This window comes from Lontra canadensis, unplaced genomic scaffold, assembly GCF_010015895.1.
Source record: "Lontra canadensis isolate GAN:19392208 unplaced genomic scaffold, GSC_riverotter_1.0 scaffold38, whole genome shotgun sequence".
Taxonomy (NCBI): domain Eukaryota; kingdom Metazoa; phylum Chordata; class Mammalia; order Carnivora; family Mustelidae; genus Lontra; species Lontra canadensis.
This window is the reverse complement of record NW_022631032.1, coordinates 2926749-2998837: the sequence shown is the minus strand read 5'-3', so window position 1 is coordinate 2998837 and position 72089 is coordinate 2926749. Positions and strand designations below refer to the sequence as shown.

The 72089-nt window shown below is 39.0% G+C and overlaps 1 protein-coding gene and 1 pseudogene across 3 annotated transcripts; one reads left to right on the top strand and one right to left on the bottom strand.

The window, feature by feature from the left end:
* Positions 1 to 14242: 14242 nt before the first annotated feature.
* On the bottom strand, positions 14243 to 67987 carry UBXN7 (UBX domain protein 7). 3 transcript variants are annotated; one of them, XM_032869375.1, is made up of 12 exons: positions 67858 to 67913; positions 61592 to 61614; positions 49379 to 49526; positions 46580 to 46647; positions 36047 to 36112; positions 33689 to 33801; positions 27161 to 27307; positions 25417 to 25507; positions 24627 to 24754; positions 19534 to 19927; positions 19330 to 19409; positions 14243 to 17770 (listed from the first exon to the last, which is right to left on the bottom strand). In XM_032869375.1, the coding sequence occupies exons 2-12, from the start codon at positions 61611 to 61613 to the stop codon at positions 17609 to 17611; spliced, it is 1419 nt and encodes a 472-aa protein (XP_032725266.1). In that variant the 5' UTR covers position 61614; positions 67858 to 67913; the 3' UTR covers positions 14243 to 17608. The 3 variants fall into 3 exon arrangements, with proteins under 3 accessions (XP_032725266.1, XP_032725267.1, XP_032725265.1); XM_032869376.1 differs by lacking the exon at positions 67858 to 67913 and adding an exon at positions 66672 to 66677; XM_032869374.1 differs by lacking the exon at positions 61592 to 61614 and having other exon boundaries at positions 67858 to 67987.
* On the top strand, positions 66909 to 67889 carry LOC116874627 (annotated as a pseudogene).
* Positions 67988 to 72089: the final 4102 nt, after the last annotated feature.

Genomic DNA, 72089 nt, shown 5'->3' with positions numbered 1-72089 from the left:
TCCTACTATTTTCCTGGATTCTTTCTGAAAATGACTATCCTTCATTTTTATTTTTATCATACCTCTTTAAAAACAGTTTTACAACTTAAGAACTCAATTTAAAAAAATATTTTATTTATTTATTTGACAGAGATCACAAGCAGGCAGAGAGGCAGGTGGTGGGGGGAGCAGGCTCCCCGCCGCCCAGCAGAGAGCCCAAGGCGGGGCTCGATCCCAAGACCCCAAGACCATGACCAGAGCCAAAGGCAGAGGCTTTAACCCACTGAGCCACCCAGGTGCCCCAAGAACTCAATTTTTAGAAACCAAAATTTGATTAGTCTAGCGTTGTCCATTTGTCTTGTGCTAAAGGGACTGGTGCCAGACACAACATTGAGCGGGCCTTTGGGGTGGTGGCGCGCTCCCACACCCTGTCTCATCCCCATCCTCCACAGCCTTTGGTGATCTTTGCTTCCTCCATGCTCACCTCCTGCAACTCCTCCCAACGGAGAACTTCCTGCTGCAGTTGCTAATATTTTACTGTGGAGAGGTCCTTCACTGGGTGCCCTCTCCATAGGTTATTTGCTCTCTAAGCCATTTTTCTCACAGTGAATAAAAGAACTTGCCCCTGATAAAGGTAAGTTCAGGCCTCCAGGACAGGGGGGCATGTACTGGGGGAGTAGGGGTAGGAAATGAATTAATAGTGACCCTTACCCCAGGGATACAAGGAGGCTAGAGGGAATGGTGGGGACCAGGAATCAGGAGGGATGCTGTGTTTCTCCCCAGAGTCCTCTCCCAGCTGGTCCACTACAGGAGGCCTCTTGTCCTTAAGTATTGGCTGCTTGGTCCTGGTTCTCTGGCCTTCAGGGGGATGGATAGGTCCTGCTGTCATGAGACAGAGCACCTGTAGGAAAACAATCCTCCCCACAGTCTGCCCACTAACCTTTGCGATATAAGTGCATGTCTGGGCAGCCTCCCTTCCCAGACTGTCCCATCATCGAGTGCAGGGCTCTCGATGTGTCTCTGTGCTGGAGCAAATCAACCAATCAAGAATGTTAGCAAGTAAACGACTTTAACCTTTTTATCAGTCCCAAATGACTGGTATTTTCTCAGGGGCCCAAGTAAGGACCTGTGCGCAGTTGGGCTTTCAAAGAAGGGCTGTAGACAGGCTGGGGGAGTTTTGTTCAGGAGTGCCTTTGGCCACCTTCACGTCATCCCACCTCTGAGCAAGGCCTATCTAGAAGTAGATAATCAAAACAAATCCCGCCCCCCCGCCACACCCCGACAATCTCTTCTATGGAAATTTTTCCATCAGGAAAGAATTTTATAAGGGAAACTAAAAAATATAATCACACAGAGGGAAAATTAAGAAGTTGAGCATGGGGGTGCCTGGGTGGCTCAGTTGGTTAAGCGCCTGGCTTCGGCTCATGTCATGATCCCAGAGTCCTGGGATCGAGCCCCATATGGGGCTCCCTGCTCAGTGGGGAGCTTCCCGCTTGTGTTCCCTCTCTCACTGTGCCTCTCTGTCATGAATAAATAAAATCTTTAAAAGAAGAAGAAAGAGGAGGAGGAAGAGGGGAAGAAGTTGTTGAGCATGGCCTTTGGGATGATGGAACTCAGAGAATCCTGACTGTTCCCTGATCTCCTGCTAAAGCACTTTGCCACGTGCTGCTCCCACTGATTCAAACTGGTTTGCATTTCACTTCCTCTCCTGCCTTTGTTCCGCAAGAAATCACAACATTCTGAGAAACGCTTCCACAAATGTAGCCAGGAGATTAGCCTAGAGGTTGGCTAATTTGATCTCTGAAGAGATAAGTAGGTTAGTAAGGTAAAACCTTAAGACTGGGCTTCAGGGAAGGCCCTGTTCTGACCTGAGATCCTGGCTGGGTGCCCAAGTCCTCGGCCAGATGACTAGGCAACAATAGGAGTGATCAGCTAAGTCATGTGGAGGAAGAGACTGCAAATTCTTTGTGTGTCCCTCTATACCTCACCCATCACCTAGACAGCCTTTTCTTTCTTCCCTTCGTTAGTCAGTATCAATTAAGTATAAGTGACGGCTTTCTGCCAGTCCCCATGCCAGGAGCTGGAGACAACATTGGTGAATCAGAGACAGTGTCTTTTCTTGAGGACCTGAAAGCCTAATGGGGCCACTGACAAGGCACCCAAGAGCTGAGCAGGGGTGTCCCACTGAAGGGGTCACGGAAGCACACCAAGGATCCCCTGATCTTGTCCGGCGGAAGACTTGCTGACCAAGCTCAAACTTCACTGACAACAAGGCATAAATTACACAGGCAAAGCTGGGGAGGGAAAGTATTCTAAGCAAGTGAAGAAGCCCAAAGGTGACCGACAGAGGCAAAGCGAAGGTACAGAATTTGCCTGAAGCCACGCAACTGGTTGGAGGCAGAGCCTGGCCTCATGTGAGTTGGAAGTCAGCGCTCTCAGCTGTTAGGCCCTGCTGTGCCCTTGGCCCTCTGCTCACTGGGCCTCTGGTCTCTGCTTACCTGCATCCAAGGGCAGGACTCAGGATGGGGGAGGAGGAAGCTGGAGAAGGGCCCAGTCTTCAGAGTAGGCCTGTGCTCCTGCGGCCCCACCGGGACTCCCGCAGGGCCAGTTTCAGGAACTCTCCAAGAGGGCAGGGAGCTTCAGGGTATATGTAGAGGGCAGCTGGGGGAGTGAGCGTGTGAGGCTGTGTGCGCCCCCACACCACTGCCCACAGGCCTCCACTGAGGGAGTTTTTCTCTTCTTGGAGAGCCCTCTCCTGATGACCCAATCTCTGCTCATTTTCATGTGACCCTAAGGAAGGAACCAGGAGACATGGCCTCGTGAGCTAAAATGTCTCAGTGAGTCAGACAAGCACCCATGAGAAATACCTTATCTGCCCTTCTTTCCTGAAGCAGCAACACCTTTTCACACACAAGCGGCCCTTATCTGTTCTGCGCATTGCAGAATTGGGGCTCTCTGGAAAACCAGCCCTGAGCAGACCAGCCACCATTTTTTCCTTATCGCTCTCTGTACTTTGCTCTTAGCTGACTGGATGTATGGCCTGGTTTCCTCTGCTAGCTTTCTAACTTTTTTGTTCAAGGCCCAGGCCACCATCATCTTGTGCCAGTCACACCAGAGTGCTGAGCATTTTGTGGTGTCCTCTGTATGGGAGATCTCTGACCCCCTTCTAACAAGTTCTTATTCAAGATCCAGTTCAATCATCCCTGGGGAAGTCTTCTCTGATTTCTTCACTCACAGTTAAGCACTACTTACTCTAGATTCTCACTGCACTTTATTAGTATTTTTTCTAAATGTAGGTATTATGGGGCCCCTGGGTGGCTCAGTCGTTAAGCATCTGCCTTCAGCTCGGGTCATGATCCCAGGGTCCTGGGATCGAGCACCTTGTCGGCTCCCTGCCCAGCGGGAAGCCTGCTTTTCCCTCTCCCACTCCCCCTGCTTGTGTTTCCTCTTTCGCTTGTCTCTCTCTGTCAGATTAATAAATACAAATCTTTTAAAAAAATTAGATAAATAAATGAATGAATGAATGAATGTAGGTATTATATACATTCAGTAAAATATATAAATCTTAATTATTATTATTTTATTTTTAAATTTTTAAAGATTATTTATTTATTTATTTGACAGACAGAGATCACAAGTAGGCAGAAAGGCAGGCAGAGAGAGAGGGGGAAGCAGGCTCCCTGTCGCGCAGAAAGCCCGATGCGGGGCTCCATCCCAGGAGCCTGGGATCATGACCTGAGCCGAAGGCAGAGGCTTTAACTCACTGAGCCACCCAGGTGCCCCTTAATTATTTTTTAAAGATCTTTTTTATTTTTAAGTAATCTCTACACCCAATGAGGGTGTTCAAGCTTACAACCCTGATATCAAGAGTCACATGCTCCACCAACTGAGCCACACAAATCTTAACTATAAAACCTAGTGATGGGGCACTTGGGTAGCTCAGTCAATCATCTGCCTCCGCCTCAGGTAATGATCTCAGGGTCCTGGGATCGAGCCTGGCATTGGGTTCCCTGTTCTTTTGGAGTCTGCTTCTCCTTCTTCCTACTGCTCTTTCTGCTGTGCTCTCTCTCAAGTGTGCTCTGTCTCAAATAAAAAAATAAAAAATCTTTAAAAAAAAAAGCTAGGGGCGCCTGGGTGGCTCAGTGGGTTAAGCCTCTGCCTTCGGCCCAGGTCGTGATCTCAGGGTCCTGGGCTGGAGCCCCGCATGGGGCTCTCTACTCAGCAGGGAGCCTGCTTCCCCCCCACCCTCCGCCCGCCTCTCTGCCTACTTGTGATCTCTGTCAAATAAATAAATAAAATCTTTTTTTAAAAAGTTAAAAAAAAAAACTAATGAATTTGTATATGTGCACCCAAGGTAACCATCACCGTAGATCAAGATACAGGACATCTCCAAATCCCCAGAAGTTTCCCTCATCATTATCCCTATTCCCAAGTGTATCTATTTTGGCTTTTATCATTAACTAGCTTTTGGCTATCTTCGAATTTCATATAAATGGAATCATATAGTATATAAAATTTTGTAGCTTTCTTCACTCAAGATTATATCTGTAAAATTCATCTATCATACAATTCATTCTGGTTTATTATTTCATTATATGACTATATTACAATTTATTCTAATGTTGATGGACATTTAGATTATTTTCATTTTTTGCCTATTATACATAATGCCCCTGCAAATGTTCTCATACATGTCTTTTGGAAAATATACGCACTAATTTTTCTAGGGAATATACCTAGGAGTGGGATTGCTGAGTCATAGGGTAGGTGGATATTTAATTCCAGTAAGTGATTTTTCAGTAACCCAAAGTGGTCCTACCAATTTCCACTCCCAGGAGCAGTGTATGAGAGTTCTAGTTGCTTTCCATTCCCACTAACATTTTTAATTTTTGGTAATCCAGTGGTTTAGTAGTATCTCATTGTGGTTTTTGTTTTCATTTTCTTTCTTTCTTTTGTTTTTTTTTAAAGATTTTATTTATTTATTTGACAGAGATCACAAGTAGACAGAGAGGTAGGCAGAGAGAGAGAGAGAGAAGGATTCAGGCTCCCTGCTGAGCGGAAAGCCTGATGTGGGGCTCTATCCAGGACCCTGGGATCATGACCTGAGCCGAAGGCAGAGGCTTTAACCCACTGAGCTACCCGGGTGCCCCTGTTTTCATTTTCTTAACGAGTAAGCACTTTACCTGGCTATTTGGAGAAACTTTTTTGAGAAGTGCCTGCTCAAATCATTTGCCCTGTTTTGATTGGTTCTTTGTCCTTTTCTTACTGGTTTGTGGGAGTTCTTTATAATTTCAGACATGAGACTTTCATCAGATATATGTATTTTGAATGTTTTCTCCTATCTATGATTTGGTTTTCCACTTTTTTTTTAATTTAATTTTTTTTAAAATAAACATATAATGTATTTTTATCCCCAGGGGTACAGGTCTGTGAATCGCCAGGTTTACACACTTCACAGCACTCACCATAGCACATACCCTCCCCAATGTCCATAACCCCACCCCCCTCTCCCAAACCCCCTCCCCCCAGCAACCCTCAGTTTGTTTTGTGAGATTAAGAGTCACTTATGGTTTGTCTCCCTCCCAATCCCATCTTGTTTCATTTATTCTTCTCCTACCCCCTTAACCCCCCTATGATGCATCTCCACTTCCTCATTATCAGGGAGATCATATGACAGTTGTCTTTCTCCGAATGACTTATTTCGCTAGGCATGATACCCTCTAGTTCCATCCACGTCGTCGCAAATGGCAAGATTTCTTTTGATGGCTGCATAGTATTCCATTGTGTATATATACCACATCTTCTTTATCCATTCATCTGTTGATGGACATCTAGGTTCTTTTCATAGTTTGGCTATTGTGGACATTGCTGCTATAAACATTCGGGTGCACGTGCCCCTTCGGATCACTACGTTTGTATCTTTAGGGTAAATACCCAGTAGTGCAATTGCTGGGTCATAGGGTAGTTCTATTTTCAACATTTTGAGGAACCTCCATGCTGTTTTCCAGAGTGGCTGCACCAGCTTGCATTCCCACCAACAGTGTAGGAGGGTTCCCCTTTCTCTGCATCCTCGCCAGCATCTGTCATTTCCTGACTTGTTAATTTTAGCCATTCTGACTGGTGTGAGGTGATATCTCATTGTGGTTTTGATTTGTATTTCCCGGATGCTGAGTGATGTGGAGCACTTTTTCATGTGTCTGTTGGCCTTCTGGATGTCTTCTTTGCAGAAATGTCTGTTCATGTCTTCTGCCCATTTCTTGATTGGATTATTTGTTCTTTGGGTGTTGAGTTTGCTAAGTTCTTTATAGATTTTGGACACTAGCCCTTTATCTGATATGTCGTTTGCAATTATCTTCTCCCATTCTGTTAGCTGTCTTTTGGTTTTGTTCACTGTTTCCTTTGCTGTGCAAAAGCTTTTGATCTTGATGAAATCCCAATAGTTCATTTTTGCCCTTACTTCCCTTGCCTTTGGTGATGTTCCTAGGAAGAAGTTGCTGTGGCTGAGGTCGAAGAGGTTGCTGCCTGTGTTCTCCTCAAGGATTTTGATGGATTCCTTTTTCACATTGAGGTCCTTCATCCATTTTGAGTCTCTTTTTGTGTGTGGTGTAAGGAAATGGTCCAATTTCATTTTTCTGCATGTGGCTGTCCAATTTTCCCAACACCATTTATTGAAGAGGCTGTCTTTTTTCCATTGGACATTCTTTCCTGCTTTGTCGAAGATTAGTTGACCATAGAGTTGAGGGTCTATTTCTGGGCTCTCTATTCTGTTCCTTTGATCTATGTGTCTGTTTTTGTGCCAGTACCATGCTGCCTTGATGATGACAGCTTTGTAATAGAGCTTGAAGTCTGGAATTGTGATGCTACCAACTTTGGCTTTCTTTTTCAATATTCTTTGGCTATTCCAGGTCTTTCCTGGTTCCATATAAATTTTAGGATTATTTGTTCCATTTCTTTGGAAAAAATGGATGGTATTTTGATAGGAATTGCATTAAATGTGTAGATTGCTTTAGGTAGCATAGACATTTTCACAATATTTGTTCTTCCAATCCGGGAGCGTGGAACATTCTTCCATTTCTTTGTGTCTTCCTCAATTTCTTTCATGAGTACTTTATAGTTTTCTGAGTATAGATCCTTAGCCTCTTTCGTTAGGTTTATTCCTAGGTATCTTATAGTTTTGGGTGCATCTAACAAACACTTCACTGTCCTTCTTACTTGACCCCAAGACAGAATTAGACATAGCTGGCCACTAGATCCTTTTTGAAATTCTTGCTCTTGGCTCTCTTGACTCCCCTCGCCCACCACTCTGGTGTTTCTCCTCCCTCACTGACTGCACCTCCTTGACTGGACCTCTTTCTGTTGCAGATCTCCAGACCTAGGTCCTGGACTCTCTTCTTTAACTTTCTCCTTCTCTAGGTGACCTCATTCTTTCTCAGGGGACTAAACTCCCATCTGTGACGGTGATGATTTTTCAAATCTCTAATTCCAGTCTACCTCTCCTCCAAGCTTCATACTTACATGTCCACCTTCCTATACTACTCCTACCCTTTGGAAGTTTCACAATGAACACATCCAAAATTATTTCTTCTCCACCAAACCTGCCTGATCACATCTTCCTGCTTCAGTAACGACACCGCAACCTCCCATGGCTGGAAACGAGTCATTCTCGATTGTGCTTTCCTTCATTCCCCCACATTTAAGTCTTTCCATTTCTACCTTCATAATGCATCTCTACTCTATACCCTCCTTCTCAGTTGCTCTGCCACTCTCTGGCCCAGATGACCTGTTTTAGTTTGATCATTGCAACCGTCTCTACTCTTGCTCTCCTCCAGTTCACTGTCCACATAATAATGGCTTCTCATTACACTTGGAACACAAGCTGAGCTCCTTATCAAGGCCTAATAAGGCCTTGTATGATCTGGCTTTTCCTCACTTTATGCCACTCCCTTTGCTCACTACATGCCAGGCCCACATGCCTTCTCTAAATACCTCTAATGCATCAGAAACTGTGCTGCTCCCCAGCCTCTGTAGTTGTTTTGCTTGGAAGTTTTCCTCCTACTCTTAGTATGGCCACCTTCTTGGCATCCTTCAGGTCTCAGGCTAAATATTATCTCCCCAGTATCTTATTAGCAGAATTCTTGGGGGCAAATGGGTGGCACAGTTATTTAAGGGTCTAGCTCTTGGTTTTGGCTCAGGTCATGATCTCAGGGTGATGAGATGAAGCCCCATCCTGGGCTCCATGTTCAGCAGTCTGCTTAAGACTCTCTCTCCCTGGGGTGCCTGGGTGGCTCAGAGGGTTAAGCCTTTGCCTCTGGCTCAGGTCACGAACTGAGGGTTCTGGGATTGAGCCCTGCATCGGGCTCTCTGCTCAGCGGTGAGCCTGCTTCCCCCTCTCTCTGCCTGACTCTCTGCCTACTTGTGATCTCTCTCTCTCTGTCAAATAAATAAATAAAATCTTAAAAAAAAAAAAAAAGACTCTCTCTCCCTCTCCTCCTTCCCCCCACTCTTTTATAAAGAAATAAATCTTTAAAAAATAAAGAATTCTCTGCTTTTCTATTTTTTTTCATAGTCTTTGAATCAGTATTTTTTCAATATTTTTCATTTTTATTATCTGTATTCACTGAAAATAAGTTCCCTGAGCACCGGGCTGTGTATGTTTTGCTCATTGCCATATTTCTATTATTTGGCACATAGAGAGGCTAGTTAAGGTTAAGTATTCTGTGGCTGGAGGAATGGGAAAGATACTCTTTCAGCCCAATTTAGTACTTATCCCATCCACGTGGCCAGGGAGACAAGGTCTTGGAAGAAGATGGCAAGTCCCATCAGGGTATGTTGCTAAAACATGGGAATGAGGAATAGTTCCACAAGAGGAAGAGGCACAGTTCCATAAACTGGTTCCTGGGATTCCTGTGAGCTAGGCAGTGATCTCAAGTTCTACAGAACAATAGAATCATATCTCCTGGCTTTTCTCCCATTAACTTAAAAATCCCTTTTTTCCTTAACTTGTTAAAGTTGGGTCCTTAGTCATTATTCCTGGTCTGAAAGACTTCATGCTGGAATTGCCCAAATAGAAGTTATAGAATCCTACTTTCCTAAAAAGCTAACTCACCTAATGATTTCATGACGTGACCAACATTTACAGAGCAATTACCACCAATGTTCAACATACTACTAGTAGCAAACATTATTCTTGATAATGCGACTATAAATTAACCTATGTCAATATTTGTGTTCTAAACATGAGAATATGAGGGCAAGCTCTTGAAACCCGAATTATATTAATTAAATAATATCTAGGGAGTCTTATCTCACAAAAACACCACCAAGAAAAACTAATACTGAAAAGTTTTTGATTTTATTTCCAAGATCAAATATTACAACAGGACATTTACATGTATTTATAAAAAAATGCAGCAGTTGAATTTATAGATCAGAGGTTTCCTTGAGTTTGGTCCCTCTCTCAGCACAGTGAGCTGATGTCTTCAAAAGACTTATCCCATTCCCCTCCCTCCCCCATCCCAAATGCCCCACCCCACCCCCCATTCAAGTTGCAGTACCAATATAAAGCAACTGGGTACAACACAGCAAGAATATTCACAATTTGGTACAGCCAAAACCAGAGGATCATCAACTGAAAGACCCTCTTTTTTTTTTGAAATATTTACCTATAGAGTATTTGTACCTATAGATATACCACACCCAGTTATCTAAGATTTCCCTGGTTTTAGAGCAAGTGGAAGTTCCATTGAGTCTTAGCCAGCAGTTACAGCTCTGCTTTATCTAACGGCATGTTCTTCTCCTCTCCAAGTTTAGATTTTCTACTGCCTCCATTTGTCTTCAAATTTAAGGCTTTCCCTAGCACCTTAATTATCACTTACTAGATATACAGGAGGGTCTCTAGTGCGTTATGAACAAAAGAATTTAGCGGATGATCCAGTTGCCCCTTGCTCACTGGTCCCAAACCCTTCTTCCCACTTTTGAGAAGAGCTGCAGAAACAATTATCTCCTAGCACCATGGGATTAAAATCCCAGAAAACTGAGAACTATATGTGCATTTTAGGGAGAACTTGCTAGAAACACTACAATAGGAGCACTGTCTCTGTCCATTATCTTCTTAGATTCAATAACAAAATTACACTACAGATTAGATCTCGAGCCTGTCCTGCATTAAAAATGCAAATCTCACTAAGACCACCACTTTGTCCAGAATAAGGATTCCCAGGGAATCTCTAAATACTGTTAGGAACTGCTTGTGAAACACTTTAAAGCAAACACCCCAAGCTGACTTCACTCGAGTCCCCAACCCACCCCCATCCCTATTCCCCAAACAAATTTCATTCCTTGATTAACCTCTCTGAATAAGATGGCAAGTGAGGTTTGGAAAATGACATGAAAAATGTTTAAAAAACACAATTAGTGAGGACATGCCAGAATCGGGACATCCCACGTGATTCAAAATGCATTATTCAAACTGAACTCGTACAAAGCATGCACAGAGCCTACAAACACTCCTGAGAGTATCCATGGAACAATCAATACCTACTCGAAAAAGGACTTTTCTTAAAGGGTTTAGAAAAAAAAAAAAAAGACACCAGATGCTTAGAAGTTGTTAACAATCGAAAGGAAAACTGTTCTAGAAAAGAGTTTTTAAAGGAGTGAAAAAATTGTATCTAACAGATTCATGCCAAAGTTTGGATGAGAGCCCCTCAAAGTCTAAGTATCACGTTAGCATCAGCTGGTACTCACTTCTCTGTATCTAAGACTAGAGGATTATATCATAGCTTTACTGTCCGTTTCCCAGCAAGAGTTTTAAATAGCCTTTCCAAAACTGAAGGGACAAACATGAGAAAAGTAACAAGGCCCAAGTCCCAAAATGTTAAGATAAACAGTCCTCAGTACAAGCTTGCTACACTCATTAACTAGAAAGTGGAGGTCACATGCTACTTTCATTCTAATAGCAGGTAAAAGGGGATTTTCTGGTGACAATGATTAACTTTATGTGAAGTTTAACTTACATGGCAATAAATCATCAAAAAGTTATTGTTGAGAACATATATGATTAGGGTAAAAAACTAATTTAATATTTTAAATCACACCATTTAATTTATTGATATTTTCCATTATTAAGAACACAGAAATCTGAAAAACATACTATCAATCCATTTTGTTGAAAACATTAAGATACCCAACTGAGCATCAGCATTCCAATGTCACTAATTTGAAAAAGACCCTAGTGACCTGTATTCTTCTAAAGCCATCAAGTTTGACAAAAGGAAAAAAAAGCAGAATGGCAGGAAATAGCTCCAGATCAAGAATCTCTCCCTTTTCAGTTAAGATGCTCATACTGAGTCCATGCAAAAAGCAAATAAAAAAGATTTTAAGAAAAGGAAAATAATTCCAGGTCTGAATTATCCAGTGATTTGAAATGCTTCCCATTTTATTTACCACATCTTATAAATGAATGATTCATGGTAGCCCAGTTAGACTTTTAATGTTTTAATGTTAAATTTTAATGTTCAGTCTCACATAGCTTGACTATTCTTCCTATTTGAAAACTTAAGTGACCCTGTAAGGGATATAAAATCTCAGGGCATTTTGATATCTATACAGAAAATATCAATAAGCAAACAACAAAAATTTGCTGTTTGTGGCCAGCAAGTTAAGTACAAGGCAACCTCTTGTATTTAGAGATTAATGTGGATTGTTCTTGGGCAAAATACTACCATTGGTATTTGTATCTCTAATCCAAGTAAATCTGGCCATCTCTTGAAAATACTTTTCAGAAATGTTAAATCATTTTATTGAAGTAGTTCATATTGGATTAGCCAACTCTACTTGGAGACCATATGGCAAAGAAAGGCTTGAACCAAAAATTATGTTTATGAGAATGACTGAGATTCTACATAGTTCAACAGCATTCTGCAGGCCAAAGAAAGGGAAGGGGTATCACGGTGCTAGCAATTCTATATTTGGAGTAAGAGAATTTTTAGGTAGAGAGAGCAAATGAGCTATAAAAACATTGCTTCAAATTGTTCTCTTATATATTAATGAAAAAATTTTTAAATGTTACATATTCAAACTTAGCAATGGAATTTCTTAAACATAGCTAATTTCATTAAAAATCACGACTAATATTCAGTGAATGAATGTCCAAAAGAATCAAGAATGGAGAGTGGCAAAGTAAAAGAGAAAGTAGGAAGGAAAGATTTTCTAATTAATGGTCTCATCACATCCAAAAATTTAATCACAAGTTCATTTTACAGGAAAACTATCAAGGGGTATCATAATCTCTATAAAAAATATTCTTGATTCTAAGCTGTCTCTCTAGCAGTGTTGGCACACAGTTGAGTCAAAGACCAAAATAACCATCACTGAACTACTGAATTTCTATAGAACAGGAGAAATCAAGATAGTGCTGTGGTGTTCTGTTGGTTATTTTCTGTACGAAAGAATATTCTCGCCACTACTCTAAACTGTGTACAATGCAATACCAAGTTCCAAGTCAAGGCAAGGCAAATCAATGAAGTTGAATATTCATAGGACACAGCTGTCTTTAAGTAGCCTTTTCATCAAGGCTTGTAATATTGGAAAACTGCCATGTTCATCAGAAGGGTTGGTTCTTCCTACCCTCAATTAGTTTTACACAAGGCATCACTTATTCATCAACCTGTATCCTATGATTTACTATTGAGCAGTTAAGCGAAAGAGGAAGAGAGAGAGAGAGAGAGAGAGAATATGAATGACATAATGGAGATACACTCTGGGAAAGAAGAAGTATTTTTGAAAGTCAGCCTAACTGAATCTTGAAAAGTTGTTTCTGCCAAAATCAAGTGTGAATTCTACAACTTATATAAATCAATTTCCTAACAACTTCTCAGCCAATAAAGTGCTTTGTTTAAGCACACAGGTAAAAATAAAATTTAACTCTGGTGTCAATGAAATATTTGGTTCTCATTGATTACATTTTAGTCATACTTAACACCGATTAGAAACACAGCATGGTCTACGGCCATACCACCCTTAACGCGCCCAATCTCATCTGATCTCGGAAGCTAAGCAGGGTCGGGCCTGGTTAGTACTTGGATGGGAGAAACACAGCATGAAGTTTTTAAAATTAATGAAATGTATTTAAAAGATCATTACTAGATCTAGAACTATTATACTCTCCTTTTTGGAGATTTTAGTTACCACAGTGAGTTTAGATTAAGTTACTGGGCAAATAAAACCTGGACACAGATTAAAAAGCACAGGAACTGATTAACAAGAGAATTTTTAATTAGTCTAGGGAAAATATAAAGAGGAGAAACTAGAAGCATAAAATTTTAGAGTGGAAAGGACTTCAAAGATAATCTAATTCTGTGATCTACAATCTGTGGGTTCCTAGTTTTTGTAAAGGGTCTGCAATTCCATACACACATCTATATTTTCTTCATCTATGGACTTAATGTTATTAATACTTAAACCCACAACTCCTTACTCTTGCCAAATTTTAATATTTTAAGCCCTTTTACTTGAAAAGACTGAGAACTATTGATCTAGCCCAATTCTCTATTACTGGCAGAGCTGTTATCCAAGTGCACTTATGCCTACATATAGTGCCCCTTTATACATCTGATTTGTACCTGGGGAGAGAAATAAAATCTTTCCTCCACTTTCCAATTGCTAGTAGCTTCCTCTGGTATTTTCCTAAGTGTCCAAGTGAGATCCTTGCTAGCTAAAATCTTAGTCCTAGGGTCAATAATCCTTCCCTACTTGGGTGCTGGGTGTAACCTTACTGATAAACATCATGCCCCAAGTCTAGTAGTTACAAAAGGTGGAACTGAAGAATGAATACAGGTGAGTCAAAAACTTCGAGCTACAGTGTTTGCCACTTTTCAGTTTTATTTATTTATTTATTTATTTATTTATTTATTTATTTAATGGACTTTCCTAATGAAAGCCTACACAAGTCTTTCCCCTTTCTAAACTTTTATTGTAATTATAGTTCAGCACCAGAAAGGTAAGCATTTACATGTTCTTCGATTATCTCATGTGTAGTCTATCTTTCCAACTGGATAAAACAGAAGAAATCAGGTATTAGACTTCAAGATATTTCCAACCTTGATTAAGGGACTCAATATATACTTGTCGACTTTCTGGAGTCGAGGAAGTAAAATGTTATAGGAGATCTAAAAACATACACACAGAGAGTTCAATAATCTGATATGGGAGGGACAAAGAAAAGATAACTATATCTTTTCCCAAAAATGGTTAAAAAAAGATAAAATTATTTTTTATCCTTTCCATTTATTCTTGGCAAATAATGCCACATATTTCTCTTTCACATTTTCATCAGTGCATCATTTTTTAAAAAAGCAATAATCAGTCCCTCAAAACAGTGGTGTAAATAAGAATTTATAGATATAGTGCAAATCCCACAAGCCTTAAGGAAATGAAAACAAATGATAATTTACAGAGCCAAATAACAGCAAGATAACCTTTTGGGTAAACTTATCCCCTTGTTGTAGGAAACAGCAAGGGAGTGAAAAAAGCATGGTCTCTGGATCCCAATTTTGATTTTGCCAATTACTAGCTGTGACATCCTGAACAGGTTCTCTAAACTTTAATTTTGTCCTACCTACAAAATGGGGAGAATACAGAATTTACATTTTGTAGAGTTCTTTGGAAGATTAAAGGAAAAAATGTACAGGAAATACCTAGCACATGCTAGTTATTCAAAATTAGTTCCCCATTCTTTCCCCATTTGGCTGTTCTCTCTCTTCTCTGGTTCCTTTCTAAATCAAATTCAAAAGGTGTTTTCTGTCACTTTTTTCCCCTACTAGTTTTCATTCCATCTCCCTGTATTTGTTTCTTGTCACTCTCAGTCTATCTTGTCCTTTTCCTCCCTACCTTTTCTTTCCAGCTGTTTCCAATAATTATAAGGAACAACTATTTTTAACCAATCCTACTAGCTCATTTAAAATCTCTCCTCCACAGAGCAAAGGAATTTGCAGAGAAAATAAGACAAACTGGAGGAAGCTTACTTCTTTAGTGAATTAAGTTCATGAGTGAAGCAATTCTCCGTATTTACTCTTCCCGTGTACAATCCATAATCCCTCCCCCACAGGCCTCGATAGCAAGCCCAGGATAATTACACTTCTGCCTCAAAATAAAATAAAATCCTCTACATCTTGTACTCTAAACACACCAGCTGTATCTAAGTTGGATCAGTATCTCATGCCCTAAGTCTTTGATATGCTTACTTAAATCATTTTATATATACTCGGTCATCTCACAGTAATCCAAGTTGAAAAAGTCACTTTGGTTTCTCAGAAATGGATATGCCACGGCTGACATCAAAAAGGTAGAACTACATCCTATCATTAATGAACATGTCTCAGGTTCTTGAGATATGCTTTATAAAGAGAAGTTAGTAAGTGAAAGAATGAAAGAGTCCCACAGGGAAAATTCTTGACTTCACATTTTTGACAGATTTGGGCTTTAGCTGTGACTCTGCTGAGAGTGGAGATAGGTGCCATCAGAGCACCAAAGCTGGGCATACCCTCAGTTCTTACCCTGTGCCTCCCTGAATTTTTAGATTTCTGACCTTGTCTACTACCAACAGTTTTTTAACCCTCTACTGGACCTTTGCTAGTTTATAAGCTCTATTCCTCAGATAGCAAGTATATTATCCAAGTTCAGAGATACAATTGAGGAATTAACGTGAAAACCATGTTTCCTCAATAAATCAGAAGCTGCTAGTGACTCGAGAGCCTATGAAAAAACACCAAAATGGTATTATTCAGTCACCAATCTAAAGAGAGAACTTTGACTCAAGGTATAAATGAAATTGTAATTATATAAATATATTTATAAATATTTATACAATTATATACTTATACATAAGCACTTACACAGACTTAGAAAAAAATGTAAGAACATTAATTCAAAAGGACTCACTGGAGAATAAACAGAATTTTCCATGATTTCCTTGAGGAGATACATAACTCATTCTTTAGGAAGGGTCCCTCTAAATCCAACCATTAGAAACCATATTCTCTAATTGTGTACTAGGAACACATAACCGTCTTTTTTTTTAATCCCCTAGTTGCCAAGAGAATGATCTTAAAGTAGATGGGAACATAAAGGTCTCTGAGCAATAGCAATTTATGTTCCTCAAGTAGAAGAAACAACTGATCCAAATCCCCAATTGACAAAATAGGCCCATTCTATATCACAAGGTTAAAGTTCTGATTTTTGCCACCAGGATCATTACTACTCCTTCAGAGGACTCTATTTAAAGCTCGAAACAAGAATTGGGCATACAGTGAAGGTGAGAAGTCAAACAGTATTATATAGATTCAGGATGGCCTCTTCTAAATAATACTGAAAAAAGCTTTCACCAACTACATTTTGTTTGTGGCTTTGTTGGCAGAAAAAGCCCATATCATCTGAAGATTGCTGATAATCTTTTCTACCTCCCTTACTAAATGTGGTCTTATCAACTGAATTTACAGGTCTTCCCCTTACAGAGGCTTTCAGTTTTGATATCTTTTGCAAGAAAAGAGTAGAGGAATTAAGTTCATTCACTCACCAGAGCCTTTTAGAAACTATTCCAACCAGGGGTAAAAAAATGAATTATTCTTTCTAACCGTAGGAACATGGTTAGCAACTCTCAGCTGCATCTTTTCCCCCAGGACATACATAAGTATGCCTTAAAACACATAGGACAATCAGTAACCACAGTGGTTACAACTACAAGCCATTGTACTGCATGATTATTGAACAGCTGCCTTCCCATAGATCACCTGTGGACCCAAACAATGGAAGGGCCAAAGGAACTAATATGCTGTACTGGCAAAAACAGCAAGTACCTTCCTATCCCAATCACCACAATAGCCTCACTAAATGTCCATTTCAGGACTAGCAGGATCAATAGAGTTTATAAAGTAATAATGAAGAAAGCTGTTTCAGGCTAGGATACTGAAAGCCACCCCACACTACTCACTCTACACTTAACACTTATTCTGCCAATAACACATACCATGGAAATAATTCTAGCTGGGAACATGTGAATCCATTGAAAAAAATTTTAAGTACAATGAGCAATAATTATAAGGGATGCTTTTTCCATGTAAACAGACCTAGATATTTTTGTCACGTGATATTTCTTACATGAACAACAAAACAAAACATGTGTTATAGAATTTCTTTTCCCTACCAAAAATGGGGCTTACAAAAAAGGGAGGTTGTTCTTATTCTGAATCTAGCCATTCCTTTACCAATGGAGTCTGAGGAGTAACATCATCATTTGATCCCAAAAAAGTGCTGTGCAAGAGACCACTTATTGGAACACACATTTCCTGCTGCCAGTACTAGGAGGTCTAATCCTTACACTTCCATTTGGTCACCAGATTAGGTAAGAAAGAAAGAATAGTAGGAAAAAGAAGAAAACAGAAGAGGACTGAAAAGGTGGGGGAAGGAGGGAAAAGAGAATGAACATAGGAGAGAGCAAGAAATAAAAGAGAAGGCAGGTGACTTGCTTGCCCAACTTTGGCTCTATGGTCCTATGAGCCAAAATGCATACTTAGTGACACGGTATCTCACAGGAAAGGGAAAAAAGGGGTAAGCTGAGAGAGGTCAGGCCATGATGTTAATTTCTTTCCTGTACAAAGACAGTCTCTTGAGGACAAAGGCCTGCCTCCTGTAATGTAATGTCATAGTCCAGATGAGACAGTTTCCTTCGAGGGAAGTTGGTGAGAAGTTCAAAACGTTCATTTGGGTATCCTTTGGACTGGACATGCTTCACCAAAGCCTATGAAAAATAAGAGAAAGACAAAGCTGTTAGATGGAAATAAAAAGAAAGAATATATTAAAGCAAAAAAAAAAAAAAGTATTTTAAAGCATTAAGTATTTTATATTCATTTCTATCATATAAGATATGAAGTTTTTTTTTTTTAAGATTTTATTTATTTATTTGAGAGAGAATGAGCAAGAGAGACAGCACAAGCTAGGGGAGGGGCAGTGGGGGAGGGAGAAGCAACTCCCCGCTGAGTAGGGAGCCTGATGTGGGGCTCAATCCCAGAACTCTGGGGATCATGACCTGAGCTGAAGGCAGATGCTTAATTGACTGAGCCACCCAGATACCCCAAGCTTAAGTTATGCTTTCACATAACCAAACCTTACTCTGTAGAAGAGCCAATATAACTCTGGATGGGTAGATAATAAAACTGTATCTAATAATTTAGGGCCATTAAGTGATACTGAAATATACAGGACTGTGTTTGTCTTCCAAATAAATTCAATTTCTATTTGTAAAATTACTGTCCTCTTTTTAAACATTTTAACAATTTTTTTCTTTTTTATCAAAGATATGTCCTTCAGTGTACCTACAAACATTCATGCCACCTGTATACTGAATCCCTTCTTGCCTTCTCAGAAACTGTGCCACTACGATATCCCCTTTTATAGGTCCTTTAATATCTCACTCAATAGATGCTTCCCATCAGACTTAACTATCATGCTCAGTCTCTCCTTCAATTATTTTTTTCCCCTCTGATTGTCCATTCTCCCCCTCTAGCTTCACAACCAAACTTCTCAAAGAAGTAATCTAGACTTGTTCTATCCACAATCTCATCTCCCATTCCCACCCAAATACTAGACCAGGAAGACAGTTCTGGGTATCAGCACCAGTGACCAGAACCTTCTTGTACTTTAGTCATACAGTCTTGAATAATCAGATTAATTCTCTCCAGCCACAGCAAGTGGCTAGGTATGGACACCTGACCCAAGGGTGATTCACTCATAGGTTTAGGCAAGCTAGTCAGACCCATTCTCTTTTCCAGGAGTCAGAAACACAGGAAAGCCCATTAGCTGTGGACTTTAGATGAAAAGGCCCTCAGCATCACTACAATGAACCATGTCCAAGTCGAGAGTTAAACAAAAACCCCAGTATATAGAGAGAAGAATGGTGTGAAGCAGAATATCATAAAAGGGAAATAAAACAGGCCCCATGAGAGAAACACACGGAAAAACAATTTTGATTCTTAACTACTTTGCAGGTTCAGCTACTAGGACACCCAGGAACCCCACTGTAATCTTCAAGTAACCCTGCTTTCCCCCTTTCCAGGTATAATTTCGTTGGGTTTCTATCCCATGCAGCCATGAAATAGAAAATCTTGACTGAACAAATCCTATGTGACTTGCCTAAGATAATTTAAGAAGGAAATAAAGTAATCCAAAGATTCACCACAGTTAAAGTTTCCAGTTAAAGGCCAGACTGAATACCATCTATTTCAAAGAATCATAAAGCCAATTATGCCAATTAATTACTTTCTCTGCTTCGAGTAAACACCTCCAACTGGATATACTTACCAACAGTTTAGCTTGCTCTGGAAGAGTGATCTGTTCCCTTTTTCCATCTGGATACCGCAACATCAGCTGTGCTTTTGGTCCTAAAGGAAGGGTTAAAAAAAAGAAAAAGATAGTAAGAACTTAAGACAGAAGACTAACTTAAATAAATAAACCCCTTCAGTAACATCCAAGTTTTAAGTAAAGCAGGTCTAGAATATAACTCACCATTTACATCTATGCCCTCCACTATTCCATCTGGTTTTTCAGGTGACATTTCCAATATTTCTGAATCCACGGCTGGCAATCCTTGGTGGTTTGTGGCTGCTCCAGGCTCAGTTCTGGCTGGGGGTTCAGTCAGTGGCCTTCTATTCTCCTCTTTTCTATGCCCCAAATCTTTGTGGGGAGATTTTCTGGACTTGGCAAGATTCTCTATCTCCTCTTCTTCATCAGAGCCACAAACGGATATGAACTCCTCACTGCCAGAAAAAAGTTCAGATTCAGATTCTTCATCTGAGCGGCTATCCTGTTTTGTCTGTGTTGAATCAAAGTGTGTTTCTTGCAAGGAGGCTCTGATGGCAGCTTCTAGCTGGCTGTCTTCACTTGCATCTATAAGGCTCTCCTGAGAGATACAGTCATAAAACATGGGTGGAAAGAAAAAGAAAACAGTTAAACCAAAAAAATAAAGTCAAACAAGTCATAAGAAATTTAACAGTTAAGGCGCCTGGGTGGCTCAGTTGGTTAACTGTCTGCCTTTGGCTCAGGTCATGACCCGCATTCATTTTTAAACTCTCTCAAATAAGATCTTAAATAATAATAATAATAATATATCAATTTTATACAAACTCTTCCTGAAAACAGAAGTGAAAGAAACACTTCCCAATTCATCGTGAGGCGAGCATTAACCTTATACCAAAACCAGTCAAATATATGATGAGGAAGACAAAACAAAAGACAAAGAAACTACAAACCAATATCTCTCATGAACACAGACCCAAGAATTCTTGACAAAATTTTAGCAAATCAAACCCAACAACACATAAGGAAGTAATGCACTGATAACCAAATGGGTTTTAGCCCAGGAATGCAAGTTTGGTTTAACATTAAAAAGTCAACCAACAGAATTCAATAAAAAAGAAAACCAATGAACATCTGAACAGATGTAAAAAAATCTTCTGACAAAATTCCCTCATGATAAAAACTCAGTAAACTAGAAAGAGAAGGAAACTTCCCTCAACCTGATAAACAGCTAACATCAAAGTTAGTGGTGAGAGAGTGAATATTTTCACCCCACTACCGGATGCAAATCAAGGCTGTCTAATCTCACTACCTCTATTTAACTTTGTACTAGAGGTCCTACCTAAGAAAAAGATATAGAGAATGGAAAGGAAGAAATAAACGAAGTCTTCATATGCTGACAACACGACCATCTACACAGAAAATCCTAAGGGATCTACAAAAAAGTTACTAGAACTAGTAAGTAAATTTAGCAAGGCTGCAAGCTACAATGGCAATATACAAAAACTGTAGAACAGTGCTGAGAGAAATTTAAGACAAATAGAGAGATCATGGATTTGAATACTCAGTATTGTTAGGATGTCAATTTTCTCCAAAATGATCCATAATGCCAATGTAAATCCAGTCAAAATCCCAGCAGCTTTCCTTGTGGAAAGTGACAAACTGATTCTAAAACTTATGTGGTTCTTGGGGTGCTTTGTCAGAAAAGCATGTCACTCTTGATCTCAGAGTTGTGAGTCTGAGCCCCACAGTGAGTGCAGAGATTACTAAAATAAATAAATCAATTTACAAACAAGTAAATAAATAAATAAAGCTTATAGATCCTTCCCATGTTAAAAATTAAAAAAAAATTTTAATTAAAAAAAAAAAAACTTGTATGGAAACATAAAGGACCTGAAATAAACAACTGTAAAGAACAAAGTTGAAAAATTTATACCATGCAATTTCAAGACTTATAAAGCTACAGTAATCATTAAGACAGAAAATATTTGTGTAAAGAAAGGTATGTATATCAATCGAAAAGAGTCCACACAATTATCATATGATCTCTCTGATATGGAGAATTCGAGAGGCAGGGCGGGGGGTCGTGGAGGATGGGGGGGAAATGAAACAAGATGCGATTGGGAAGGAGACAAACCATAAGAGACTCTTAATCTCATGAAATAAACTGAGAGTTGCTGGGGGTTGGAGAGGTAGGGAGAGGGTGGCTGGGTTATGGACAGTCGGGAGGGTATGTGCTATGGTGAGTGCTTGTGAAATTTATAAGCCTGATGATTCATAGATTTGTATACCTGAAACAAATAATATATTATATGTTAATAAAAATAATTAATAAAAAAAGATTTCTTAGATAAGAGACAAAAAGCATGAAATATAAAAGTTTATAAACTGGATTTCATGAAAATTTAAAAATTTGTTCTTCAAAAGACTATTATGAAATGAGTAAGTAACAGACTAGGAGAAAATATACGCAGACCATATACCCAACAAAGGCTTATTACCTAAGGAACTCTTAAAACCCAGTAAGAGATAAACAACTCAATAAAAAAATAAGCCAGAGATCTGAGTACACACTTTACCAAAACAGAGATAGCATAAAAGCACATAAAAAGGTCCTCATTATCAAAAATCAAAACTTGTCAATTTTAAACATGCTATTTATTGCACATTAACTGTACTTCATAAAGCTGTAATTTTTTTTAAGATGTTATTTTATTTTAGAGAGAGAAAGAGAGAACACATGAGCAAAAGCACGGGAGGAGCAGAGGGGGAGGGAAAAATGGAGGGAGAAAGAATCCTAGGCAGACTGCTGAACACAAAGCCAGACGTGGGGTTTGATCTCATGATCCCAAGATCATGACCTGAGCTGAAACCAAGAGTCAATGCTTAACCAACTGAGCCACCCAGGTGCCCCTATAACTTTTTTTTTAAATAAAATAAACTTAAGGGGCGCCTGGGTGCCTCAGTTGTTGAGCATCTGCCTTCAGCTCAGGTCATGATCCCGGGGTCCTGTGACTGAGCCCTGTGTCGGGCTCCCTGCTCAGTGGGAAGCCTGCTTCTCCCTCTCCCATTCCCCCTGTTAGTGTTCCTGCTCTTGCTGTCTCTCTATCAAATAAATAAAATCTTAAAAATAAAAAAAAAATAAAAATAAACTTAAGGCTAACTTATCACACACACAAAAGCAAACAGATGTGCCCATATGACATGCAATGGCTTAGATGGACTACAGATAATAACACTGAGTACCATTGTAGGTTCATTTTAAAGAATGACACTATGATGGACAGTACTAGTTTCCTATCTCACATTCAGTCTTCTTTGCCTCCTTAACAGAACCTCAATTGTGTTTGTGCAAGGACATGTGTCCAGCTAAAGTAAGCAGAATTCTTATCTGTAGCTGTTTACTTTTGTATAGAGGCACTACTCCCTTCTTCCTTGCCCATGCTTGGATATAATGCCTGGGAGCACAGCATTTATACTGTGAACATGAAAACAAAAAGCCAATACTAAGAATAAAGGAGGGGATGGGGGCAGGAGGGGGAACTTGGTTCCCTGATGACATCCACAGGAGTCATGTCCTAGACTGCCTATGTCAACTTCTTGTTAAGAAAACAAATGTCTTCCTTGTTTAAGACATTATTTGCTGGTGTTTCTCTTGCACACAGTTGATCATTCAATTTAGTTTCAGATGTGGAGATTGAGGTACTAGTTACCTGAATCACCCCTATGTATTTGTCCAATGTTATGGTTCCACTCTCCCACTAAAAGGCTTACTTTTTTAAGAGATTTGGTGAAGTAAACTCAATTTACATTGTTGTAATTCAGCAATTCACAAGCCCAGGGTCTGGTTTTTCAAAGTGTCAGCCTTCCGACTACAAAGGATAAGAGACTCTCTTAAGGCAATTATAAAAACTCTCTGGAGTTTTTTATGCTTTAAAAAAGAATTTTACGGGGCGCCTGGGTGGCTCAGTGGGTTAAAGCCTCTGCCTTCGGCTCAGGTCATGATCTCAGGGTCCTGGGATCGAGCCCCATATCGGGCTCTCTGCTCGGCAGGGAGCCTGCTTCCTCCTCTCTCTCTCTCTGCCTGCCTTTCTGCCTACTTGTGATCTCTATCTGTCAAATAAATAAAATCTTAAAAAAAAAAAAAATAATTTTACTTAAGGGGTGCCTGGGTGGCTCAGTTGTTAAGTGTCTGCCTTCCGCTCAGGTCATGATCCCAGGGTCATAGGATCAAACCCTGCATCGTGCTCCCTGCTCTGTGGGGAGTCTGCTTCTCCCCCTCCCACTCCCTCTGGTTGTGATTCCCTCTCTGGCTGTCTCTCTCTCTCTCAAATAAATAAATAAAATATATATTAAAAAAAGAATTTTACTTAAGTAAAACTTCTCTGAGTAATGAGAAAAAGCAACCCCCCCAAAAAACCAAAACACAAAACAAAAAAACCCCCAAAATACTGCATTTATAGATAAAGATGAAACAAGGTTTTAGTTCCGCAATACTATGTCTACCCAAATAAAACTTCTGTAAGGGGGGAGAAAAGAACTCTACACCACTCCGTGACAAGCACCCATAGCATTCATAGCATTTTGTGCCTGTGGGTACTTTACTCTAGGTGATAACAAAAAACAGTACAACTGCATGATATGGACGGCTAAAGTGATATCCTCTGAAACTAATTTTATTCTCGCTGCCATCAAACCCAAATAGCTCCTATAACCAATGTGAGAGTCCCATATCTTTGAAGCTCTTTTACATGCCAGTAATCCTGATTCCAATTATCAAACAGGTCTGCCTCATAATAGCATATTATAGAAATTAAATATAGAAATAATCTCTAGGTGGGCTGGAGAGCCAGGTCCCAAAGCCATATAACCAATAATAATACCCAGCTATTTCACCATGAGTGCTGTCTAGGAAAAATACCATTTCCACTGCTGCTGAGACTTGGATACCAAAAGTCCTGGCAGTGCTGCCCCTGAAGAACTGGACTCCTCTGTCACTGGGCTTGCCACAGGAGTTGTCCTGTCCGCTGCTACACGCATTGTTTACTTCTATATCCGGGTCTCAGGTCACATGCCTGAACCCTAACTACAAAGGAGACTAGAAATATGAATCTTATAATTTCACTTTAAAGACTGAACTCTTACGTGGGAAATTATCCAAATATAAGGAGGGTGTCTAAGATGCCGTACAGTGACAAACTAACTGTCCAAAACTTATATTACATTTACTCAAAACATTTTACACAACACATTTATATATAATTACACTTAACTGCCCATCACCACTTCTCAGTCATACTTACTGAACGGGCACATTTTTTGGGGGGACTGCTAGAAAGTCCATCCAGTTGCCCATGTTCACCCAGAAATCCTGTCACTTGATCCAAGAAAGAAGACACATCTAACTGGTGCCACTCTACTAGCTTCTGACCTAAAAATTGAAAACCAGGATATATAATAAAATCAACACTCTTTCTGAACATTCTCATTAAATATTTCTTTGGCACATGTATAATTAAAATTTGTATGGGAACATACACTCTACCTTTCACCAGCATAAGTTACATTGTGTCTTCATAAACTAGAGGATACATTAATTATAACCAACCTAAGAGACTCCCAACCATCACAGCAGGGGAGCTACATTATCTGCTGATATCACTAATTGCCATTTAAGAAGAGATTCAGACAAAGCACTATCTATATGAAATTCACTTAAAATAATAAAACTAGCTCTACCCTCTGCTTCTCTGGTGGGATTACAACCAGTAATTGAAAAATCTTAATATTTTAAGGATAGGAAACCTAAGGGGATCCCTTATAAAAGGACAAGAAAGATAAAAAGCTATTCTTTGAAAGAACAGAACTGTACAAAAATATAAAATACTACCATCTCCCAAAGTTAACAGAAACGGACTCTTAAACACATACTTCACAGATATTTAAACATTTCTCAAGGGCATGAACAAAACCCCTTTATCTAAATTATTACAAATAACTAAAATTGGATCCAAGTCAAATATTAAAGATCAATTATTGAGAAAAAGAAAGATAAATGAGAGGCTAAAGACTATAAGCAGACATAAATCTTACCTGTCCGTGGATCCAGGATGGAAACATAGGGGAAATCCCCCAGCTTATAAAACTGTATGTATCTCTGACCTTCTTCACTGTCATGATAAACCTGTTAAATCATTGATATTAAAAAAAGGTCAGTTTCTAAAAATTAAGTGTCAACTACATCCTTGTTATATACCAACAGCAATTAATTATCCAAATATACCTTTGGTATGTGTTAGAATCTTACTACATTAAATAGAAAATGAAAGTGATCTGGTGTCAATCCCTCAACTTCCTGCCCTCAATCCCTCTGGAAACTTACAGAAACATTAATCTGTTCTTCCTCCCTTCCCAGTTTATTGCTCTTCCTGTTTCTCTGTCCACCTATGTAATTCCTCTCAATTGTATGCATCTTAATAAATCACAATATATTGGGGTGCCTGGGTGGCTCAACGGGTTAAAGCCTCTGCCTTCGGCTTTGAGCCCCACATCGGGCTCTCTGCTCAGCAGGGAGCCTGCTTCCACCCCCCACCTCCACCTGTCTCTCTACGTACTTGTGATCTCTGTCTGTCAAATAAATAAATTAAATTAAATCTTTAAAAAAGAAATCATAATATATTAAGATTATATGCTTGAGTTCCTAGCATAGCGCTAGACAAAGAGATAACCAATCAACAGATGCTGAATAAAAGGTTACCATTCAGAAAAATCATACTGAATTTAGGGGCCTGCAACACATGAAAAGGCAAATTAACAACAACAGCATAACTTGCATTGGTTAAAGAATTAAGTTCATTCAGAAGTCTTTTATTTTCAGTTAACTTTTCATAAAATAAAAAATCAGGGCAAGGTCATCTAACTTTAGCCTGATGATTCATATAAAAAGCAAATATAACCAGCAAGACCCTAAGTGACAAGTCTAAGGACATTCAGATGGGAGTATTAAACTCAAGCTAAAATCCAGACCTTAGTCAATGTTTTTCCATTATTCCAAGAACTTCTCCAACTGCACTGTCAATTACAGTAGCCACTAGAACATGCGGTACTGAAGTACCTGAAATGTGGCTAGTTTGATACTGCTAAGTTTAAAAATACACAACAAATCTTAAAGATTTAAACACCAACAAACAAAAACACTCAATATTTTAATATTAATTTTGTATGACAAATAGTGAATCTTAAAAATATATTAAAAGTAATTCCACTTATTTCTTTTGACCTTTTTAAATGTGGCTACTAGAAAACTTTAAACTACTTATGTGGCTGTTATATTTCTCCTGAACAGTATAGTTGTACATTTGTTCAAAATATATAAACTCGGGGAGCCTGGGTGGTTCAGTAGGTTAAAGCCTCTGCCTTCGGCTCAGGTCATGATCCCAGGGTCCTCGGATCGGGCCCCGCATTGGGCTCTCTGTTCAGCAGGGAGCCTGCTTCCCCTTCTCTCTCTCTGCCTGCCTCTCTGCCTACTTGTGATCTGTCAAATAAATAAATAAAATCTTTAAAAATATATATACATATATAAACTCTTCTGAGATATGAGTATTATATGGTTTACATGCCATGGTTCTTTCTTTCCTCCTTCCCTTAGGAGTTCTTCATTGCTGCCCTTATTTTCACTTGCCCTTACTATTTCAGCCATTATAGGTGGTTTTAATTTTTCATATGTCACAATTTAACTGTTATTAATTTTTTCCCCATTTTATAACCTAATGCTTCTTCCCCAACATCCATACTATAGAAATAAAATGCCACAAAAGTTTTGATTAACTCTCCTCACCTGCCAGAAAATGAAATGTTCCCGGATAATATTCTTCACAGCTTCATTGCTCCATACATCACGATTGAGGCATTGGCATGCAAAGTCTTGTACATTTTGAATGTTTATCATTAGCCACTTATTTTGCATCTGGCCACACTCTTTGGCCTGTAATAATAAAGTAACATAGCACTTGTTAGGAACACTTTCTACTTGGTAACTGATATGTTTCAGAATTCAGAAGTTGTCTTCATAAATATTTTTTTCCTCAGTACAACATCTAGAGTTTTCAGTATCTATACAGTATTCACATTAATTTGCATATATGTATATAATTATACTCTCTCCATTTTCAAGCGTTCTTCAAATTTAAATTAACACTTTTCATTTCTACACTGTTACTTAATGACTAGATTTCTACTGTACATTTAAACATCTTTACCTAAAAAAGATTCCACAAACAAGGTAGACAAGTCACCTAATTATATTGTATTATCTCTTCTGATCCCTATCCACAAATATCTCTCCTTTTAAACAGATGTAAGCAGTAGGTATTACTTTATCGTTTTCTTTTCAATACTTCCATACATGTGTATACGTAACTTCAAAATGTGTTTCCCATACACAGTTTCAAATACCATTTTCATCCCAACTATCAGGCATGTGCTATCTTACAGAATCACCCTAAACACATCATTAGAGCTGCCGAGGGTGTCTTCTCCTAAGGTTGTTATTCCTAAAGATGGATTTCAAAACATGAGATCACAGCATCACAGAATATTTCAGTATGATCTCCAAGGCTCCCTACTGTATGGTACAAATATCAATCATGGATGTGTACTTTTTGCTTCACAGTTCCTCATTACCACAAAGACCTATAAAATATTGCCAAATAGGAAAAGAATAGCAGGAAGGCAAATAGGCAAATGTTACCTCAAACCTCTGCATAAGATCTAAAATGAAAGGTACAGTTTTGAGTAATTCTGTCCTAGAATAATATTATTTTCCTATCAGTTTGACATGAGAAAATCTTAAGGATCAATTCACTCAGCTTAATAACAACTGAAGAACATAAACATTTCTGAAGTATTGTAAGATGTAAAACCAGGAATATCTTCTGTTTTAAGGCTTTCACAATCTTGCAAATACTGTTAACTTGTTTTTTTATATGAATCCCCCCCAAACAATTTTCTAATATTCACTGATCCCATAAGTGAAAACCCAAGTTCTAAAAAGAAGTATCCATGTATTGAGCCAGGAAGCTGTATTTAACTGGTTGAAGCCTTATTTTAAATTATAGTACAATAAGAATTTTATTATACAAATATAATAACTCCTTGTTCCTAGAAGTAATAATGCTCCACTTACTTCCATACCTATAGCATTCACATAGATTTAATAAATGGGTGGGAAGTAAGTAAACTGTCTTAACTGAAGAAAAGTATTTGAGGAATGTGTGGGTGGTTCAGTGGGTTAAGCATCCAACTCTTAATTTTTGCCTCAGGTCATGATCTCAGGGCTATGAGACTGAGCCCTGCACTGAGCTCCACGCTGAGTGTGGAGCCTGCTTAAGATTCTCTCTCCCTCTAACCCCTCTAACCCTCTCTCCCTCTCTAAAAAGAAAAGGAAAGAAAAGAAGAAAAGCATCTGAGAATAAAGGAAAAAATTAACGCATTCTAGAGAGACAGACTGGAGAGTACATACCCCTATAACAAGATAAATTTATGTCTGCTTCAAATACAACACTGACAAGGAAAAACAATGTAAAACCAAAAATAATAAAAGTTCAGAGTTTAGGGGCACCTGAGGTCACTCAGTTAGCTAAATGGCTGACTTTTTTTTTTTTTTTTTTTGCAGCTGAGTCTTGATTTTGGCTCAGGTCATGATTTCAGGGTCATGAGGTGGAGCTCCCCCCGCCTGAGGGGGGGTGCCCTCCATGCTCAGCAGGGAGTCTGCTTCTGTCCCTCCCTCCACTTTGCCCCTCCCTACTCTCTCTAAAATAAATATTTTTAAAAATAAAGCCCAGAGTTCAAAAATGATAAAATCACTTGTTTTCTGTGTTTAAAAAATTCATTTACTTGCATTTATGCTTTCATTCATTCAGATTCATTCATTCAACAGTTACTTACTGAGAACCTGCCATGTTCCAGTCAAGTACTGGAGGTGAGAGTGAACCATGGGACAATGATGAATCTTCCCTCTTGGAATCTATTAGGCTGTTCTGAGTCAATAGTCAAAAGCCATTACAGGAAGACCCAAGGGCAAGTGTGGCTATACCAAACAGAGAGTTATGTGATGGGATTTATCATGACAAGGGGGAACAGTAAAGACTAACCTCTCTCTCAGTTCCAGACAGATCAGGAAAGTATGAAAATTAAGGATACAGAAGAAAAAATAATTTGTTCCAATAATAGATATATATCTACAAAACTAAAAAGGAAATATTAAAATATGCCAGTACTTTCTTATGGAAATGTTAATTACTTTTACCCACATTTATAGCAAGTACTTTTGAGATTAATAAATACTCTTAGTGATTATGACTAGGTGCATATGTAACTGAATGACAATTTTAACAAATACACACTTCCTATTAAAATAGGGAATATCAAGGAAATTGTTCTGATTCTTTCTGTACAATATACTCCAGATTATGCTGTTCAATAATTTAACAAAGATTTAACAAGGGCCAATTATGTGCCAGAAACTCTTAGAGGCACTATGGAACAGTAAATAAAACAAAGTCCCTGTGTTCACAGAACTTAAGGGCTAAGTAGAAAAATAAGAAAACCCAAGGGGCGCCTGGGTGGCTCAGTCGTTCATCATCCAACTCTTGATCACAGGCTTGTGCGTTCAAGCCCCGCAATGGACTCCATGCTGGGTTTGGAGCTTTTTTGAGGGGAAAAAAAAAAAAGAGGAAAAAAGAAAAAGAAAAGAAAACCCAAGAAATGTTCCATTGCTCAGGTCAGATCATTCATCTGAAGTGCTTTGCTCACTCACCTCTAGCTACATTGGTTTTCTTGGCTGTATCCAAACTAGGCCTAGGTCTTTCCAGTACCAGTTCCTTTACATTTAACTCTTTTGTCTACTCTTCCCCTGGACCTTCCTATAATTCACACTCCCTCGCTCCATTCAGGTTTCTATCGAATCTCATCCTTTCATAATCTTCCCTCATTTTCCTATCTAAAATAGTTCTGGGGGCACCTGGGTGTCTCAGTTGGCTAAACAACTGCCTTTGGCTCAGGTCATGATATTGAATCTCAGGTTGGAGACCTGCATCAGGCTCCCTGCTGGGTGGGAGTTGCTTCTCCCTCTGACTCTCCCCATCTTGTGTGTGTGCTCTTTCAAATAAATAAAAATCTTTAAAATAAAATAGTTCTATCCCCTCAGAGTTATAAACTTATATGAAATTAATGAAATCAACCTTGCTTTCAATTTACCAGTAAAAACACTTATACTTAATGGCCCTAAACAAAAAATAGCCCTCTCTCTCCTTCCCTCATTCTATTTTATTCTTTCTCCCAGCAACTACTGTAACCTGAAATTCCTCCTCCTCTCTTTCTCTCTCCCCCCTCACTCTCTCTCTCTGTATATACATATCAAAAATAGTTATGAGTAAACAAGTGAATTAATCAGTCTCTCATTTCGTTACCTCTAATTACACTAAGAAAGTCCAGTTTCTAAACCTGTAAAACTGGCTCAAATACATCTAAGATAGTGCCCAAACCTATGGACACTGCCTGAGAAGCCAGTGTTCCTCTGATTTTTAACATTCACCTTCCTAATCTTCAGTGACTTAATGTTGCATATTACCTCCCCAATTTTTATAAAACTAATATTCATCATTAGTCATAATTAAATGCCTACCTTTTGTGGGACTGTTTACTTACAGATTTATAAACAATAAAGGTTAGGATTATCAGTGAATAAATGGACTGCTGTGAATAATACAGGTCATGAAATACAAAGAAAAAAGGTGATACAACTTAACAAAGTGAATCAAATGTCAGATAATATCAAAAAAGATTCACATTTCCCCTCAAAGAACAAGCAGCAGAGTAACTGCTTTTATGAATCCAAAGTGATCAAATTAAACCAACTTCATAGTTATTTCATTAAGCCCTAGAGCATCTCAGAAGCTACTAAAAAATGGAAAACATGGCAAAACAAACTCAGATCCTTTTTGTCTTTCATATTGCTGCTATTCTCTCTTAAGGCTGAACACCAGAACAGAAGAAAGGATAGGCAGCTGCCATATTTAGAGCACTAGGCCAAGAAGAAAACATCTTTTTTTTAAGATTTTATTTATTTATTTGACAGAGAGAGATTACAAGTAAGCAGAGAGGCAGGCAGAGAGAGAGGAAGGGAAGCAGGCTCCCTGCTGAGCTGAGAACCCGATTCGGGACTCGATCCCAGGACCCTGAGATCATGACCTGAGCCGAAGGCAGCGGCTTAACCCACTGAGCCACCCAGGTGCCCCAAGAAGAAAACATCTTTGAGTTGACTAATGAATCATCAAAGACTCTCAACTCTGGTCTTACTTACATGACAAAAAGAAACGCTTGGGGCTTCAGGGTAGCTCAGTCGGTTAAGTGTCTGCCTTTGGCTTGGGTCATGGTCTGGGGTTCTAGGGTTGAGCCCCAGATGGCATTCCAAGCTCAGTGAAGGGCCTGCTTCTCCCTCTCTGTGCCTGCCCCTCCCAATGCTTGTGCTCTGTCTCTCCCCTCAAATAGGTGAATAAAGCCTGGAAGGAAGGCAGGCAGGCAGGCAGGCTTAGACAAATCACTATCATTTGGATTTTCTGTTACAAGCAGCCAAACACTTTCAGGTTTTACAATTCAGAAAATTAAAACTGAAGTACAGGCTTAGTTAAATTTTTAATCCTCAGTATTTCATTTAGGCTACTCTAAGAGTATGTCAAAGTACAAAATCTTTTAAAAAACAATCATGACTGGGGCGCCTGGGTGGCTCAGTGGGTTAAAGCCTCTGCCTTCAGCTCAGGTCATGATCCCAGCGTCCTGGGATTGAGCCCTGCATCCACGGGGAGTCTGCTTCCTCCTCTCTCTCTGCCTCTCTGCCTACTTGTGATCTCCGTCAAATAAATAAATAAAATCTTTAAAAAAAAATCGTAACTCACTTCCAAATATGCAGCTACAAGCATTATTTTTGTCAGTGTTATTTGGCCTACTTTATGCTAACAGAAAAGTCCTACCTGAAATGTGATTTACATCTACAGAAATGCTATTCTGACTCAAGAGTATTAACATGCTAGTTAATACACAAAAGCAACTGTCTAAACACAGCAACAGAATATTGAAAATTCTAAGCAAACTCATTCATTTAACAGATACTATGTTTCTATAAAATACCAGAAACTGGAGGCACCTGTGTGGATCAGTCAGTTAAGCATCTGCCTTTGGCTGGGGGTGGGAGGATGTCCCTGGCTCAGCAGGGAATCTGCTTTTCCCTCTCCCTATGCTCCTCCCCCCTAGCTCCTGCTTTCTTCCTCTCACTTTAATAAATAAATAAAATCTAACAACAACAACAACAACAACAACAACAACAAAAGCCAGAAATTGGATCCCAAGGATTACCAAAATAAAAAGAAACATATTACCCCTGCCCTCATTAAGCTTATAATTTAGCAATCACATAAACCTGCTCTGTAAAGTTTTTCTTGGGCTTTAGCCAAATTAAAACCAGAAAACTGGAGGAGAATATCTTCTGGTACTACACAGATATTCTTTTAAAATACAATAGGATCCCTTGGGGCGCCTGGGTGGTTTGGTGAGTTAAGCCTCTGCCTTCGGCTCAGGTCATGATCTCAGGGTCCTGGGCTCTCTGCTCAGCGGGGAGCCTGCTCCCCCTCTCCCCCCCCCCCCCCCCCCCCCCCGCCCTCTGCCTGCCTCTCTACCTACCTGTGATCTCTGTCAAATAAATAGATAAAATCTTTGGGGCGCCTGGGTGGCTCAGTGGGTTAAAGCCTCTGAGGCCTTCGGCCCGGGTCATGATCTCAGGGTCCCGGGATCGAGTCCTGAGTTGGGCTCTCTGCTCCATGGAAAGCCTGCTTCCTCCTCTCTCTCTCTGCCTGCCTCTCTGCCTACTTGTGATCTCTGTCTGTCAAATAAATAAATAAAATCTTAAAGTAAATAAATAAATAGATAGATAAAATCTTTAAAATATATATATATAATAGGATCCCCATAGAAATATTGGCAAAGCCAATAAACACAGGCACACTATTCTCAGTAGTGATCAAAGAAACACAAACTAAAAAAAGTAAGATTAAAAAAAAAAAAAACTACCAAATGACAAAAACTCTTAAGTGATACCACACAAGCGTAATAAACGGATTTTATGAAACAATCTCAAATACTGCTGGTAGAAATATAAATCAGTGCAATCTTTTAGGTATTTCATATTTGTGTCATACTTATTAAGATGCCAATTCTCCGTATTCTGAAAAATTTTTTGTTCCTAGAAAGAAAAAAATGGCACTGAAAATGCAAAAGGATTCATAGCTAAGGCTTATAATTTCCAAAAACTTACTGTTTCAAAGCTGCCTTTATGCATCAAGTCAATGGGTGGCCGGAAGAGATCTGCAAGGGTAGTTAGTTTCTTATCAATTGCTCCTCCATTTCTTAATTCCTGTTCTTGCCGAACTGCAACACAAGAGGATAGAAAAGTTTTAGTTAGCCAGAAAATAAAAGCATGAATCTCAAAATATAAAAACATGCATCAACTGCAAGAACTACTGAACAACATGCCTGACCTCATGCAAATGTAAATAGCTAATGCTGATTCTGAAACACAGACAAAGCAAGGTGGGGAGACTCTTAAGACTTAGTGCTGCTCAAATTCAAATGTAAGGACAAAAGCTTTACAGTAGAGTCACCTAATCAAAATATTTCCTTCTCATATTCCAAGCAAACTTGAGCACAGGAGAAAATTTTCATCTCCATTTATCCAGTTCTGAAAGTGAGCCTAATGTATCTGTTGTTTCTAGCTACATTCCCAATCTTTAAAGATTCTGATAGTGAGAGAGAAAGACCACTTCTTGTCACCTTCTCCGGGAAGGGTACAGACTTCCCTGGATAACATGAATCAGTCTGGGTTCCCCTTCAACTCTCTTCAAAGTTTTAAGATCTATCTGTGCTGCAATGAGCTCATTATAAATCAACTACAAAATCAAGCATGGTCCAGTGGTTTTTCATATTCTCTAAACAAATCTCCTTTTCTTTAAGATTCCATGGCTAAATCACCACTGAATCCTCTAAAAGTATGCGGCCAAGAATCTCATTCTAACTTACTTCACAGAAAGTTATAAACCTATTCCAAACAACTGTAGCCAAAATGTTAAAGAGTGGTTGCTTTGGGTAGTGTGGCTTTTTCCTTTTCTGTTTTTCAATCCCCTATAATAAGCATTTTCATTGAGTCATTCCTTTAACTGACAGATTTCAGGATTTCCTTTTTTCTACCAATTAGTCATTTATTGTTCTACAGTACAGTTGACATACAATATTTTTTTAGTTTCAGGTATAAAACATGGCGATTCGATAATTATATACATTACAAAATGCTCACCACTGTTAAATATAGTTACCCTTTATCACCATACAGGTTATTACAGTATTAACTGACTATATTCCCAATGTTGTAGTTTTCATCACTGTGACTTATCTTATAATGGGAAGTTTGTACCTCTTAATCCTCTTCATCTATTCTGCTTATCCTCCCACTCCTCTCTGGCAACAACCAATTTATTCTCTGTACCTAGGAGTCTCTTTTTCACTTGTTTGTTCTGTTTTGTTCTTTAGATACCACACATATGTGTAATCATATGGTATTTTTCTTTGTCTGACTTATATCATTTAGCATAATACCCTCAAGGTCCACAATGTTGCTATGAATGGTGAGGTTTCATTCTTTTCTGTGACTTAGTAATATTCCACCATGTAAATACCACATCTTTTCTATGCATTCATCTATTGATGGGACACTTACACTGCTTCCATAACCTGGCTACTGAAAATGTTGCAATAAACAAAGGGATGCATATTCGTTTTCTTAGGATAAATACCCAGAATTATAATTACTAGGTCATATGGTATTGTTAGTTTTAATTTTGGTGGGAACCTCCATATTGTTTTCCATAGTGGCTGCACCAATTTGCAATCCCATCAACAGTTCACAAGAGTTCCCCATTCTCTGTATCTTTGCCAATACTTATTTCTTGTCTATTTCATACTAGCCATTCTGACTCATGTGAGGTAAGATGTCAGGATCTTGAGGGAAACCATCTTTTTCTTTTATTATAGTCAGCATTTAAGTGTTCATTCAAAAGTTAATTTACTTTGTAAATTACCAGATTTCTTACATTTCTGCATCATTATTATTATTTTTCTATCACCAGTTAGGTTAGCATTTGGAACAATTTAGCTCAAGGGGAAGTTAGTAACAATCACAGACTGAATTCATAATTTCCTTTTAAAATAAGGTGACTGGGGTGCTTGGGTGGCTCAGTGTGTTAGGGCCTCTGCCTTCGGCTCAGGTCATGGTCCCGGGGTCCTGGGATCGAGCCCCGAATCAGGCTCTCTGCTTGGTGGGGAGCCTGCTTCCCCCTCTCTCTCCGCCTCCTCTCTGCCTACTTGTGATCTCTCTCTGTCAAATGGATGAATAAAATCTTAAAAAAATAAAAAAATAAATAAAACAAGGTGACTCCTCAAAGTAATTACGCCTGATATTAATCATCTTTTTCTTTTTAGGAAAAACTATATAAAACAAACCATGATCCTGACCTGTAGGAGAGTATATGGGTGCTTTTCCATCTTGTGGTTTTCTGTGTGGGAGAAAAAGCGGGGAGAAGCAAGAAAATAGAGAGATAATAAACCGGTAAAAGATACCTACTAGTTTCAGTTTGAAAATCTCGGAAACCATCAAATATTGAACGTGCAGGCCGTCGTCTTTTAGGAGCTTTAGGAGGAAAAAAAAAAAGAAATGATACAAAAATTTATACCTCAATTTGGAACAGTTCTAAAATCTTCCTTATCTATATGTATTTGTTTGAAAACACTCATAGATTATAAAGGTATCCTCCTTCAAAAAATATTTAAAAACTTTCAAGTCATTCATGTAAAATTAACTCAACCATCTTCAGCCCAACCATTCTGTTTTACAAATACGAAAATTAAGACCCAGTTAAGAGACTTAACCAAACCTGTGTAAAAGACAGAGCAAGAAAGATTTTGAGAATGACTCCCCATGGTGACAAAGCTAAATACATGCTGCAAACATCTAATTCACATTAGCCTACAGGGCTTCTGACTATCCTTTGGTGTAACACTTGAGTGAGTTCCTATCTTCTAAACCATACTTAAGAACAACTTATTAGTTAATAAATACACATGTAGAATTATAAACACCAAAAACATTTTTAATTTTGGAAGAAAAATTTCTTTCCACAGTTACACAATGGGTTAGTTGAAAGAAAAATAAACAGAACCAAGATCTTCTGATATCCGATACAGTATCTATTACCCAATCCTTAAGTATTTTATAAAGTCTAAAAAAATTATAAAAACGTTATCTTCCTATATGTATATGTTCAGATCATTTATATACATTATAATAAACAAGGACATTTAACAACTCCTTCAATATGGGTAAAAGTTATTAAATTGGCTTATGGCGGGGCACCTGGGTGGCTCAGTGGGTTGAGCCTCTGCCTTTGGCTCAGGTCGTGGTCTTGGAGTCCTGGGATCAAGCCCCATGGCGGGCTCTTTACACAAACGGGAGGCTGCTTCCCTCTCTCTCTCTGCCTGCCTCTCTGCCTACTTGTGATCTCTGTCTGTCAAATAAATAAATCAGCTCTTTTAATAAATAAATAAATAAATAAATAGGCTAATGGCATGCCTGGCCAGCATGTAAACAGAACAATGCTTCATGTTAATAAATGATGAATAGTGGTAAGAGTAAATAGAGTATAAAGTCCCCCACCCCATGTCAAAGCATCTTTCCCAAAAGTCTGTGCATGCCATTATATAATTTTATATCTAAGAATTAAGTAAAAAACAAAACAAAATGCAGAACTAAACATTAAAATATCTTTTTTTTTTCAGCATAACATTATTCCTTGTTTTTGCACCACACCCAGTGCTCCCTGCAATCCGTGCCCTCTCCAATAACCACCACCTGGTTCCCCCAACCTCCCACCCCCCGCTGCTTCAAAACCCTCAGATTGTTTTTCAGAGTCCATAGTCTCTCATTGTTCACCTCCCCTTCCAATTTCCCCCAACTCCCTTCTCCTAACTCCCCTTGTCCTCCATGCTATTTGTTAGGCTCCACAAATAAGTGAAACCATATGATAATTGACTCTCTCTGCTTGACTTATTTCACTCAGCATAATCTCTTCCAGTCCTGTCCATGTTGATACAAAAGTTGGGTATTCATCCCTTCTGATGGAGGCATAATACTCCATAGTGTATATGGACCACATCTTCCTTATCCATTCGTCCGTTGAAGGGCATCTTGGTTCTTTCCACAGTTTGGCGACCGTGGCGATTGCTGCTATAAACATTGATGGCCCTTCTTTCCACTACATCTGTATCTTTGGGGTAAATACCCAGTAGTGCAATTGCAGGGTCATAGGGAAGCTCTATTTTTAATTTCTTGAGGAATCTCCACACTGTTCTCCAAAGTGGCTGCACCAACTTGCATTCCCACCAACAGTGTAAGAGGGTTCCCCTTTCTCCACATCCCCTCCAACACATGTTGTTTCCTGTCTTGCTAATTTTGGCCATTCTAACTGGTGTAAGGTGGTATCTCAATGTGGTTTTAATTTGAATCTCCCTGATGGCTAGTGATGATGAACATTTTTTCATGTGTCTGATAGCCATTTGTATGTCTTCATTGGAGAAGTGCCTATTCATATCTTCTGCCCATTTTTCGATATGATTGTCTGTTTTGTGTGTGTTGAGTTTGAGGAGTTCTTTATAGATCCTGGATCAACCTTTTGATCTGTACTCGAGGAACTACAGAACACTCATGAAAGAAATTGAAGAAGACACAAAAAGAAGGAAGACCATTCCATGCTCTTGGATCGGAAGAATAAACATTGTTAAAATGTCTATACTGCCTAGAGCAATCTATACTTTTAATGCCATTCCGATCAAAATTCCACCAGTATTTTTCAAAGAGCTGGAGCAAATAATCCAGAAATTTGTATGGAACCAGAGGAGACCCCGAATCGCTAAGGAAATGTTGAAAAACAAAAATAAAACTGGGGGCATCATATTACCTGATTTCAAGCTTTACTACAAAGCTGTGATCACCAAGACAGCATGGTACTGGCATAAAAACAGACACATAGACCAGTGGAACAGAGTAGAGAGCCCAGATATGGACCCTCAACTCTATGGTCAAATAATCTTCGACAAAACAGGAAAAAATATACAGTGGAAAAAAGACAGTCTCTTCAATAAATGGTGCTGGGAAAACTGGACCGCTATATGTAGAAGAATGAAACTCGACCATTCTCTTACACCGTACACAAAAATAAACTCAAAATGGATAAAAGACCTCGACGTGAGACAAGAATCCATCAGAATCCTAGAGGAGAACATAGGCGGTAACCTCTTCGATATCAGCCACAGCAACTTCTTTCAAGATATGTCTCCAAAGGCAAAGGAAACAAAAGCGAAAATAAACTTTTGGGACTTCATCAAAATCAAAAGCTTCTGCACAGCAAAGGAAACAGTCAACAAAACAAAGAGGCAACCCTCGGAATGGGAGAAGATATTTGCAAAAAATCTCATTTTTAAAAAAATATTTTACTTACTTGAGAGAGAGAGCGTACGCGTGCACGCAAGCATGAGCAGAGGGAGGGGCAGAGGGAGAGGGAGAAGTAGGCTCCCAGCTGAGCAGGGAGCCTGATGTGAGTGAGGCCTGATCCCAGAACCTAGAACCCTGGGATCATGCTTAATTGACTGAGCCACCCAGGTGCCCCTAAAAACTGTCATTTTTGAAATATTACCTATATATACTTTATGTACACTTCTGTATTTTTTTAAAGATTTTATTTATTTATTTGACAGAGAGAGAGAGCACAAGTAGGGGTAGTGTCAGGCAGAGACAGACAGAAGCAGGCTCCCCACTAAGCAAGGAGCCCAAAGCAGGGCTTGATCCCAGGGCCCCACACATTTGTGAATTTATATTAAAGAACCACAGAATTATCTCAAGGAAAAGAGATCTGATTTAAAAAAGGAAAGGGGTGTCTGGGTAACTCAGGCAGTAAGCGTCTGCCTTGGGCTGAGGTTGCGATTCCATGGTCCTGGGACCAAGGCCCGCATTGAGCCTACTTCTCCCTTTCCCACTCCGCCTGCTTCTCCCTCTCCCGCTCCTCCTGCTTCTGTTCCCTCTCTTGCTGTTTCTCTCTCTGTGTCAAATAAATAAATAAATAAAATCTGGCATACCTGGGTGGCTCAGTGGGTTAAGCTTCTGCCTTTGGCTCAGGTCATGATCTGAGGGTTCTCGGATTGAGCCCCATGTTGGGCTCTCTGCTCAGCGGGGAGCCTGCTTCTCCCTCTCTGCCTGTCTCTCTGCCTACTTGTGATTTCTCTCTCTCTCTGTGTCAAATAAATGAATAAATAAATCTTTTTTAAAAAATAAAATCTAAAAAAAAAGGAAAAAGAAACTTCCATGTTTTAGTTCTGTATTGAATTTTATTTGTGTTGAAATTATTAAACTGAAAATTTTTAAATTTAAATATTGCATTACTTTCTCCTTCCTCTTTCCCTCCTTTCCTTTATAAAGCAGCAGCAAGGAATGTTATTCTTTCCAATCTTCTAAATTTTAATCAAGAGTTCCTACTTCAAATGTATATGTTTCTAGCAGGAATAACATGGCCTCTCAAAGAATACCTTCTTAAAACTCTTTAGCAAATACTTTTTAACCATAACAATTAGGAAAGTAAGGATACCTGAGGATAAGGGTATAGAATGGGTGCCTAAACAGAGCATATGATTATTGTGGAGTTAGTACATACAAGATAATTTTCTTCTATTTTGAAACTGCCAAAGTCAGGCCACTCAATATTTCGCACCTACCCACCTTTTTCCCACTTTAGCCCTTCTATATCAGGCACCTAATCTCCTGGGTGAGTCTCCTACTTCCTCTTTTGGGAACCTTGGACTCAACCCCTTTTATTTCTTGGGCTCATAACCTCCTCCCATTTGTTTCCTCCTAGTTTATGCTAAGTCTATCCAAGAACCTATCCTCAGGCCATACACAACGCCTCTAGTCCTAGGACCATTATTATAGGCATACCTCAGAGATAATGTAGGCTTGGTTCCAGGCTACCCCAACAAAGCAAATATCGCATTAAGATGAGTCAAATGAATTTCTGAGTTTCCCAGTGCATATAAAAGTTACGTTTACACTAAAGTTGACCACTGAATAATATAGATTTGAACTGCACAGGTCTATTGATATGTGGGTATTTTCGATAAATACAGTAGAGTACTATAAATGTGTTTTCCTTAGGATGTTTTAATAACTTTTTCCAACTTACTTTATTGTTAATACAGTACATAATACATATAATATATAAAATATGTGTTCATCAACTGTTTACATTATTGGTTAAGACTTCCAATCAACTGCAGACTATTAGTTAAGTTTTGGAGTGGGCAAAGGGAGGTGAGGGGGGAGTCAAAAGTTATATGAAGACTTCAACTATCTGGGGCTCAGCTCCCTTAACCCCTGAGTTGTTCAAGGAACAACTGTATACTGTAGTCCATTATATGTGCAATATTGCTAAAAAATGCTAACCATCATTAGAGCTTTCAGCAAGTTACAATCTTCTTGCTAGTGCAGGGTCTTGCCTCTATGTTGATGGCTGCTAGACTGATCATGGTGGTAGTTGCTGATGCTGCAGTGGCTGTGGCAACTTCCTAAGATAATGAAGTTTGCTGCACTAACGGACTCTTCTTTTCACAAACGATTTCTCTGCAGTATACGATGTCATTTGATAGCATTTTACCCATAGTAGAACTTTCAAAATTGGAGCCAACCCAGCAGCACCTGGGCTTGCTCAGTTGGTGAAGCATGTGACTCTTGATCTTGGGGTCGTGAGCCTCACACTGGGTGCAGAGATTATTTAATAAATATATATATATATATATATATATATATATACACATATATACTTTTTAATTGGAGTCAATCCTCTCAAACCTTGCTGGTGCTTTATCAACTAAGTTCATGTAATATTGTAAATCCTTTGTTGTCATTTCGACAATCTTCACAGCACCTTCACCAGTAGATTCCATCTCAAGAAACTATTGTCTTTGCTCATCCACTGGACGCAACTCCTTCACTAAAATTTTATCTAGAGATTGCAGCAATTCGGTGACATCTTCAGGCTCTACATCTAATTCTAGTTCTCTTGTTATTTCTATCCATATCTGTACTCACTTCCTCCAATGAAGTCTTGAACCCTCAAAGTCATACATGAGGGCTGGAATCAACTTCTTCCAAACTCCTGCTAGTGATGTTATTTTGACCCCTTCCCATGAATCATGAATTGTTCTTAATGGCATCTAGAATGGTGAATCCTTTCTATGAGGTTTTCAATTTACACTGCCCAGATCCAACAAAAGAATCACTATATATGGCAGTTACTGCTTTATAAGATGTATTTCTTTAATAATAAGACTTGAAAATAAAAATTTCTCCTTAATCTATGCAGAATTGGATGTTGTGTTAACAAACATGAAAACAACATTAATCTTATTGGACAATTACCATCAGAGCTCTCAGATGACCAGGGGTGTTGTCACTGAACAGTCATATTTTGAAAAGAATCTTTTTTTCTAAGCAGTAGGTTTCAACAGTGGGTTTAAAATACTCAGTAAAACATGCTGTACACAGATGTGTTGTCATCCAGGTTTTGTTGCTCCATTGCAGGGCTCAGGCAGGGAAGATTTAGCATAAAGCTTAAGGGCTCTAGGATTTTCAGAATGGTAAATGAGGGCCAGCTTGAACTTCAAGTCATCAGTTGCATTAGCCCCTAACAAGAGAGCCAGCCTGTCCTTGGAAGATTTGAAACATCGACTTCTCCGCTCTAGCTATGGAAGTCCTAGCCAGCATCTTCTTCCAATAGAAGGCTATTTTGTCTACACTGAAAAATCTGTTGCTTAGTGCAGCCACCTTCATGGATTATCTGAGCTAGATCTTCTGGAGAACTTGCTGCAGCTTCAATATCAGCACTTGCTGCTTCACTCTGCACTTCTATGTCATGGAGACGGCATCTTCCCTTAAACCTCAATGAACCAACCTCTGCTAACTTCAAATTTTTCTTCTACAGCTTCCTCACCTCTGTCAGCCTTCCAAGAATTGAAGAGTGTCTTGCTCTGGATTAGACTTTGGCTTAAGGGAATGTTGTGGCTGGTGTGATCTTCCATCCTGACACTAAAACTTTCACCTTATCAGCAAGCAACAGGTTGTTTCACTTTCTCATCATGTGTGTGTTCAAAAGAGTAGCCCTTCTCATTTCTTTCAGAAATTCTTCCTTTGCATTCACAACTTGGCTAACTGGCACAAAAAGCTTAGCTTTGGGCCTATCTCAACTTTCAATATGCCTTCATAACTAAGCTTAATCATTTCTAGCTTTTGATTTAAAGTGAGAGACATGCGACTCTTCCTTTCACTTGGATACTTAAAGGACGTTATAGGGTTATTGACCAGCCTAATTTCAATATTGCTGTGTTTCAGGGAACAGAGAGAGTCCCAAAGAGAGATAGGGAATGGCTGGCTGGTGAATCACTCATATCAAATAAGTCTACCACCTTATATGGGTGTGGTTTATGGTGCCCCAAAACAATTATAATAGTACAAAGATCATGGATTACAGATCATCAAAACAAATATAGTAATAATGAAAACATTTGAAATATCTCAAGAATTACCCATATGTAACAAAGAGACACGAAGTGAGCAAATGCTGTTGGTAAAATGGCGCTGACAGACTTGTTCAACACAGGGTAGCCACAAACCATTTATCTGTAAAAAGCACAATATTTGCGAAGCACAATAAAACAAGGAATGCCTATACTCCCACCTGCCTGTTCAGTATGTGTTTCCTGACTCTTCCAAGCCATCTTCTATATAGCAAACATTAGTCCTTTGTATTCTCACTCTATTGCCCATGTAACAGGAATGCTGTTTGCTGAGGTCAATGAGGCTAAGCTACAAAATGCTAATAAAGATTCAAAAGGAGATCCATAGAATAGGCAAGTGGGACAGGTGGAGAATAAAAATTTAGTCAGAAGAGTGGCACTGCATCACATTTTCATAACACTCTGTTAATAACTGGCTTAGGAGAAGACATCTGGATTTTCAGATCCGCTCCTGCATTCAATTTGTTGTTATTCCTACAGCTCAAGTAAATGAAGGAAATTAAAAGTCAACCTGACACAGATACATAGTTGTAAATGGGAGAAGTATTTTAATAGTATTTTGAGATCATTGTGAATATTCTCCTTTGATACTGCACCAAAACTCAACCAGTAGTAGTTTCTTAAAGGGTAACTGCAGCATGGAATCTAAAATCTTACCAATGAACTTTTCATGATACTGCTCCACTAAAACCCATTGGTCTATGCAGTAGGTAGTTTCTAGGATGGCCTTCAATTATCCCAATTTCCCAATATTCATAACCTGAGTGTGAATATCTTGAATATGGGCAGGATCAAATGGAATGTGGCAGAAGTGATGTGATGTGTTGTCACTTCTAAGAAAGATGGTGGCTTCTAAAATGTACTGTCTTCTCTTGCTCTCTCATTTCCTCTATGGTAAGGAACTGATGTCTCCAGCCAACCAACAGCCACAGTAAGCTTAGGATATCCTCCTCTACTCAAGCTTTGAGATGATTATAGCTCCGACTGACACCTTAATTATACCCTTGTGAGAGACCCTAACCAAAAGATACCCAGTTAAGCTGCACCTGGATTCCTGAACCACAGAAACTGAGATAACAAATGTTTGTTATTTCAGGAAGCTAAATTTTAGAAAAATCTGTTACACAGCAATAGATAACTAATCTATCTCTTCAATTTATCTTATTGTCTGTTCTTTTAGCTATGCACAATTTTGTAATCTGGCACACTGGTCATTTGAAAATATGAGTTCAGGGGCCCCTGGGTAGATCTGTCAGTTAAGCATCCAACTCTTGATTTCTTTCGGCTCAGGTCACAACCTCAGGATTGTGAGTTCAGCCCGCATTGGGCTCTGCTCTGGGCATGGAGCCTGCTTAAGATTCTCTCTCACTCTCTCTCTCTGTCTGTCCTTCCCCCACCCCCCACCAAAAAAGGAAAGAAAGAAAGAGAAAATATTTGTTCACTGAGTTATGCAAATATTCCAAACACCAACTTCATTATACAATAATAACAAAAAAAAATCAACATCTGTTATTGCTACCACTAATCTCATCAGAAAGTCTTTAAGTAATGGGAAGCTATCAAAGTTCCTAATTGTGGATATAAACTCTAAAATCCTAATTCTTCCCTGAAAGCTCTTTTTTTAATAACTGGTAACAAACAACATCAGTTGTTCGTCTTAAAGCAGCAACAGATTTTTGTTCAGATTCAAGAAAATGTCTGCCAAATGCCTGAAGGCTAAAGCATAGTTGTCAGGAATCTTTCAAGTAAAAATAATGTTCCACAAAAAAAGCAGCTAGTTTAGCTCACAACTCAAACAACCGTACAAGTGCTTTTCCTTAAAGTAACCACACTACGTCAGTATGCAGAAGTGCTTTATGTACACACCCTATTTTGTAAAACAGAATAGTTTAAAACTGTGTACTCAGGAGTCAAGACTTAACGAAATTCATTTTTTACTGTTTCACCAAGAACATTAAGTAGAATAGATTTATTTTTTTTAAAAATTGTGAGTGTATGGCAGTGAAGAATTTACAGTTTGGTGCCACTGCCCTGACTCAATTAAGATGCAGCGTCTGATCCATCATTGCCTCTGAACCATCAGCCCAAATGCCAAAGATGTAAAAAAGGCAAATAATGTTTTATAAAAATTATTATAAAAATAGTTTTCAGCTTAGACTCCCAGACCACACTTTTAGAATCATACTTTAAATCAATTCTGTCCTAAGAAGAAAATAGTTCTCCAAAGACCTTTATCAGGTTATAGTAAGATCTAATAATAGAAGTCAGGACTGACTTCCTAACTCTACATTCATTCCCATCCCCCTCTTCAATGTTTATTACACCAGAGGTAAAAGGAGGAAAGGGTTTCAAATGAGAACTCTTTTGCCTCTTTACAACAGTTAAATAGCAGAGAATTTATTTCCCATAATCTACCCCACTCAGAAATTCTGCCTTATTCCTTGCAATAAAGAAAAGATAAAGCTTCCAAGGGCATCACCCCTCAATTCCAAAATCCATTCATAACATCTGTATGGAAAAAAAAATGATGAACAATGCTTCATTACTTCTGGTATATTAACAGCCAATGACTGGCTGAATCAAAGTCCAGAAAGCCCATATTATATTTCAACCTTCAGTTCTTACGGTTTTCTTCCTCCCATCTTTATTTCTGAATCTAGACAACATATTCTGTTATTTCTCACTAAACTCCAAACTGCCAAGTCAAAGACTGATCTTTAAAAAAAAACCTCTAAATTATGGTGTCTTTTCAAATTAAAACATAGCATTTATATTATTTTCTTCATCCTTTTTTTATGATTTATTTCTTCTCCTTTATTCAAGTTTACCTACAGAACTTTTTATTTCTCTGCATTACTGGTCTCAGTATGTACAATATACATTTCTATGGCTTTGCCCACCCAGGTTGTAACTTTATTTTCTATTTTTTTAACATACCAATTACAAAAGGTAAATAAGTGCTTATTAAACTAAAACTATAAATTTTCTTTTAATGTAATTAAATGTTATATTTTCTACTGTCTCTCTATGCACCCAGACTGATACCACAACTTTTTGCATGGATTAGGTATTACTTTCTCCTTTGTTCAAAACGGAAATGGCGCTTCTGTAAATTTAGAAAGAGAAAAGACCAGGCGTATCAAGACAGTAAGGATGTGGCAGTCAAGTAAGTGCCCCTCAAAATAAGAAGTAATCGGAGTCTTTTATCTAATGATAGGTTTGTTTCCATTATAAAGCAGTTATTTCTCTTTGCTAATGTTCCTTCTTTTGGCCTTCTACAACAAATATTTTAGTCTGGTTCTCTCCTCGGAAAGAAGCAACTGTGCAATTTTCCTGAAGGGAGTACAGAATTAAAAGATAAGAACTGACTCTACACTTAAAGTTAATAATCTCTGAGCAAGCCTTCACATCGTATGATAACTACATTAAAACCTTAAAGATAACAACAGAGTCCAAGAAAACTAAGGAAAAAAGATGAACTTACCACCAAACAAAGGTTCTGGTTCCACCAATATTTCCTGTTTTTGAGGAATTGGGGCACGAACTTCTTCTCTATTAAAAGAAGTAGGAAAATATCAAAAGGAAAACTTCTTTGCTACATGTTCTCTCCATAACTACTGTGAATGCATCCAAATTAACAAATTATATGAACACCAAATTTAGTGACTCTTAGGAACCACGGTGTTAAATAATAGTTAGATGGTTTCCATACAGAGGTCAACTGGAGTGAAAGTATCTGGCATAGATGGCTTAAATAATTTATAAAGAGAACAAACAGAAAAAGAAAAAATATTTCCCCTTTCCTCTTAAGTTCCCTACCCTAGATTCTTTACAGGAAAAGAAAGGGGGGGAGCTTAAAAAAAAAAAGTCAGACGAAAAATGAAAAAATACAGGTGTAATAAAAGTAGTACTATATTGCTACTACATCAAGCAATAGAGCATTAAATCACATATACTAAAATAAGTTTATATTAAACAAGCAGTAAATTTTATGCTAGTTTTGAAGACAGTTAACATAGGTATTACCCTGCATTATTTATTAAATAAACTCCAATATATACAGAACAGAAAAAGTCATTACTCATCCTTTAAAAGTCTATAAACTCTTCAAAATTTACCTCCAGAGGATCTATTAATCCCATTTCCTCCAGCAGAAAATACTCATTTAGAAATACTGTAAAAATGGTGTATGTTTCTTTAAATATCAGTTTATTTTATAGTTTTAACTCAAGTATTAATCTCTGCTGATTAATGTTCATAGCAAGGAAGAGTATGTTCCAAATTTATTACTGTCCTGCTCACAACGTTGATTTAAGTCAGACCTAATGTTTTCCATTCAGGTGTTTCTAATAATAATAACTGAGCTTAAGGCCCTGTTTTTGATATGATAGGTGCAACTCCAAAACATACTTTACGAAATAAAGTATGAATACTCATTTGTCAAAAAAAATCCTATAATCAAAGAACAACTAGATCGACTAAGAAATCTACAATTAGGCAAAGATGAAGGATAAAAGGTAGTTTAAAATTAAGTACATCTGTCACTGCTCACACACAAAATTTCAATAATCTGATAGAAGAAACAATGGATCTATAAGAGGAAGCTCTATTAATCCTCTTTCATCAAAGAGAATTAGTCCATTTTCTTAATAAAACTAAGAATTTAAAAGACATCTTTTACCTAAATAAATCTTTCCATGCTATACCTGATTTCATAGAATATATGTAATTACCTATATCTGTAACAATTTAATTACTCAAAAAACAAACCTTAATCTGATGAAATACATCAATTAGCATATGGATTAAGTAGTAGTCCCTATACAGAAAAAATTGTTTACTGTATGTTTGAGGGTATCCATTCCAAGATTGCTAGCTACCCAACAAAATGAAAGAATGAATCAGAAAAAAGAACCGTAAAGAGTGAAAATTATAGTTTAGGAATTAGGAGCCATTATCAAATGTTAATCAATTAGCAATACAAGTAATCTAAGTCAAGTTATAATGTAATTCAGAAGGAAAAGATATTCACCTATCAAAATTATTATTATTTTTTTAAAGTAGGCTCCACATCCAACGTGGGGCTTAAATTCATGACCCTGAGATCAAGAGTTGCATGCTCTACTGACTGAGCCAGCCAGGCACCCCATATCAAAACTATCTTTTTTTTTTTTTTTTTTCAAAACTATCTTTAAACACAATTAAAAAAACATGTTTTATACAGTGAGAACAGTTATATTCCCCCAAATCAGCCATGAATACCTGTTATTTCTGTAAGCTAAATCATTTCATATTGATTTCCATGAAAAATTTGAGATATACTGGGGGGAATGGAACACCAACATCTGAAATAGTAGCCAACACTGATAGGAAAAAACTTTATGAAGTATTAATAATGATCTCTAAAGTTCACTCTTCATGTGGAAACAATTAGTACTCTAGAATTTGGAACTAGATCAATGAAAGAGGCAACTATGTCTTGAATGTCATTTGGCTTTTTAAATCTATCTCTACCTTAAAAATAATATCTATGTCTTTAGTCTATTCCCTTAAACAGGGAGTTTCTTTTGTTTAGTATCTCATGTTGTAAACACTCAGAGTTATAAAGGGCTGTAAGCTTTAAAGTCTTATTTAAGGATCTGTTTAATTTTGCTTCAAAAGTCAATGGTTTTCCTTTAGGTAGCATTCATCTCTAGTATTTTCCAAAGACTCAGAATTTTACCCATAAGGTGTTCATTTCAAATTCTCATTGGTTATCAAATGTAAAGGGCAAAAAAACCCAAATTTGTTCACCATTTACTATCATTCCCTACAGAGTACGGTTCCATATGTTAAAGTACTTCCAATGATTAACCACATGTAACTATCATTAAGGTATAAAGGACCAGAATTATTTTTCAAATAATTTTTGTGGCAACTCAAAATTCTCCTGAGACAATGTAAGAAAATTGAGAATTGGGAAATCTGAGCTTTAATTGGCTTTATTGCCATATCTGCTACGTACTTACTGTGTAGCCTGGGAAAATGGCTATGCTTTTGCTTCCTCATCTGTAAAATGTAGATAATAATGTCATCCTGCAAGGTTCTTTTGAAGATTAAATAACAGACATGACAGTGCTCTAGAGAATTTAAGTATGTAAGCACAAAAATGTATACATGACCCTTTTTCAGAGGCTTCCAACTTTCAAATTTTTCAAAACCAGAGAATTAACCTAAATGACAAAAATGCAACTGCTCAATGTAGGCAAGGAGTAGCTCCTAATAACAAATAATAAATTCATACTCTGTGTGTGGTCTCACTGTGGAGACACTTGCTGAACTGGTACTGGGCTCTTCAGCAATTCCTCCACCATCCAAAAACATAGTGACTGCCATCTCCAGATTATTGTTGCAGGCTTCGAGCATATGTTTCCCTACACTTTCGCTTGCACCTGAAACAGCAGAAAGACAGGGAAAAAGTTAAAAAACAAAAAGACAACTTCTTACTAAAGGTTCACATTAAAATACAGAATTCCCAAGCAAATTAATAGTACCTTTTCCCTTTTAGGATGAATGACTTCTTTTTAAAAACCTGTTTGTTTACTTTTACAATGTTAGCTGATTAGTAAATACACAAAGCTAGAAAAGAAACTATCAGCATTAAAACTGTGGTCCTCCTTCATATAAAACCAAATTAAATAAAGCATGTCTTTAAATGAACCAACTATATATTTGTTAAAAATTGAAAAAACGATAAGGAAAAATGAAAGACTACATTCTAGAAAGTTAGAATTTTTTTTTTAAAAGAATGCATTTCAGTTAGCATTTGTTTCCATTAAAAAGAAAGCATTTTTTTAATAACAAAGGGAGAGAAGTGAGACAGGACATACTGTCAAAACTATAACCAAGTCAAAATCTGGTAAGAAATGTCAACCTTCAGGGCCACCTGGGTGGCTCAGTCAGTTGTGTCCGACTCGATTTTGGCTCAGGTCATCATCTCAGGGTCATGAGATGAGGCCTTCATCCAGCTCAGCGCTGGGCGTGATGCCTGTTTAAGATTATCTCTCTTAAGCTCCCTCTGCTCCCCCACCCCAACTCTCGCTTTCTCTTTAAAAAAAAAAAAAAAAAAAAAAAAGTCAATCTTCATCATTCAGAACCGACCCTACACACATTTATTCATTTGTAAAGCCAATATAGTCATCAGATGCAATGTGAATTGGTAAAGCCCTTTACAATAGCAATTTTATAACATTTATCAAAAGCACTCCTTCTTTTGACCTAGTAATTTGGGTTCCTAGTCAAAAAAAGACTTTTTTTTTTTAAAGATTTTTTTGAGCAAGTGCATATGCGCAAGTGTGCGAGTAGGGCAAGGGGCAGAAGGAGAGAATCTCCAAACAGAACTCCATGCTGAATGCAGAACCCCAAGGAGGGCTTGGTACCATGACCCATGAGATCATGACCTGAGCTGAAATCAAGAGTCAGATACCTAACCAACCCAAGCACCCCAAAAGACTTATTCTTTTATCTATTCCATATCAAATACAAGCATAAATATGTCCATATACATGTCCAGTATAGTTTCAGTTAACACTGAAAAACTGGAAACATAAATGTCCAACAATACTGGAATCTAAGCTATAGAATCTGTTTGATGGAACATTTGTGATCATTGAAAGGCATCGCAGGTTTTCCATCTGAAATTACTTTCCTTCTACCAGAATCATGTACCTTATAATTTCCTTCTAAAAGGTGTGTGTGTGTGTTTGTGTGTGTGTGTGTGTGTGTGTGTGTGTGGTCTGAAAATGTCTTATTTTGTTGTCATTCCTAAAGACAGTTTTACTGGACATTCTATTTTCAGGCTGACAGCTATTTTCTCTCAGTACAGTAAGGACAGCATTCCAGTGTCCCCTGGCTTCTGTTGCTGCTGCTGGGAAATCAGCTGCTGTACCAGAGAAAATATTTTTATAGCAATCTGTTGTTTCTCTCTAGTTGCTTTTAAGATTTTCTCTGTCTTTGGTCTTCTGCAGTTTCATGCTAATTATCTCCTTGGGTTTCACGGCACTTCCATCATGTAAGAATTGCTATCTTTTATTAATTCCAAAAAATTCTCAGCTATTTCTCTTTAACAATTACCATACTCCTCCATTCACACTCATTTTTTCTGGAACTCCAATTAGATAAATGTTAGAACCCTTCACTCTATCCTGCGCCAGTCTGTTCTTTTTGTAGTTGTTGCTGTTTTTTAATTTCTTCACTGGGTTTTTCATTTCAGTTCATTTTTTATAACCAGAAGTTCTGTTCTTGTTTTTTTCCTAATATGCCTAGCCATGTTTCAGAGACCCTTCCTTTATACTCATATACTTTTCATTTCTTCAAACATATTGATCAAATTTATTGGAATTACTAAGACAAAACAAACTGTCTGCTGTCTGTGGGTGGTCATCCTCTCTTGTTTCTGTTGGCTCTTGTTCATGTGCCATGGTTTTTGTGCATTTCGTGATTTTTTTTCCCTGTGATCTTATGTGCCTTGGATTTTTAATTCTGTCGATTTTTGAAGTGAGGATTTGATCGATAAATTCTGCAAGCACCTGTGGGCACTACCAAGCAAAGACCATTTTATTTTTTTTTAAGATTTCATTTATTTATTTGAAAGAGAGAGAACGAGCAGTGGGGAGAGACAGAGGGAGAGAAAGAACTCCCTGCTAAGCAGGAAGCCTGATGCAGGGCGCAATCCCAGGACCCAGAGATCATGACCTGAGCTGAAAGGCAGATGCTTAACCAACTGAGCCACCCAGGAGCCCTAACAAAGATTTTAAATACATTTTTAATACATTCTTGACTTAAGTAATGTAAGACCTCATAGAAAATGTGATCCTATAAAGACCCTTGTTATAAATTCTCAATGACTATCTCCTGCCACTCTCCAACTGCCAAGGTTGTAACAAAGTCTGTTTCATGAAAGGGAAGGGTCTCCTATCAGACTCTTTTCCTTAGGAAGACCACAGACATTGTTTCCTGTTTCCTGGGCCCTATGAGGCTATCAAAGAAGAAGCTTAAAGCCATTTAATTTGTTTAGATTCCACCAGAGTAAAGACTTCCTTTAAATCTAGCTAACATCTACATTCCCAATTTCATTTCATTTTTAGCCTCAGAGTATTCCTTACTTTCTCACCAGCCCAATGATGTATTTTGAAAAAAAAAATTTTAAATACACATTTCACTTGGGATTTTTCTCAGCAAGAGGGTTATTCATGATCTCTCTCATTTACCCCCACTGTCAGAAATGGAAGTGCTGATACTCCTCTTAATATCTTTCATTTGTCTTCTCTTTTCTATTAGTTCTTTTTTTTTTTTTTCAGGTTTTATTTTTTTGTCAGAGAGAGAGAGAGCATGCATGTGCACAAGCAAGGATAGCAACAGGCTCCCTGCTGAGTAAGGAGCCCAATGTAAGGCTCGATCCCAGGATCCTGGGATCATGACCTGGGTAAAAGGCAGACACTTAACCAACTAAGCCACCCAGGCGTCCCTCTGCTATTAGTTTTTGTTGTTGCTGTTGTTTTAAATATTTTATTTATTTGACAGACACAGAGCGAGAGAAGGAACACAAGTAGGGGGAGTGGGATAGGGAGAAGCAGGCTTCCCACAGAGCAGGGAGCATGATGTGGGGCTTGATCTCAGGACCCCGGGATCATGACCTGAGGCAAAGACAGACACCTAATGACTGAGCCTCCCAGGCGTTCCTCTACTATTAGTTCTAAGGCCTTAAATGAAGCCCACAATACTTTTCACTTCGATTACTACAAAAGACTCCTAATTGATCATCATTCTATCTTTGATGTTGTTGCTGCAGCTATGCTCCAAAATACAAGTCTGATTCTCAGTCTCTCTCTCACACACACACATGCACCTAAAAGTCTTTAACAGCTTTAAAAAAAAAAAAAAAAAAAGCCTTTTTTAATGGCTCTCTGACACCACAGTATACAGTATAAATTCCAAAATCCTTATGATCTGGGAAGTCCTTCGTGATCAGGCCTCAGCTCATCTCTCTGGTTTTCCCTCTCCTCTTACCCATCCTACACAATTCAGTATAGTCATACTGAATTACATGCTTGGAATGTCCTTATCCTCCTCATCTCCCCTTTATCTAGTTCATGCATGCTCTAGAACCACCCTGTTACTTTGTCAATCTGTGTGCTAAGTATTCTCCTCACTCCCATCCCTATGATACTCTTCTATTATATATGTGAATATACTACCAAGTAGTAAATGGTTTACTTTCTGGCTCCAAGGAAAGAACAGAAGCTTCTTGAACACAGGGATTGGCTTTTGTCTTGGTATCCCCAGCACGCAGCACTGTGTCTGCTTGCATATGACCAATGTCTGATAAACTGAGTTAGAGCTATCTCATAGGACTTCAGTTCACCAGTTGATCTACCATGGAAAGAAGATTGGGCTTCAGCCAAAACAACATTTTCATATCCTTTGAATTTTATACTGTGTGCATATGTTTAATCTTTAACTTTCATTTATAAAGCAATATGGTTACGCTGTGGAAATCACAAACAACAAATGGGTACTTAAGATCTATCCATGTTCTTAAGATTGAATTTCCAGAGAGAGCATCACATATAAATTTTAAAAGTGCTCTAACTCAAATAATGTAAAGTGAAAATCACATGCTCAAAAAAAAACTGTCAGATGATGGAGCAGATACTGCTTTGTCTGATAGCTGACAAAGACATATATCTAAGATGCCAGTGGAAAACACTGAACAAAATTATTTCATGAGGGGTGCTTGGCTGGCTCAGTAGGTAGAGCACGTGACTCTTCACCTCAGGTCATGAGTTCAAGCCCTACGTTGTGGGTAGAGTTTACTTAGAAAAATTTTTTTTGAAAAAAAATTATGTCATGGGCGCCTGGGTGGCTCAGTGGGTTAATCCTCTGCCTTTGGCTCAGGTCATGATTCCAGGGTTCTGGGATCGAGCCCCGCATCGGGCTCTCTGCTCAGCAGGGAGCCTGCTTCCTCCACTCTCTCTGCCTGCCTCTCTGCCTACTTGTGATCTCCGCCTGTCAAATAAATAAATAAAATCTTAAAAAAAAAAATTATGTCATGAAACACAAGGAAAAAAAATTATGTCAAAACAAAGTGGAGGGACGCCTGGGTGGCTCAGTTGGTTAAGCCACTGCCTTCGGCTCAGGTCATGGTCCCAGAGTCCTGGGATCGAGTCCCACATCGGGCTCCTTACTCAGTGGGGAGCCTGCTTCTCTCTCTGCCTCTGCCTGCTGCTCTGCCTGCTTGTGTTCTCTCTCTCTCTGACAAATAAATAAATAAAATCTTAAAAAAAAAACAAAACACAAGTGGAAAAACCATGAATACATAATATTAGGATTTAATGTTAAGTCAATTTAAAAAAAATTACAAAAAAGCATCTGATCATTTGACCTAAGTCCCTAGAAATTCGCATATTTATGTTAGTGAGAAATCTTTCTGGGAATTGGACAGAGTTGCCTTTCACATAGGATTTGCCATACATCTAGGTATACATATGGTCATTTTAGTTACACAGGCTCAGGGAGGCTTTTTCCTTTAAAAAGGCTTCATATTGGGGCACCTGGGTGGCTCAGTGGGTTAAAGCCTCTGTCTTCGGCTCAGGTCATGATCCCAGGGTCCTGGGATCGAGCCCCACATCAGGCTCTCTGCTTAGCAGGGAGCCTGCTTCCTCCTCTCTCTCTCTCTCTCTCTGCCTGCCTCTCTGTCTTCTTGTGATCTCTGTCTGCCAAATAAATAAATAAAATCTTTAAAAAAATAAAAAATAAAAAGACTTCATATAGGGCGCCTGGGTGGCTCAGTTGGTTAGGCAACTGCCTTCAGGTCAGGTCATGATCCCAGAGTCCCGGGATGGAGTCTCGCATCGGGCTCCCAGCTCCATGGGGAGTCTGCTTCTCCCTCTGACCTTCTCCCCTCTCATGCTCTCTCTCTCTCAAATAAATAAATAAAAATCTTAAAAAAAAAAAAAGGCTTCATATATTATTCAAATTTAAGAAATTTCCAACCCTTCTCTCTCCTTCCACTGCAAACATCCCATTAGTCAACCAACAATTCCTACGGTTTCCATGTAGTTGAAACCAGTTTGATCCATCGTTTTTGCTCTATATCCATTGCTATAGTCTTCGTTCAAGCTTAGGTCATGATCTCAGGGTCATGAAACTGAGCCCCAGGTTGCGTTAGGCTCCACACTCAGCGGGGAGCCTGCTTGAGATTCTCTCTCCCTCTCCTCTGCCCCTCCCCCTGCACACACTCACTCTCTCTCTTTAATACATAAATCTTAAAAAAAAAAAAAAAAATTCAAGGGTGCCTGGGTGGCTCAGTCAGTTAAGCATCTGCCTTCAGCTCAGGTCATGATCCCAGGGTCCTGGGATTCAATCCTGCATCAGGATCTCTGCTCAGCAGGGAGCCTATTTTTCCCCTCTACCTCTCCCTCTGTCGGCTGCTCCCCCTGCCTATTCTATCTCTCTGTGTCAAATAAATAAATAAAATCTTAAAAAAAAAAAAGAAATTTCAAATCACAGACAAATGCAACTTTTTGAGGGGAAGGAGGAGTTCAAATATCCCAATAGCCAACCTTAGGTAATCTTGGACCAAAACCAGCACAAATTTGATGAACAATTTTGGGACTTACGTGCTTCCATATTATCTGTCATAAAACCTGAGGCTTTGTTTTAGTGCCTTCCTAATACCTTTACACTATATTTCTTAAATGCTAGTCTGAAAGTCCAGTATCTATTGTACTCCACTTTAATGTACTTATCTACACAGCAATTCTCAAAGTTAAAATGTTCCTATAGGTAGACCACTCTGGCTGCTTGTTCTAGCAGAGAGATACATGAACTGTTACATTTGCCTCATAATGAACCCTAAAACCAGCTTCACAAGGCATCCACTAATCTTTTCAGAGAATTACATCACTGAGTTCATATCATTTTTGGCTATCTTTCCAGGTGCTCAACACTGCACAAAAGCACCATAAAAAGCACAAAGAATATGTTGGTAGGAGAGTGAAAGTCCCTCTGCCATAATGGCAACCAATGTTGGCTGCTTTCACTCCTTCTGAAGTGTGTTCACAAGGAAATTAAACTTAAAAATGGGGCGCCTGGGTGGCTCAGTGGGTTGAGCCGCTGCCTTCGGCTCAGGTCATGATCTCAGGGTCCTGGGATCGAGTCCCGCATGGGGCTCTTTGCTCAGCGGGGAGCCTGCTTCCCTCTCTCCCTCTCCGCCTGCCTCTTTGTCTACTTGTGATCTCTCTCTGTCAAATAAATAAATAAAATCTTAAAAAAAAAAAAAAACAAAAACTTAAAAATGACCACTGCATACAAATAGGTGTTGTCATCCTCTCTACCAACTTCCAACTATCAGAACTCCAACACAACTGACTGGGAACCCTTCAAAGAATTTGTGGGCTCTGAAGTAAAATTTAAAAAGGTATGAAAATCAGGAACTTGTAAAGCCAATCCTCAGCCAAGCTCATCTGTCAACAATATGGTCTGCCTAAAAGTCCTTTTCTAACTGCCTAAAATTTTTTTTTCACTTTATTATGTTGCCTAAAATGCAACCACTGAAGAGATTTATTTAGGTTAACAAACATGCTTATTTTTATTTTTATTTTTTTAGAGATGCAGGGCAAAGAGAGAGGGGGAGAGAGTCTTAAGCAAACTCCGCACTGAGTGCAGAGCCAGAGGCAGGGCTTGATCTCACAATCCTGAACCACGACCTGAGCCAAAATCAGGAGTCAAGACGCCTAACCAACTAAACCACATAGGTGCCCCACCTTTTATTAATCTCCTCATTAGATGTTGAGCTACTCCCTAAAACCCCGTAAATTGAGGACAAAAATAAGAGATTAAGGGAGTTCGGTCAGGAAGAAAGAGATATGAGTAGCTTTAGCACCCAGGTGCCTTTTGGAGGAGAGCTAAGGAAAGCCTACAAGAAGTGCTGCACTGGTGGGGGAGGTACTTTAGAGCATGAAAAAGATACTGGGTACCTGAGGATAGAGACACCAAACAGCTGGAATGAAGATATCAAATTTTTCCTCTGGCCAGTTCTATACACTGTAAGGAAGAAAAAACATTCTTCACGTTCCCTTCAGTTCCCAAGCTAGGGAGTATAGTGCAGATATTCAAAGCACGGATACTACACAAATAAACCTGAGTTTGACTCCTAGTCAAGTTGTGTGACTTTGATCTAATTACTGATTTCTCTAGCTCTCAGTTTCTTCAGTTATAAAATGGGGATATTACCAACTTCATGAAGTACTTGTGTAGATTAAGAAAATTCACATTAAAGAACTTGGAAAATAGGCAGGCAGAGTAAGACATCTCAGTTTTCTTTCCTTCACTCATCTGATACTATGAACACGTCCTTCACTTATGTTAAACACTCATTTTGGTTTATTTTTGTAAAGCAGGAATGTAACAAAAAATATCACTCCAGAAAAAAAGAATGCTATAAAGAATAAAACAATATCAACAGAGATCTGCTTTAAAGAAATGTGTAACTAAGCAGCATTCCAATATGACTGAAAAGCATCAGAAGGTGTTGTAGTGGCAGTAGAAAATTTAATAAAGGTATAAGTAAGTATTCCAAAATTTCCTAGGTCTACAGGTTTATTGAACTACAGATTAAAATAGAATTTATTAAAAGGGATTCTACAGGGAGTGACTTTAAGACACAAAAATAAAGCTATTAATAAAGGAAATAATAACTGTGATATTTTGGGGGCAGATGGTGTCAATACTCGAGGCCCAGAATTGCCATCCTATTTATAATCCTTATTTAGCTATTTAATGCTAGAATCTAAGCTGTAGGTAGCATATCCCAGACATAGCCCCATCATACCTCTGCTGACAATGTGACAGGATAACTTGCATCACTGGCACTTGCCAGGTGAGTGATCTGTAAGAGTGTTCAAAAAGAAAGAGCAGGGTGCCTAGGTGGCCCAGTGGGTCAAACCTCTGCCTTCGACTCAGGTCATGATCTCAGTGTCCTGTGATCAAGCCCCACATCGGGCTCTCTGATCAGCAGAGAGCCTGCTTCCCCCTCTCTCTCTGCCTGCCTTTCTGCCCACTTGTGCTCTGTCAAATAAATAAATAAAATCTTTAAAAAAAAAAAAAAAGAAAGAAAGAAAGAGGGGTCTCTACCTATGAATATTTTTTTAAAAGGAAGCACATGCTAAATCCTGGCAAGACTCAAGAAGGTAGTATGTGAGAGGGGCCCAAGAAACAAAGTACACCATTCACTTTCTTAAATAAAGCCAAATTATCTGAGTCATCTTGCTTGTATGATCATTCTTAATGTATCAGTTGTATCACTTAGTGCATCATTTTAGAAACATAAGACAATGCAGAGATAATTAAAGGTTCCAGTGGTTCTTAATGTCGGGAAGTAGTAGAGCATTTAGTAATGTGAGAGACCATTTTTGGTGTTTCATGACTGGGGACTGGGGGAGCATGGCTGGCGTTTAGTGGAGAGAAACCAGGGATGCCATAAGACTTTGAAAAATGCCTCCTCCTCCCCCAAAGACTGCTCACACCTTCATTTCAGACTTATGACCTCCAGAACTGTTGAGAGAATAAATGTGTGTAAATCCATGCAGTTTGTGGTAATTTGTTACAGTAGCCAAAGGAAATATATACAAGTGCTAAATCTTCTGAAATGGATAGAACAGTCCTACACAACAAAAAAACTGTCCAAGCCAAAATGCCAATTACACTCCCACTGAACTAAATAGGAGTATGAAGAAGTGAAGGTTAACTGAGAAGGCAGAGAAAAAGTGTGGAGAGCCAAATGATATAGGGGAAAGGAACAGTGATCAACAAGTTTAATCAAATTGCAAGTTTTATCTATATATTCAGAGGTAATAACTATTTCTGATGGGTCAGCTATAGAAAATTTGAACTTCTACCTTATTATACTCAGAATAAAAAAACGTATCTTTTTTAATGGGGGAGGGACTAATAACACAAGTTTGTAGATTTAAACTGTCTGTGCACTTGTTTAAATAGGCTTATTTTGAGGTCTCAATATTACAGGCAACAACAGGATAGCTTAATCTAACCCTGCATCTTACTGTGTTCAGGTTGGTCTAACAAAAATACCTTTGACTGGGTGGCTTAAACAACAAATACTTCTTTCTCACAGCTATGGAGGCTGGGAAGTCCAAGATCAAGGCTCCAGCAGACTTGGTATGTGGTACAGGCCTGCTTCCTGGTTCAAAGACAGCTGTCTTGGGGTGCCTTGCTGGCTCAGTCAGTAGAGCATGCAACTCTTGATCTCGGGGTTGGGTGTTTGAGCCCTACACTGGATGTAAAGATTACTTAAGAAAATAAAAAATTTTGAGGTGCCTGCATGACTCAGTTGGTTAAACGACTGCCTTCAGTTCAGGTCATGAGCCTGGAATCCCAGGATCTAGTCCCACATCAGGCTCCCTGCTCAGCAGGGAGTCTGCTTCTCCCTCCAACCCTCCCCCTTCTCATGCTCTCTCTCTCATTCTCTCTCTCTCAAATAAAGAAAATATTTTTTAAAAAAGGAAAAAATTCTTTTTCAAGTATATTAAAAAAAAAAAGGACAGTTGTCTTCTTACTGTGTCCTCACAGAAGGGGGATGAGAAGTCCCTGGGGTCTGTTTTTTAAGGACACTAGTCCCATTCTTAAGAGCTCCATCCTTATGACCTAATCATCTCCCAAAGGCACCCACCTCCTGATACCACCACACTGAGGGTTTAGGATCTCAACATATAAAATTGGAGGAGGGAAGCACACAAAAATTCAATCTATAATCTATGGCAGGAGCTCCACTTTACTATTTCTCACTACATGAACCCTATTTACCCCTTATCTTTTTCTTCTTCCATCTGTTTTAAGCCTGCTAATGGCACTAAAGTGCATTATTTAACCCAGCCTGTGGTATACAATTTACCAGTGGCCATTTCATTGCTGCTACCTCTTAGTTCACACTCTCTCCATTAATGACTTGATAAAGGAAATAGCCCAAAACCTGTAATGCAGCCCACATCTCCACCACAGCTGGAAGAAAGAAATCAAGAGACTTTCCAAACTATAGTAGTTCCTTATGCCTATTCTTTATATCACTTTCAAGTGCCAAAAAAATCAGTCTCTCCACTACTTTTAAGGAACCAAAGTAGAGAAGTCAGAGAGAGAGAGAGAGAGAAAGAAAAGAAGAAAAAGAGAAGAATCCCTCTACAGAGCCCTTATTATCCCAGAAGGATAGAAAATAGAAAAAATTAGTCTCTCCACTACTTTCAAGGAACCAAAGTAGAACAGTCAGAGAGAGAGAAAAGAATCCCTCTCTAGAGTCCTTATTATTCCAGAAGGATAGAGAACAGAAATGATAAAGACACAAGAGAGACTGCTTTTTAGTTCTACCTTTCCCCCAGAAATGGTAACAAAGTAAGCCAGACTGTCCACCCAGAAAACAGGAGTGAGTGATAGTTGCAAGAAGTAGGGTAAAACTTAACCTCATCAGTCTCCCATCCTTATGAAGTTTTTAAGCATTCAGGAATTAAAAACATAAAAAAAAAAACAAAAAAAAACAACTTATACCAAGAAAACTAAATTTAGGAAGTATAAGAGAAATGAAATGACTGAGTTAGGAGACAGATCAACAAAGCTAATTTTTGTTGGATCAACAAAAGGAAACTATACTGAGGGTAGTAGTAATACGGTGAAAAATGCATAGGCCTAGGAGTAGACACCAGAAATCTAGTCCCTGTTCGGCCATTACCTAAGACTGTGCTACCCAAAGTGTGATCCTCAGACCAGCTATCTCTAGTCCATGACAAGATTAAACAGAAATTCCAATGAAAGCATTTAGATACTTTTATAACGATAGAGTAATTTTATGTCTGTGGAATCTAATAATTAAAAGTTCAGGCTTGAAAGATTTATGGATGGCAAATTATCATATGAAAAAATGCCCAATATCATTAGTCACTAGGGAAATGCAAATTAAAACTATAATACTATACCATTACACACCTATTAAAATGACTACAAAAAATTAAAAATACCAAGTGAAGAAAAAATACAATAAAAATAAAACAATAATAAAAAAAAAAAATACCAAATGGGCAACTGAACTCTCATACATTGCTGATGGCAATGGTAATTGTGACCCTGGAAAACAGTTTGGCAATTTCTTAAAGTTATATACCTAGCATATAATCCAATTATATCACTCTAGGTATTTATCCAAGGGAAATGAAAACTTACATTCACACAATCGTATGCTAATGTTTTTAGCAGCTTTATTTATAATCTCCCAAACTGAAAACAGCACAATTATCCATTCACTTAATAAATGGATAAACAAATTGTAGCATATCCATTCAATGGTATACTATTCACCAATAAAAAGGAAGGAACTAGTCATACCACACCAATATGAATGAATCTCAAATGCAGTATGCTAAGTGAAAGAAGCCAGACTCAAAAGGCTACATACTATGATTCCATTTATATGACATTCTGGAAAAGAAAAACAATAGACAAAAAGATTAGGCTATAGATGGGGGGAGGGACTGACTACAAAGGGGCAGGAGGAATTTTCTGAGGAAGAGAGAACTATTTTGCAACCTCATTGTGGTTACAGAATTGTATGCATTTATCAACACTCAATACACAATAAAAAGGGCAGATTTTACTGTATGCAAATTATACCTTAATTTTAAAAAATATTTGGGTTTATCTTTTTTTTTCATTTTTCAAGCAATTAATTTTTATTGTATTTTATCCAAGTACTGGTCCATGAAGACTGAAAATTTAAAAAAAAAAAAAAAAAAGTGGACCTTTACTCCAAAAAAGTTTGATGAGCACGGTCCTGGACATATAACCCTAAGTCATTCTACTTCTTATTTTATTAACTTAGAAATTGGTCAAGATGGTTTTTAAGATATCTTCCACCAGGGTGCGTCTGGGCCACTCAGTCAGTTGAGCGTGATCTCAGGGTTGTGAGATCCAGCTCGACATCAGGCTCTATGGCTCTACGCTAGTCATGGAGCCTGCTTAAGATTCTCTCTCTCCCTCTTCCACTGCCCCTCCCACCCTCTTAAAAAATCTATAAATATTCAATGATTTCTGGTTTCAGGTGCCTGCATAATATCTGACTTACTGCCAAACTCCTGATGTTGGAAGTACCATTATATTCTCCTAGTTTTCCTCTGAGATGTGTGGTTTCTTTATACTTTCTTTGCACTGTGTCAGATTTAGTGTTCCTTCAGCTTTGTGTCCTGGAGCCTACTGTTTTCTCACAGTACGCTCTCTCCTACAAGATGCTATTCACATTTACAGCTCAAGAGCCATCACTATAACTCCTCAGATATCACTCTTTCTAGACCCAGTCATCTGCTTATTGAACAGTCCACTTGAAGTCTCAGAGGCAGCAACTTATCTGAAACTGAACTAACCATCTTCTTCCCAAACCTGTTCTACTATTCCACAACCTTCACAAATAGCACCATTATATACCTAGATGTCCAAAACAGAATCTGAGGCTTTATGACTCCTCTGACTTCTTCCTGTAGCTTTGTTCCCTTATCTTCCACTTTTCTGCCACAAACTTAATTCAGTAAGGACACCAGTGTCTTTCTTGGATTAAAACAACAGCCTTCAGGACGCCTGGGTGGCTCAGTTGGTTAAGTGGCTGCCTTCGGCTCAGATCATGATCCCAGCGTCCTGGGATCGAGTCCCACATCAGGCTCCTTGCTCGGCAGGAAGCCTGCTTCTCCCTCTGCCTCTGCCTGCCTGTGTTCACACTTTCTCTCTCTGACAAATAAATAAATAAAATCTTTAAAAAAAAGAAAAAAAGATCAGTAGATCTTTTTTTTAAAGATTTTATTTATTTGACAGACAGATCACAAGTGGGCAGAGAGGCAGGCAGAGACAGAGAAAGGGGGAAGCAGGCTCCCCGCCAAGCAGAGAGCCCGATGCGGGGCTCAATCTCAGGACGCTGGGATCATGACCCGAGCTGAAGGCAGAGGCTTTAACCCACTGAGCCACCCAGGCGCCCCGCCTTCTGATCTTGATACCTACCTGTTTTCCACTATAGCTAAGCAGCTCTTTCTAAAAAATCTAAATCTGGTTATGTTACTCCCCCAATTAAATTTTTCATTGACTCCACACTACACTCAGAATAAAGCCAAGATTTAACATGGGTTACAAAGCCCTTCCTAATCTGGCACCCACCCACTTATATCTTCAGCTTAATTTACTGCATCGCTATGCCCTATTCATTCGGAATGATCATCAACTCCCCAAATCTACTGTCTCTTCTTTCTTTTCTCTATATGTGTGTATATCTGTCCCTCTCTACTCCAGACCTTTGTACACGTTCCTTCTGTCAGAAACACCTCTCCTCTTTTTTCTTTCTTTTATTTAAGTTCATTAGCCATCTCCTTTAAGTTTTAGCTAAGAAATTATTTCTTTTGGGAAACCTTTCTTTACCTCCATCTTTTGTGCCCCCATAATAGCTACCCACCATTCTCTGATTGTATTATAATACCTATAAGTAGGTATTATAATACAATGTCTGTATTCCCATTAACCTTTATGCTTTTTGGTTAAAGCACCTTGTCTTAACAGACACCTCGTCTTGCCCATAGTAGTATTCCCAGGACCTGAACCATACCAGGTACACAATAGTCTATCAATGCTGAATTTATTGGTACTCCACATCAGGCTCAGTGGGGAGGCTGCTTCTCCCTTTGCCTGCTCTGCCTGTTGCTCCCCTGCTTGCGTGCACTCTCTCTCTCTGACAAATAAATAAATAAAATCTTTAAAAAAAAAATCTGATAGGGCTTTTGAAAGCAGTCAACAGTCATTCAAACCCAAGTACGATGAATATCAAGGGAGATCAAACTGAGTAATACCATAAAATATAGTAGACTATAAAGTAACAGGACTGGTTTTCTATACAACTTCAAATGACTCTAATATCAATCATAAAGGTATACAGTTTCTCAATCTGAATATTACAAAGACTAACTTCTCTTGGCTACTTGCTTATCAGAGTTTGATCACAGAAAAAATATTTATGATGTAATATTAACTGAAAATCTTTGAATTCTAAATTATGTATACTATGATCCACAATGTAAAAATAAGAAAAAATAATAATAAAAATAAAAGTAAGTATGGACATCTCAGTGGTTCAATGGGTTAAGCGTCTGCCTTCGGCTCAGGTCACAATCCCAGGGTCCAGGATTGAGTCCCACACCAGGCTCCTTACTCAGCAAGGAGCCTGCTTCTCCCTCTGCCTGCTACTCCCCCCGCTTGTGTTCAATCTCTCTCTGACAAATAAATAAAATCTTTAAAAAATAAAAATAAAAGTATGCAAACAAGGACTGGAAGATAATATGTAAAATAAATAATATTGCTGTTGTGAGGGGCGCCTGGGTGGTTCAGTTAGGTGGGCTTCTGCCTTCAGCTCAGGTCATGATCCGGGGTCCTGGGATGGAGCCGGCATCCTGCTTGGGATTCTGCTTCTCCCTCTCCTTCTGCCTGTCACTCCCCCTGCTTATGCTCTCTCTGTCAAATAAATAAAATCTTTTAAAAAAAATATTGCTGTTATGAAAGATTAGTTTTTACTTTTTTCAAAATCATTTCATGTTATGATTTTTGTGCGTGTGTGATTTAAGTTTTTTTTTTAATCAGAGTCAGGGTGCCTGGCTGGCTCAGTCAGTAGAGCATATGACTTTTAATCTTAGGGTTGCAAGTTCAAGCCCCACATTGGGCATGGAGCCTACTTAAAAATAATAAATAAAAATAGGGGCGCCTGGGTGGCTCAGTCCATTAAGTGTCTGCTTTGGCTCCACTCATATCTCAGGGTCCTGGGATGGAGCCCTGCCCTGGGGAGTCTGATTCTCCCTCTCCCTCTGACCCTCCTCCCTGCTCGTGTTTGTACATGTATGCGCTCTCTCAAAAAATAAAAATCTTTATATAGATAAAAATAAAATTTAAAAAAATCAGTCATTACACCTAAAGCTAATACAATATTGTGTTAACTATACTCAAGTAAAAATAAGAAAAAAAATCCATCATTACTTAATACTCACACATCATATAGAGAGATCTGTTCTATTTAATGAGAAATAAGACTTAAAATTCTTTCAGTTTTCTGTTCTATTTTTAAATGCCACAGAAAAGGTAAGGCTCACATTTTTTAAAATGCATTGCTTTCACCATAATGTTGAGCTTCCAGATAAGTAAAATCTTTTTGAAATTACAGCAAAAGCTCTTAAGGTCAATTTAATTCATTCAACAATGAATAAATATCAAATGCCCTTTTATCATAAAAACTACAATTTAAAACATGTGGACAGAACCCCAAACTTTCTTTTTTAAAATATGTGAAAAACACTAAAGGAGTTAATCATGTGTTTCTAACAATCACTATCTTGTTAAAAAAAAATCTCCGGGGGCGCCTGGGTGGCTCAGTGGGTTAAGCCTCTGCCTTAGGCTCAGGTCATGATCCCGGGGTCTTGGGATCCAGCCCCGCGTTGGGCTCTCTGCTCAGCAGGGAGCCTGCTTCCCTTCCTCTCTCTCTGCCTGCCTCTCTGCCTACTTGTGTTCTCTCTCTGTCAAATAAATAAATAAAAATCTTAAAAAAAAAAAATCTCCGAATTTATTATTTTTTTAAAGTTTTTTTTTATTTAAGTAATCTCTACACCCAATATGGGACTCGAACTCATGACCCTGAGCTCAAGGGTCGCATGCTCTTCTGACTGAGCCTGCCAGGAGCCCCAGAATCCCCAGAATTATTAGTAGAAATTCATAATACATTAAGAACCATCTAAGGTATTTTCCCTTTTGCAGACTTCCAGATACCATTGTCTACTAAGGGTCTCCAACCTGATTCAGGAACAAAAAGGCCTGTGGCCAGGAAACAAGCCATGTAAGTTAGCAGACAGAAACAGAATTTAAAGCAAGTGAGACGTTTTATCTCACACTTTGGGTTTTGTCCATATCTAACAAAAACGCTGAGTTAGAAAAAATAATGTGAGGTTCTGAGTTTCTGAAGGGGTGGTCGTTAACATAAAAACGGTCTGAGATCCTGAAGTGGAGGTAATTAACATAAAAAACTGAAATTAAATAGGTGACATCTTAAACCAACTCTAGAAAAATCTAAAGATTAATAATAATTCCTTCTATATGTGATTCACTACAAAGATTTTTCTATAAAAAGGTAATGCTGCCAATATTAACTTATATACAAAATAATTTTCTAATTTTCCCAATAACAGCAATCTGCTTAGACACTGGGAAATGCATTACATCCTTAACAGTCCAATCACAAAAATTTTAATATATTAAGAAAAGTTGATCATTCCATTCCTCATCCCAATTTTACTGCAATTTTACTTTGCCAATTTTGACGTTATGTTTCATGCCCAGCAGCTAGATAAGGCATCAAACGTCTAGTTGTCATTGCAGAGCAAAAGATAAAACTAGCTTTAAATTATAAAACATCAACGCGCATACAACTGTCTGGTTAGAACAATGTAAAATTTTACTTAATCAGATCTTACATGTCAAACTCTAGGTACATTAACAGTAGAAACATTCTCTGCACCTAAAAAATAACGAGATTAAGTATAGATCTACTCAGAGAGGGAACTAACATTCTAACCTCCTTCCAAAATGACAAACTAGAACGGCAAAATTACACTCAGGCACATGGAGTACTCTTCTCTCAAATCACTCCACAGAGAACTTCATCATTTGCTCCGCCCTCTAATAACTCATGCAAAAAAAGTTCAGCACCATCAGAGAGAAACAAGGCATAGAGAATTCATAGAATGGCTTAGGGCCTTTCCTCCAGGCGGTAAGAGGATCTCCGTGTGCCCTTTTCAGGGGTCCAAAGGGAAAGAATAACCGAGGATTTGGGGGATGCTGACACCCAAAAACTGACTTTCTCTCAAAGAAGTTTCTGCCGCCATCCCTATTTAATCAGCAGGAGGCTCCGGCGCCATCGTCCCAGTCTTTATGATTTTATTATGGGGAGGTGGGAAACGCCACCCAGGATTCCTCCAGGCCTTCCCTATTAAGGTTGGGGGGGTCCCCCTCATTCTTCTTTTAAAACCTCTGTCTTAAAGGTACTCCTCAGCAACCCCCCTTCTAGCGGCCTATCCCCCAGGATCGGTAAAGGCACTGCCGAACCCACCAGTCTCGCCGTTAAGGCGGGAGGGCCCGAGCACGCCAGGGCCACGGCGATGGCTCTGAGGGGCCCAGAAAGGGGAAGGGCAGGCCAGGGACTGGGGGAGAATGACCTGGCCAAGGAAGAATGGAAAAAGGAGGTGAGAGATGCACTGCACCCCAGAGCTGCACAGAGAAGAGAAGGTGATGAAGGAGGAGGAGGGCGGTGGCCCGGGTGCGGCCCCCCACCTCTCCCGCCCCCAGGTCCCCGGGCCGGCGGGGGCGGATGAGATCGGCCGATTCCCCGGGTCTCGACTGACAAGGGGGGCGTTGGAGGTAGTGGGGTTGTCTCCCTCCACACTGTGAGGAGGCCGAGAACGAGGTCTGGGGAGCGCGGGGGGGCTGTCTCCCGCCTGAACCCGGAGACCCGACGCCGTCGTCGCCTCTTCCTCAGAAGGGAGGACGGGAGCTGTGGGTAAAGCCCGAGGGAGAAATGCATGAAGGTAAGGGGAAGCCCGGGGCGGAACGGCCGTCCGCTCCAGACCCCACTCTCCACCTTCCGGTAACCGCGTCTCTTACCGGTGATGGCGGTGAACTGCTGAATTAACCCCTTCAGCGCCGAGGACGCCGCGGAGCCCCCGTGGGCAGCCATCTTACCGCCGCCGCCGCTGCCGCCGAACAACAACACAGACACACACGGACCGCCCTCCCCCACCTCGCCGCGCGGTTTGCGCATGCTCATTGACTGCCCCCAAGCTCCGCCCCTCTCGCCCCGCCTCCCTCGAGGCGATAGGCGCAGGCGCACTTCTAGACCGGTCCGGGAGCGCTCTCTGCTTTCCCGGTTGGTTGGCTGCCCGGTTGCTGCCTCCCGGCAGCATCCTTTACAACCTCTGGTTCCTTCCTATTCAAGCTCCAAGGCCAGTCTCACAGGCGCGGTATCTGTTCCTGGTTTCCGCAATAAACTTCGGGCTCGGCAGGTAGTAGGTTCTTTGCGTTTCAACTTCACAAGTTTTATTGACAGACCCAACTGCCGATGACAGTTTTTCCTTCTTTTTTTTTGCAGCTCCATGGTCCTCTGCTAGGTTTTCTGCAGCTCCTATCAAAATACAAATCCTACACTCATCGCACTGAAGCGTCTTTCGCACCTGCTCCCCAACCCCTAAACTAATTACCTAGCTAACCTAGTGCGACGACCCACCCAACAAAAGTAAAATACCAGAACACTTCGTGCCAATAAAGCCCTGGGTGCAGAGTCTGACATATAGCAGATTTAAATAAATGATTGTCCAGTCCACTTTCCTTCAATAAATTTGTCAACCCATGTCTCCCTTCAAGGTCTCACTTCGTTTCCTCACCTATAAAACGAGGAGGTGTCATTTAGGTAAAAATAAAAAGTGTTTTTGTATATACAGTGTGTATATATATATATATATATATGTATGCATATATATATAGAGAGAGAGAGCAGGCACTGGAAAGTTGTACTCAAAAGGATACTGATGACCTCTAGAGAGGGAAGCAATAAAGGGGATGGAAAAGGGGGACTTTGAGTGTTTTTTATCCTTTATTTTTAAAAAGATTTTATTTATTTATTTTAGAGAGAGCGTTTGCAGGTGAGTTGGGGGAGGGCAGAAGGAGAGGGGCAGGCAAACTCGCTGAGAGCTGAGAGAGTGTGGCTGGATCTCATGACCCTGAGGTCATGACCTGAGAGCTGAAATCAAGAATGGGAGGCTCAACCCACAGAGCCATCCAGTTGCCCCATCTTTTATTTGTAAACAAAGATAATATTAGTACATTAGTAACATTTTTTAAAAAGATTTTATTTATTTCACAGAGAGAGATCACAAGTAGGCAGAGAGGCGGGCAGAGAGAGAGATAGAGGAGGAAGCAGGCTCTCCGCTGAGCAGAGAGCCCGATGCGGGACTCGATTCCAGGACCCTGAGATCATGACCTGAGCGGAAGGCAGAGGCTTAACCCACTGAGCCACCCAGGCGCCCCCATTACTTATATTTTTAAAACAATTATAGGGGTGCACTCAAAATTGATGGTCCCTCCCTTTATTTATGAGAATAAAATTAAGGAGACTTAATTTAGGTTCTAACCTCCCAACCACATATATTTTGCATCTACATAAGAAAATGGCCCAGTAAAACATGAGAGGAGTCATCTGGAGAACTAGCCCATCCTCAGAGTGTGTAAATGTGCAGCTGGGGTGAATTAAGAAATAACCAAGTCAAGTCAAGATAACTATAAGGTAATAGCTTCAGAAAGATATGACTGATATCTTATGATTGAAGATATGATTGATACGATATCAGAAAAAGGACTCCTGATCAAGAGTATTGTCAACTAAATGACAAAGATTTGTCCTAGCACCTCTAGGTTGCAGCAATTCTCTGGGTGTGTTGGGGACTCCTAAGGACTAGTCATAGATTTGGGAAGCTGTTTGGCTCATACTGGCACAGAAGTACAAAAAAGCAGAGGAAAACAAGGGCAAGAAACTAGTGTGACCTCTTCATTACTTTTTAATTTTTTTTTTTTGAGAGTGAGTAAAGTGATAAGAGTTTTATTAAGTGAGGGTACAGGAAAAGCTCTCAGGAGTGAGAGGGGTCCTGCCAGGGTTGCCCTTACTTACTGTTTTATTAAAGTTTTTTTTTTTTTTTTCAGTTATCTCTATACCCAATGTGGGACTTGAACTCACAACTCCGGGATCAAGAGTGGCACACTCCATGGGGTGCCTGGGTGGCTGTGAGTCAGTTAAGCATCTGACTCTTGATTTCAGCTCAGGTCGTGATCTCAGGCTCAGGAAATGGAGCCGGTAAACCATGCTTACCATGGAGTCAGCTTCAGACTCTCTCTGTCTCCTTTGGACACCTGGGTGGCTCAGTCAGCTGGGTGTCTGCCTTTGGCTCAGGGCATAATCCCAGGGTCCTGGGATTGAGTCCTGCATGGGGCTCCCTGCTCGGAGGGGAGCCTACCTCTCTGCCTGCTCTGCCTGCTCCTCCCTCTGCTTGTGCTCTCTCTGACAAATAAATAAATAAAATCTTAAAAAAAAAAAAAAAGACTCTCCGTCTCCCGCTGCTCCTCCTCCCTGCACTTTCTTCCCCCCATCCAAATAAATGAACCTTCATTTTTTTCTTTAAATTTTTTCTTTTTAAAAAAAACATTTTATTTATTTATTTGAGAGAGTGAGAGAGAGAATGACCCGGGGTGGGGAGGGGTGGAGGCAGATGGAGGGGAAAAGCTGAGCAGGGAGTCCGACAGGGGTCTCAATCCCAGGACCCTGGGATCATGACCTGAACCGAAGGCAGACACTTAATGACTGAGCCACCCAGGTGCCCCAAGAAAGTATATTTAAATACATTCTTCAAATCATAGAAAATATTTTTAATAGACTATCCTCAGAAAAGAAACTGCAAAAATATTATATTTTGAATAATTAAAAACTTTAAAAATTTTAAGAATATTTATTTGAGAGAAAGAAACAGAGATAATGAGAGAGAGCACAAGCAGGGAGGAGAGGGAGAAACAGGCTCCCTGCTAAGCAGGGAGCCTGACGTGGAGCTCGATCCCAGGACCCCAGGACCATGACCCAAGGCAGATGCTCAACTAAGTCACCCAGGCACTCTGAAAAATTAAAAATTTTTAATAATAAAGGGTAAATATCCCAAAGCTAAACATCAGTTACTATTTGAATTATCTCACCAAATTACACTAGGATTTGTTTTTAATTTTAGGTCTAGTTTTAAAACAATCTGTAACATGTTACTGTACTTTAATGGAATGACAGTAAATGAGCTAGAAGAGATAGTCAACATAATCTGATTCAACATTAGCATTTTATCATGACTCTTCTGAGATTCAGAATTTGAGAGAGTTGTTTAAGGTTACAAAACAGTAGGGTAGAGCCTAGAATCCCAATTCCTTGAATCCTAGACAAATGTACTATACTTTGATTATAAATGACAATATTTCTTTTGTTTAAAAAACAGATAACTATATTAGACAGCTTTTAAAAATTCAACTGTTGACACAAGACATAACAAAAATGTAAGGATAAAGATTGAAGGAGAAAGTAAAAACGATATACAGAGGTAGTATTAAGAAAATGAAAGCTGGAGTAGCTGTATTAATTTCAGACAAGATAAATTTTAAAGCAAAATATATCATCAGAGATAAAGAGAGTCACTATATAATGGCAAAAAGAACAAATAACCAGAAACATAAAATAATTCCAAACCTGTATGTACCCAATAATATTGTCTCAAGGCTGTATAAAAAAATTAATGTTTAAAGAAGAAATTTGACATATGCAATTATATAACCCTCTTCTCTCAGGCAAAAGTAGTAAAGATACAGAAAATACTTATTCTATTCAAGTATATGTGGAATAAAATAAAAATTGACCACAAGTCTCAACAAATGTCAAATAACCATTATAACATAGAACATGTTTTCTGAATACATATGGGTTAAATTAGAAATTATTTTAAAACAATAACTTAAAAAGAAGCTCATATACCTGGAAAGTGAAAAACAAACTTCTAAATAACTCTTGGACCAAAGACAAAATAAAAATGGTGTCTCCTCCAGAGTACCAACAGACAACAGATGTCATTCAAATGATTTATAAAAACACATTTTAAAGGTATAGGGTAGGTGGGATATGTGGGAATCAAGGGCCAGTGGAGGATCTGGGACCGGCAACAGCAGAATAGTCACAACCTGTAGGTCCGAAGGGATAAGAGAGGTCTTACCAGAATCCGAAAGGACAGCGAATCATATTTGTAGAGCAGGCCACCTTTTCCCAA

Coding starts and splice junctions, on each gene's coding strand:
- UBXN7 (XM_032869374.1), bottom strand. CDS start 67,930: ATGGCTGCCCACGGGGGCTCCGCGGCGTCCTCGGCGCTGAAGGGGTTA. Junction 49,527..67,857: donor GCAGTTCACCGCCATCACCG/GTAAGAGACGCG, acceptor CTGCTGTTTCAG/GTGCAAGCGAAAGTGTAGGG. Junction 27,308..33,688: donor ATAAAGGCAGCTTTGAAACA/GTAAGTTTTTGG, acceptor TTATTATTACAG/GCCAAAGAGTGTGGCCAGAT.